Genomic DNA, 72,089 nt, shown 5'->3' with positions numbered 1-72,089 from the left:
TGGAGAAAAGAAAGAAGACCAAAGAACTGTCTGAGGACTTGAGAAGCATGAACAATCTCAAGGCTACAAGTCCATCTCCAAAGACCTGAACGTTCCTGTGTCTACCGTGTGCAGTGTCATCAAGAAGTTTAAAGCCCATGGCACTGTGGCTAACCTCCCTAGATGTGGACGGAAAAGAAAAATTGACAAGAGATTTCAACACAAGATTGTGCGGATGGTGGATAAAGAACCTCGACTAACATCCAAACAAGTTCAAGCTGCCCTGCAGTCCGAGGGTACAACAGTGTCAACCCGTACTATCCATTGGCGTCTGAATGAAAAGGGACTGTATGGTAGGATACCCAGGAAGACCCCACTTCTTATCCAGAGACATAAAAAAGCCAGGCTGAAGTTTGCCAAAACTTACCTGAGAAAGCCAAAAACGCGCGTATCACATTGAAAGCAATAGGGAAAAAAGCAGCCCATTCATTTCTATGGGGAGCGCACGTATGCCGGGTCCCATAGAAAGCAATGGGATCTGTTTTAACGCCGCTGATACGGAACGTGTTACACGTTCAGAATCAGCGAGCGTATACTCCATGTGAATGGGCCCTTACACAATTTTGAACTTAGTGTTAGACCAATGGTAGGCTACAAAAAAGTTCTTTGGTCTCCCCCCGATGTAAGGTAAGAGTCACTATGACCATTATTTAATTAAGGTCCAGGAATATTTAATGACGTTGATTTTTGCCATTTACAAAAAATAAAGCGACTATGTCTGTCTTTTGTCTAGAATTTAGCAACCCCAACATAATAACACAATTACCATGGGGGCTGCTTTCACATTAATATTTTGTGGAGGATTTGCCACTGATTTCATTCTATGCATTGCAAAGATAGACAGATAGATAGATAGATAGATAGATAGATAGATAGATAGATAGTGTAACGCCTCTGCCTGTTCTGTTTTCTGCGCCACCCTCCGCTCTCACGCTGTGGCACAGGAGGCGTATCCAGTTTGATTCTTTGCTTAGTATTTTTCGTCGAGCAGCATTCACACTGTGCAATCTCTGTAATTGATTTGCCTTCACCTTCATTTCTCTCTGCTCCTCTAGTAGTTAAAGGGGTTCTCCCATCTCAGTTTTTCAGCCAGGCTGCATGCAGTGTCTGCTTCTCACTTACTGTATTTCTCTCCCTCCCCCTCCCTCCCGCTGAACAGGACAAACAACACTTCTGCAGGTCAGATAATCTGCAGATTCTTGTACAGAACAGACTCAGTGTTATCTGTGTGTTTATATAGAGAGATAACAGACTTTATCAGCAAAGTGCAATTATCTAAATGGATTGTCTTGCCCGCACTGAGTAAGTGACGTCACTTGTCTTCTCTCCGAGGTCTGTGGTTATAGCAATTCAGTGTAAACAATGGAAGCAATAAGGTCACATACCAGGCAAAGTCTTCAATTTACATAAGCTACCAGACTAGCTATGATCCTTGAGATGGGACAACCCCTTTAAAGGTGTATTCCCACGTCGCATACTTACCGGTCTTCGTTTCTGTGAATTCTTATGTCTTCCGGCTTTGTCCCGTCATTGGTGGGCGGGGTCACATATGCAAAGCCAAGCGGCGAAATGCCGCCGGCCCTGCGTGCGCACTCATAGACCGTCTAGCCTTGTGAAGGCTAGACTGGTGTATGAGCGCGCAAGCTTGGCTTTGCATATGTGACCCCGAGCGGAATAACAACATCGCTTCTGCCGCTGCTGGCTTCATGCAGGGCAGAAGCATAGCGATGTTGCTGGCTCACCTGTGCTGGCGTAGTCCCCAGCATCCGCCTCTCTATTACAGCGGATGCTGGGGAGTGTTAGACGCTGGCACAGGTGAGCCAGCAACATCGCTATGCTTCTGCCCTGCATAAAGCAAGCAGAAGCGATGCTGCTATTCCGCTCCTCCGCCCCCCCGCCCCGGAATAGCAGCATCGCTTCTGCTTGCTTCATGCAGGGCAGAAGCATAGCGATGTTGCTGGCTCACCTGTGCTGGCGTCTAACAGTGTATCAGTGTATTGGCGGCTCCTCCCCCCTGAGAACAGGCTGACACATCACTTGACTCAGGAGCAGCTAGGTCAGGGCTGTGGCCACAAAAAAATGAATAAAGTGATATAGTGCACAAACAAAGCAGTTTTGCTGAAGCAATGTATTTAGGAAAAGTCTTACATTCACATTTACAAGCATTATAGATAGGATCCTTATGACGGGACAACCCCTTTAAGTTTATCCTTGCCCTGTGATTGACAGCCTATCCATCAAGTCCAGGGTGGGTTCTTCCTCCCTATTTATTCTTAGCTCACATTCACATTGGTGCTTGCTATTGCCTTGTGCGTGCTGGCTTTTCTCTCACTGTTTATTCTTGTATTTTGATTCTTGACCTCTGGCTTTCCCTATTGACTACTTTTTTGGATATCGATTTTAACACTGCATTGCTCGTCTGTTACTGACTCCTGGCTAGCTGACCTCCCTTGTTGTTGTTTATCTTGTCCACGTTCAGTGTGTCACGTATTTAGGAAGGGTTTTGTCATCCAGTTGTCGCCTATTACCTAGGAAAGGACCGGCAAGCAGGAAGGGACAGTGAGGGGTTTCAGACCAGGGCTCACTGTCTCTTGTGCCCCTTCCTCCAGGGTTTCCAGCAGCTACTGGGGAATTGCTCCTACTACAATTCCCAGATAGATAGATAGATGTAGACAAATATGAGATAAATGATAGATAGATAGATAGATAGATAGATAGATAGATAGATAGATAGATGATAGATATATAGATAGGAGATAGATAGATAGATAGATAGATAGATAGATAGATAGATAGATAGATAGATAGATAGATAGATACGATAGATAGATAGATAGATAGATAGATAGATAGATAGGAGATAGATAGATAGATAGATAGATAGATAGATAGATAGATAGATAGATAGATAGATGTAGACAAATATGAGATAAATGATAGATAGATAGATAGATAGATAGATAGATAGATAGATAGATAGATAGATAGATAGAATAGATAGATAGGAGATAGATAGGAGATAGATAGATAGATAGATAGATAGATAGATAGATAGATAGATGTGACCATTGGTTTCTTTTAGGAAAACAGCAGGTTAATATTTCATTGTGAAACTAAATACACACCGAGCTACACCACGCAAGGCTTGCTGGAAAATGGGAATCGCCAAGCAAAGTATTCTCATTGTTCTCTTGATATTCATTTTGATGAATGTAAAATCTTTATTCCCATTTATTGCTTATGTGTTTTGTCATTTGCATTCTCTCTCTTCATGGTGAATGAGCAAGCTGAATGGCATCAAAGCTTTCTGTATCTATATTTACATTCACCTGGGGAAATTAAAAGCCAGCGCTATCAACGACGGAAAGTGACTATTAATATTGTAGAAAAATGAAAGGCGACAGCTCAATTAAAATGACAGAACTCGGCAATCAAGTTGCACTTTTAATTTAATATAAAAAGCCACTACTCAGCGTAATGAGAAGGAGAAAGCGGTTGTTGATATTGCTCAGTCTAGAAAAGCGGTACTTTTCCGTTATCGGGCCAGCATCGCAGTTCAGCACCAGCATCGGGATAGCAGTCAGCAGTTCAGCATCGTGAATTACAGCCGAGGACTGCTGGCCTGATCCTTGTACCCAGCTCTCCTTACATCTGCCCTATACCCTCCCGCTACACGACTAGGCCTCACCATAAATACTGACCAACACTACTAGTTAGTCGCCGGACGGTGCAAGAAGTTTGGGTACTTTTCCGTTATCGGGCCAGCATCGTAGTTCAGCACCAGCATCGGGACAGCAGTCCAGCATCGGGAATTACATCCGAGGACTGCTGGCCCGATGCTTGTGCCCTGTCTCTAGTACCCAGTACAGCGATGCCCCCATCCTCCCAGTGCTACCCCCCAGCTCTCCTCACATCTGCTCCGTACCCTCCCCGCCACACGACTAGGCCTCACCTCGGCGCTCTCAATCTGTCCATTCACGTTCAGGAGGAAGATGCTCGCACTGGAAGCCATGGCCAGTACCGAGACCGGAGACCAGAAGGAAACACACTGGGGCTCAATACAGGCCCTGAAAGGGATGCACTGACCATAGTAACGGGGCGCTACGGCGAGCCGGAGGGACAAACTTCGGTACTTTTCCGTTATCGGGCCAGCATCGCAGTTCAGCACCAGCATCGGGATAGCAGTCAGCAGTTCAGCATCGTGAATTACAGCCGAGGACTGCTGGCCTGATCCTTGTACCCAGCTCTCCTTACATCTGCCCTATACCCTCCCGCTACACGACTAGGCCTCACCATAAATACTGACCAACACTACTAGTTAGTCGCCGGACGGTGCAAGAAGTTTGTCCCTCCGGCTCGCCGTAGCGCCCCGTTACTATGGTCAGTGCATCCCTTTCAGGGCCTGTATTGAGCCCCAGTGTGTTTCCTTCTGGTCTCCGGTCTCGGTACTGGCCATGGCTTCCAGTGCGAGCATCTTCCTCCTGAACGTGAATGGACAGATTGAGAGCGCCGAGGTGAGGCCTAGTCGTGTGGCGGGGAGGGTACGGAGCAGATGTGAGGAGAGCTGGGGGGTAGCACTGGGAGGATGGGGGCATCGCTGTACTGGGTACTAGAGACAGGGCACAAGCATCGGGCCAGCAGTCCTCGGATGTAATTCCCGATGCTGGACTGCTGTCCCGATGCTGGTGCTGAACTACGATGCTGGCCCGATAACGGAAAAGTACCCAAACTTCTTGCACCGTCCGGCGACTAACTAGTAGTGTTGGTCAGTATTTATGGTGAGGCCTAGTCGTGTAGCGGGAGGGTATAGGGCAGATGTAAGGAGAGCTGGGTACAAGGATCAGGCCAGCAGTCCTCGGCTGTAATTCACGATGCTGAACTGCTGACTGCTATCCCGATGCTGGTGCTGAACTGCGATGCTGGCCCGATAACGGAAAAGTACCGAAAATCCTTCATAGGACCCATTTGACCCCCCACTACTTGTATAACTTTGACCCTACGGTCTTACCCAACTATTTTAAAGGTTGTAACACCTTAAGCACTATTCTGCATATTGGTGGTCCTGTCCTCATGCCTGTCACCTTTGGGTAGCTATTCACAGAATGGCACAATGGCTTTTTGGAAATTCCTTCCCATTGTCTACTTAAGTATGCCATAATTATGCCCATTTTAAGTTGTTTCAATATATCCTGATGGCTGCACGTATCCACATCGCCTTCAACTGGAAGAGACCAACTCTGTTGTTGACCGATGATGTTCGGCAAGTTGATACTATAATGCTGTATGAAAAAATTGAGGCCACCATCTCTTTAATAGAGTCTGGACGCCCTGGATCAATAGGTACAATATTCCAGGTCTACCATATAGTCTTCAGTTCTGATTAACTGTAGTGATTATGCCCCTTCCCTCACAGGCTCCCTTTTCCCACCAACCCCCTGACTGTTACGATACTCATTAGCCCTCCCCCTCCTGTGTTGGTTATGGGGTCTTATACCTTTTTAACCCCCTTTTTTCTTGCTCTTTAGGCATGTTAATTTTCAATGCATTCCTCTTTCCTTGCGTTGTACCTACCTTATCTTTCATTTTTGAACTGAGATTACGATGTTTTATATTCCATATTCGGTATGTGGAACATTTCAATATATACCTTTGAAACAAAAAATATGAAAATACACAGATATAAAAAAATTTCTAAACACCAAATAAGCATAATTGGTATTGCCACAACCAGGAATGGCCAAACTATGAAATGATCCAGCATAGTGCATGCTATTAGAAATTACAATGCTAGAACTGCTACAGCTCATCCCGCAAAAAATAAGACCAGTCACTGGCAAGATTACAGTACTAAGCTATGAATATCAAAATATGGCAATACAAAGCACTTTTTTTTAAAATAGTTTTTAAAAATATTTTTAAGAGTAATAAAACATCACACTATATAAATGTCATATAATTGTAGTCATACTGACCCACAAAATAAGGGTTACCCATAATTTTTTAGCAAACAATGAATGTCATGAAAAAAAACCCGGGCAACAATTCCAAAATTGTGAACATTAAATAGTGCCATTAAAAAATATAACTCGCCCTGCAAAAAAACAAGCCCTCATATAGATAGGATGAGTGAAAAATCAAAAAGCTATGGATCTTTGAAGGTGGGGGTGAAGAAACGGAAATGAAAATTGGCTGGGAAGAGGTTAAAAAATAATCAAAGTAGAATTTTAATCCTATTTCAGAAAAAAATAAATAAAATTGTATTGAAGGGAGGAAATTGACGTTTAACTACAGAGATTACTGTACTATCAGCACATCAGTCATTATATAAAATGGCTCATGAAAAGAAACCAGTCCTCATCCCTAACATGGCAGCTTCACCTGCCACTATATATAATGAAGGCCAGAGGGATGATATTTCTTCTGTGATTCACCAAACTATATTTATTTGTCATGATTTGATCCACGGGGGCTTTTAAATCTATTTTCGGCAGCAGCTCCTCTGTGTCTCCAGGCTGAAACTCTGACTTATTATTCCGATGTGAGGATCCCACAGACATGAGAAGATAATAAACTGAAGCTGTACAGTCCTGAAGTCCAGCAGATTGTACCACGAGCTCAATGTTGGATTGTTGTCAAACTCATGTCTAATGGCAAAGACTGTCGGAGCACTGGTAATTCCTCTCCAGAGGGTACATGGAGACGGTCTGCAAAAGTTTCACAGAGTTGTTCTCATTGTTGTGTTAAGACATAAGGTCAAGATGGCACAATGACAAATTAATCAACGCCTTCAAAAAAAGAAAGAAAAAGCTAGATGGGTGTTAAAGGGAGTGTGCCACCAGAATCTTGCATATAACCTCAGGCCTGTAGATAGATAGGTTAGTGTCACTAGAACCAGCATATCACCCCTGCCCTGCAGATAGATAGGTTAGTGTCACCAGAATCTTGCATATAACCTCAGTCCTGCAGATAGATAGGTTAGTGTCACCAGAATCAGCATATCACCCCAGCCCCGCAGATAGATAGGTTAGTGTCACCAGAACCAGCATATCACCCCAGCCCTGCAGATAGATAGGTTAGTGTCACCAGAATCTTGCATATAACCTCAGTCCTGCAGATAGATAGGTTAGTGTCACCAGATCCCAGCATATCACTCCAGCCCTGCAGATAGATAGGTTAGGTTCACCAGATCCCAGCATATCACCCCAGCCCTGCAGATAGATAGGTTAGTGTCACCAGAATCCAGCATATTACCCCAGCCCTGCAGATACTGTAGATAGGTTAGTGTCACCAGAACCTCATTCCAGCCCTGGAATGATATGACCCCAGCATATCACCCCCAGCCCTACAGATAGATGGGTTGTTGTCACCAAAATCTAGCATATTACCCCAGCCCTGCAGATAGATAGGGTAGTGTCACCAGAACCAGCATATCAATACAGCCCTGAAGACAGGTTAATCTAACCTGAATCAAATGGCATTTTTCACCAGTATAATATCCCATAATGGCCCATTCACAAAGTATAATGTCCCATAGCGGCCACTCCAAGCAGTATAATATCTCACAGTAGTCCCTACACACAGTATAAAGTCCCATAGTGGCCCTTGCACACAGTAAAATGTCCCATAGCGGTCCCTCCACACAGAATAATGTTGCGTAGTGGCTCCTCTACACAGTATAATGCCCCATAGAGGCCTCCATACAGTATAATATCCCACGGTGGTCCCAATGGTGTTGGTTGCAAATATTGACAACATTTTGGGTTAGGCAGAACCCCACATTTTTGGGGTTCACTAACTACAACTATTATACTCTGACATCTTTTCAGACCCCAGTGTATAAGGATTAGAGGTGACAAACACAAAAAAAACAGTGTTACTCACCTCTTCTGGGCTGTGGTGTGACTCCCTGCTGTTTATGGCCCTTTTCAATGATGTCACAGGCATGGATTATGTTGTCATCATTATTTGTCATGATGCCAGCCTGACCCATGTGATGTCTGTGATGTCACTAAGGAGGCCTGAAGACAGCAGGGAGTCACGCATGATGCAGATCAGTCCCATTCATTTTAATGAGATGGATATGTGGCATTGTCATGTGTCCAACAAGCAAGGGGTCACTTCCTAAGAAGAAGAAAGCAGTCATGTTCTTGAATCCTGCACAACCCTTTTAACTGTTTGTAGGATAACGTTAGCAGGCTCCAGTGGTAGAAATTTAAGAAAAAAAATACTGGCTCTTGGTCATAAGCATCTCCTATCACTTGGCTGAACGTGGTGAGTCATTTATAAACATCATTTCACTAGTCTGAAAGTGGACTACCCCTTTAAATGAAGCACATCGACAACTCGGCATCATAGTCCAATATCAATACCGCGCTTATAAAGAAACTGTAAAGTGAGATGAGCTGTTATGTGATCGTCTGCGGATGATGGATGCCGTACAATCCAGTGATTAATATCGTCCCAGCGTATTTACACCTGTTATGATGAATTCATCACAAAACGCCCATTTATCACTTAATACGAAGCGAGCCGATTACGCTCCGTCTCCGCCGGGAGATTTCATTTCTTTAATTTGTAGCAAATAAATAATTGCCATTCATAAATTAAAAATGAAAAGTGTTCCATAGTGAATCAAAAACTGAAGCAATGATCATTCTCATTTCTGGATTATTTGGATTCTGCTTCAAGGCAAATGGCTCCTTCTGGCTCTCATACATTAAACAAGGACCGATCAAGGCTTGTGATTTACCGATTCTCCTCATGATGATACGGCCATGAATATGCAGGATACTTATGTGTAATTTATATACTCTAGCGTAGGCTTTTGTATGGATTTCTCTGCATTCTCTGTGTTGTTCCTAAAATGAAGGCGAAATTATTTCACGACTCTCACTTTTTTCTTTTCCAATTCAGAGAGAGTAGACGCCCACTATGTAATACGGAAAGCAGTTGTATCACAAATGTCACATCTTTAAAGGGATTCTACCATTAAAATCAAATTTTTTGTCATGTAGGAATAACCTTAGGAAAGGCTATTCTTCTCCTACCTTTAGATGTCTTCTCCAGGCCACCGTTCCGTAGAAATCCCGGTTTTCGTCGGTATGCAAATGAGTTCTCTCACAAAGAGCAGAGCCGAATTGTGACCGTTTGCACAGTCAGTAAGCGGCCATTTTCTTGTGGCCTGTGGGCATGCGCAGTCGGCTCTGCCCGAGGCCTAGAAGTTTGAACCCAGACGTGTGAAGAGTCCGTTCCTGAAGAAGATGGAGGCGGAGCTGGAGAGTTCTCTCGCAGCAATGGGGACGCCCCCAGTGCTGTTTGAGCGCTGGGGACCGCCCCCAGTGCTGTGAGAGAACTCATTTGCATACCGACACAAACCGGGATTTCTACGGAACGGCGGCGCGGAGAAGACATCTAAAGGTAGGAGAAGAATAGCCTTTCTTAAGGCTATTCCTACGTGTGACCAACAAAAAATTTTATATTAATGGTAGAATCCCTTTAATAGATCATATACAAATTAATAATCATAAAAAAATTATCTTGTATCTAGATATTGTGGGTACAGACTTGTTATGATACCTCTTTACTTTTGATTCCATCTCAGAACGTACACCTAACGGGGGGAAATTTATGAAGACCGGTATTTTTAAAACTTACGTGACACAGATATTTTTCATTTTTGAGTTTTTGTCATTTTTCTGTCCTATAGGGACTTGATTTTTGCATGACAATTTGTACTTGAAAATGGTATCATTTACTATTCTGTATAATGTAGTGGGAAGTGGGAAAAAATTCAGAATGAGGTGGAATTGAGAAAAAAACACAGTACAGTCATATTCTTATGGGTTTTGTTTTTATGGCTTCCACTCTGCAGTCAAGATGTTATGTTAGCTTTATTCTGCAGGTCAGTACGATCACGGTGATAGCAAATTTATATAGTTTTCTTAATGTTTTAAGAACTCTACAAAAATTCATAATTTTGAAGAAAAAAACATATTCTGACCCCTGTAACTTTTTTATATTTCAATGTATGGAGCTGTGTAAGACGTCTTTTTTTGCAGGGCAATATGTAGTTTTTATTGATACCATGTTGGGGAACGTATGATGTTTGATCACTTTTTATTCCATTTTTTTAGGGAGGCAATTTGGCAAAAAAAAACAAAAAACAAATCAGGTATTTTGATTTTTTTTCCTGCTACAGCCCTGGACGAGTAATTTCAGGAGGGGCGGGAGGCGTTCCTCAACGCTCTCATTTTGCAGCGCTATTGTGAGGAAGGGTGTTCCTGACTGACTGTCAGAAACGCCCTTCTGACTGTGAAGATCTACAGTATCGGCACCAATAGCTCTTCACGGGGGCACAGATCGTGAAAGCCGACAGTGCGCTGAATTCAGAGCACTGTTGGCTTTCTAGTGGTATATAAAACCGCATGTGCCCCAAGTGATGAAAGGTCCTCTTTAAGTGATGGCAGTTATGTGTGTAGATTGTAGGAGTTGCTTCACTCCTGTGTAACCTGGTGTGACAGGTGAGCTAGAAGCGGTGTTCTCCTTTTTATGATCGCATGTGTGTGTGGTAAGGTGTCATACCTCCCAACCGTCCCGATTTCCGCGGGACAGTCACGATTTGGATGAGATGTCCCGCGGTCCCGGTTGGAGGGAGGTATGTCCCGATTTCAACTCAGATCTGCGTCCAGAGGACGCAGATCTGAGTTGAACACATATGCGGCTGAAGCAAGGAGCTGACACAGGTCAGCTCCTCGCTTCTCCGCTGCGCGCCTCTCTCGCTGACACATGCGGCTGGAGGAAGGAGCTGACACAGGTCAGCTCCTCGCTTTGCCGCTGCATGTCTCTCTTGCTGACACATATGCGGCTGAAGCGAGGAGCTGACCTGTGTCAGCTCCTCGCTTCGCCGCTGCCGCCGGCTCCTGGCTTGTAGACGCGATGTGACACGTGATATGTCATGTGACACATCGCGTCTACAAGCCAGTAGCCGGCGGCAGCGGCGAAGCGAGGAGCTGACACAGGTCAGCTCCTCGCTTCAGCCGCATATGTGTCAGCGAGAGAGACACGCAGCGGCAAAGCGAGGAGCTGACCTGTGTCAGCTCCTTCCTTCAGCCGCATGTGTCAGCGAGAGAGGCGCGCAGAGAGCGGCGAGGGAGCAGAGGAGAAGGTAAGTTTAATGTGGAGGTGGAACGTGAATCTGGGGGCAGATGAAGGAGAGGACGGCATGACACTGGGGGCAGAGATGGAGAGGACGGCATGACACTGGGGGCAGAGATGGAGAGGACGGCATGACACTGGGGGCAGAGATGGAGAGGACGGCATGACACTGGGGGCAGAGATGTGGGGACATGAATCTGGGGGCAGAGATGGAGGGACATGAATCTGGGGGCAAAGATGAAGGGGACATGAATCTGGGGGCAGAGATGGGGGGACATGAATCTGAGGGCAGAGATGGGGGGACATGAATCTGGGGGCAGAGATGGGGGGACATGAATCTGAGGTCAGAGATGGGGGGACATGAATCTGGGGGCAGAGATGGAGGGGGGACATGAATCTGGGGACAGAGATGGGGGGACATGAATCTGGGGGCAGAGATGGGGGACATGAATCTGAGGGCAGAGATGGAGGGGGGACATGAATCTGGGGGCAGAGATGGAGGGACATGAATCTGGGGGCAGAGATGGAGGGGACATGAATCTGGGGGCAGAGATGGGGGGACATGAATCTGGGGGCAGAGATGGGGGACATGAATCTGGGGGCAGAGATGGGGGACATGAATCTGGGGGCAGAGATGGGGGGACATGAATCTGAGGGCAGAGATGGGGGGACATGAATCTGGGGGCAGATATAGGGGGACATGAATCTGGGGGCAGAGATGGGGGGACATGAATCTGGGGGCAGAGATGGAGGGGGGACATGAATCTGGGGGGACATGAATCTGGGGGCAGAGATGGAGGGACATTAATCTGGGGGCAGAGATGGAGGGGACATGAAACTGGGGGCAGAGATGTGGGGACATGAATCTGGGGGCAGAGATGGAAGGGGGACATGAAACTGGGGGCAGATGAAGGGTGTATATGAAACTGGGGGAGAGATAGAGGGGGGACATATAATTTACGGGTGACTGTAGGAGGATTATACTGTGTGCGGGCACATGAAAAATTAACGAGTGGGCGGAGACAAAACAGAAGTGGGCGGGGCTAAATTTGCACGCCGCACATTTTGTCCCTCTTTCAGTTCTTCAAAAGTTGGGAGGTATGAGGTGTACAGATACCCCCTCCCCAGAAATGGTATACATTGAGCAGATATATAGTGTCTGAGTCTGCCCCTTATCTTCAACCTGTTGTTTACAGGTTTATTAGAATTATCTCTACATTCAGTGTAATAAGTGGAGGCCTGGGGAGGTGATTAAGTATAAAACACAGTTATACTCACCTTTCCTCATCTCTCCCAGACATCTTTGCAGCACCAATAATCCCCCTGCATTGTCTTTGGGCCTCTGGCTGGAGTCACAAACCTCAGCGGTGACCCCGGAGTGCGTGATGTCAGCCAGGGCCCGGATATGGATGCTAGGGGACCGCACAACACCAAGAGAATTCCCAGAGGGGAGCAAATAGAGGTGAGTATAACTGATTTCTATGTTCACTCCCCAACCATCCTTGGCCTTCACTTATTATATTCTGGTGTGTGAAGAGTCACCAGACTATAATAGTGTTTTGTGGGAGACGAACCCTAAAAGTTTCACGTCAATCTAATAGATCTGTCCCTGATATATCCATTGCAGTCTCAGGCCTTACTATAACTCCTAGGCAGTATGCCCGCTGCCTCAGGGTCATGTTTGACTCAGACCTTTCCTTCACCCCTCATGTTGAATCACTTGCACGCTCGTGTCATCTCCACCTTAAAAACATCTCCAGAATACACCCTTTCCTCACCAGAGATACAGTAAAGACACTTATTGTCTCTCTGATTCATTCTCGCCTTGACTACTGTAACTCCTTACTAATCGGTCTTCCCCTCACTAAACTCTCCCCTCTACAATCTATTCTGAATGCAGCGGCCAGGCTCATCTATCAGGCTAGACGCTACAGCGATGCCTCTGGTCTGTGCCAGTCGCTACATTGGCTGCCTATTCATTATAGAATAAAATATAAAGTTATCACTCTCACCCACAAGGCTCTCCATAATGCCGCCCCTCCCTACATTTCCTCCCTCATCTCTGTCTACCGCCCAACCCGTGTTCTCCGCTCACTCAATGACCTAACACTTACATCCTCTATTATCAGAACCTCCCCCTCTCGTATACAAGACTTCTCCCGAGCTGCACCACTTCTCTGGAATGCTCTACCCCGGACAATCAGATTAACTCCCAATTTCTACAGCTTCAAGCGCAATCTAAAGACACATCTTTTCAGACAAGCCTATCACAATGTCTAACGTAAACCCTTCTGTACCGTAATTAGAATCCCTAAAATTTAACCCTTCTCTGTTCCCGCTCCCACTTTACCCCACATGATATGATGTCATTTCAGGCTAACTCTATATGTCCAAGCATCATCCACATGTTATAGGACACGACTGGTGACGGCTCATACAGTTTTATGTTTGTGTAATGACAGTAACCTCTATTATAAAAGTGTCTGACCTCTGTATAAGCAATGCCGCCCCTACTACGTCTTGTGTCACCCCCTCTACCTCATAGATTGTAAGCTCTTGCGAGCAGGGTCCTCAGTCCCATTGTGTGAAATGACTATTTCTTTGTAATGTATCTTTCTGTCTGTATTTGAACCCTACAAATTGTACAGCGCTGCGGAATATGTTGGCGCTATAGAAATAAAATGTATTATTATTATATTATTATTAATAATCCCGCCAATTTTGGAAGATTCCAGTTTGATCTGGTCTGGTTTTCTCATCCTTACTCCTTATTTAGGAACTGTTCTAATATTTAGCTCTGCCTTTATTTCCCACCATGTCCTGTCCTATAATATGTGACACCTCTCCAGATATTGTGTTATACCAGGCCTGATGTAGTGACTGAAGTAGTCTGGAGGTCTTGCTACTCCAAGAAGCCATTAGGAGGTATCAACCACTGAAGTAGCTTTATTCTCACACATTCACCGACAAAGCCAAAAAAATTTCAGGCACTTTATTCACCTTTAGTAGCCATCCATGAATTGACAGCACGGGCTGTGTGGAGTTGGGTTATGTTCACACAGTGGATATTTCCCAGGTATTTGTTATGCACTGACATCCTATATATTGTAAAGCTATGTAGTCTGAGCTGTGGTGGTCCTGCACATGGATTGTCCTCATTTACTAGGGGTAACCTGCGTCTGGTTACTAGAAGGGGTTTCCACCCAGGTTTGGGGACAGAATCGAGGGTAGGCAATGACGTTCCTTCAAATTTCAAGACAATTTTGCTAGGGTATGAATGGCAATATGAAACTTAATGAAAGCAAACTGTAGTCTGAACACGACCTTACATGTACAGTTAAATGTAGACTGAAAGTCTGACCGATTCATTTACATGACATGAAATTTCTGCAGACATATTATCTGATAGCAGATAGCCAAAACCATATAATAAGTTGCCATGTCCAGTCACAGCACCAATGTCACCCCCTCCCACCTGTCACATCCACAGACCCCATCTATGACTCCACACATGGCTGACATCCCCCCACCACCTGTCAACAACCACTACTGACCCCTCTCACCTGACCCCATACCATACATGACACCTACACACCACTGACCCCTCCCAGCCGTCACATCCACAGACTGATGACCCCCATCCATAACATCCACACACAGATACACCCCTGCCACATCCATACACAATACCGAACCCCCTCTCTCCTCTGAGCCCATATACATGACATACAGATAGCCCCCCCCCCCGTCACTTCCACAAACAATACTGACCCCGTCACCCCATACATGACATCCACACACCACTGACCCCTCCCAGCCGTCACATCCACAAACAATACTGACCCCCCTCTTACCGCGGACCCCATACCATACATGACATCCACACTCCCCCCCGTCACTAACTCCTCCCCCGTCACAACCATCCACCACTGCCCGCCGTCCTGACAGTTACAAATCTTATTTTATAAACAAACAGCCGCGTCATTCCGGGCCTTCCGTGATTGGCTGTTCAGCCGGCGGAGGGCGGGGCTATGCGGTGGACGCGTATGGTTGCCATGTAGCTAGCAGCTTCCGGTTTGGTGATGTGCCGCCTTCATACAGCGGGATTAGTGAGCCCTGTGCACACCGGGGTGAGTAGTACGTTATTACTGCGTTATCTACAGCTAGAACACAATGCGTACAGCCCGTTTCTGCTAATGAGAGGGAGAAGACGCAGCGCAGGGCTGTATCTTGTGTAGTCTTATAGGAGTATCCGGGCAGGTTGTCCTGGGGCTTGTAGTGCAGATGTAACTGCAGAGACCGTGCTCAGCACCACACATCCCTATCATGTATAATGTCACCTTATATATAGTGTGTGTATATGTGTATACTGATATATATATATATACTGTATATATACACACCCCCCTCACATACATATTGTATTGTTTCTCCACCTCCAGTATTAGACCCCTCCATGATACCGGCAGGCTGTTACGCGGCTGCTTTCATATCTTGAGCATCTTACTAGATCAGGGATGTCAAACTAATTTTTGCCACAACAGCCTGGAGGGGCTAGTTCACACCGGGGCAATGAGGCAGATTTTGACAGCAGATTTCGCCTCAAAATCTGCCTCCGTACAATGGTGGTCTATGGAGACTGCTAGCAGAAAAAAGAAGCAGCATGACCTTTATTCACGCGGATTCTGCCTGAGGAAAGCAATAGAAGTGAACGGGAGGCGAAAAACACTTTTTTTCATGACCAGGACCTAAAACTAGGTATGTTCACATTAAGGGTTAGTTCACACAGGGAGCGTTCAGGCGGATTTTGGCACCGAGAGTGACACGGGGAGCCATGTCACTCTCGGATCAAAACCCGCCTGCCACTACTGTCGCCGCTCCCCTCTCCGGAGCATGCTCAAATGAATGGGCCAACTCTGGAGGTTGCTGACGCGAGATGGACTCCGCATCTCATTGAGCCGCTGAATCCGCTTGAAGAAAGGGCAGGCTGTTTCTTTTTTCCGTGAACGGTAACATGCAGCCTGGCAGTCTCCATAGACCACCATTGTGAGGGGGCGGATTATGATGTGGATTACGTGTCATAATCCGCCCCCTCTGTGCCCGTGTGAACTAGCCTTTAGGATTTTAAAGTTTCTGCTTCAGGAATTTAAAGCAGATTTTTTCTGCTTGTCACAAAGAGTTGAGGATTTTAACTGAATTTGAAGCAGAATTTGGCTAGGGCAGTGTCCAATTCCACGCCGATAGTAAAGGTAATATTTTATTTTTACGTTAATTCAAAAAAATCAGCTAGTGCCTCCCATTAAGCATATGTTCACACATATTTTGGGGCAAATTTCGCCATCCAATCCAGGGCAGATTTTGCCCAAATTCCGCCTCCCATTGTTTTCAATGGGAGGCAGAGGTGTCAGTAGGACACGGAAAAAAGAAGCATCTTGCTCGATCTTGTCGCAAATTCTGCTGCTGATTCCTTCACAGAGGCTGCGGCTCGAGACTCCCTGCTGGTTAGGACCATTCAGCTGGGCCTAATCTGCAGCAGAAAACCGCAGCGGAGTGCCGATGTCTTGCATCTGGTCACAGCCAACCTCAGTTGAGAATGGCAGTGGCGGAAATGAAGAGGAATTCCTCTTCATTTTCTACTGTGTGAACATACCTTTAGATGAGTGGGAGGCGGATTCTGTTGCAAACTCCACGGTAAACTCAGAGGTGTGAACTTAACCTTATGGTTGTCTTGAAAAGACCATTAGTACGGTAATTCTGTGGCTATGAAAATATAGCTCGGCCAGTTATGTGTTGTTACATTTATAGCCCGCAGAAAGCAACCGTAAGGCCGGCTGTCCCCTATAAGTAATAGTGTCCTGATACTCTCCCCCTACAGGTAAAAGTCCCTACATATGTAATAGTGTCCTAATTATCTGCTTATTAGTGTCTCAGGACCATTTACATGAATTGTCCTATGAAGTGTAAGCTTCTTCTGCTTCAAGCACCTGATATGTGGGGTGCTGAGTATTGGACACAATTGATCAGATATTGATGACCTGTCATAAGGACAGGCCATCAATATATAACTTGCAGAATACTTCTTTAAACGCTACAGCAGGGCAGTGAGTAAAACCCATAGAACTATGTGCCCCATGATGCCAGGTGATGCCAAATCTCATATTAAAAGTTTATAAATTAAATATTTTGTTTTTAGGATCTGGCCATTGCGGAGAATAAAGATGGCAGGCGGGGATCCAGATGGCAAGGAATTGAGTTTGATGGATAAACAGATCACAAGGTAGTAATAATAATAATAATAATACATTTTATTTCTATAGCGCCAACATATTCCGCAGTGCTGTACAATTTGTAGGGTTCAAATACAGACAGATACATTTAAAAGAAAGTCATTTCACACAATGGGACTGAGGGCCCTGCTCGCAAGAGCTTACAATCTATGAGGTAGAGGGGGTGACACAAGAGGTAGCAGGGGCGGCATTGCTTATGCAGAGGTCAGACACTTCTGTAATAGAAGGTAAGCTGTGTGGGGTATTCTCATTTCATAAAGTAATGGCGTTTTGCTAGGCTATTCCCTACTTTTTCCATTGCTAAATGATAAAGACCCCTATGTAGGGTAAATGGCTAAAAAGCTTTTTTGGATTTTCAGAGAAAGTGCCAGAATTACCTACAGACTTTTGTGACAAAGGCAAAGACTAACAATGTCCATCACATCTTGGCTATCTGGAGGCAAATCTGGCTCCGCCCACAGTGCACTTGCAGGATTTCCGTTATGATAAAAAAATATCTCTGCGTTGCTTCATCAGTTTGTGGCTACAAAGGTAGGATTCGGGCCCTGTTACGCTGGGTTCACACCAGCGTTAGGATCTCCGTTCTCAGGTTTCCGTCTTCTGAAACCTGTCATGCCAAGTCCGTCCATGAGCGCCGGTGAGTGTTTTATGCTCTCCGCAGCGAAACCATTTTTTTAAAAAAAAAAAACGGACACAGAGTCCAACTCTGTGTCCGGTTTTAAAAAATCGGTTTCGCCGCGGAGAGCATAAAACGCTCACAGCTGGACACTTTTCAAACCCATTGAAATGAATAGGATTGAAAGATGCCGGCAGGTTTCTGTCTCCTGCCCACTTTTGTGCAGGAAACGGAAACCTGCAGAACGGACTCCCAAGCGCAGATGTGAACGAGCCCTAAGGAGACATTCACACGGAGGAAGTTGGCGGTGATTCTGGCACGATAACTCGCGTACAAATCAGCGCTGAAAAAAAGACTCCCATCGATTTTAATGGGTTCCGCGCAGAAAATGGAACCCATTGAAGTCAATGGGAGTCTTTTTTTCAGTGCTGATTCTTACGCGAGTTATCGTGCGAGAATCACCGCCAACTTCCTCCGTGTGAATGCCTCCTTAAAGACCCCTACAAAGCACTTTTTTCTGACTCCTACTCCACAGTCCTGATCTCTGCTGGTAGATGGGATAGCGCAAAAATTATTACTGAGTGACCTCCATTCCTGTCTGCCACCTCCTCCCTCAAATGTGATTGACAGCTCAGTGTATGCTCAGATGTTTAGAGGGCCAGGGGTGGCATTTCAAGAATACAGTGGACACTGGAGGCAACACGGTGGCTCAGTGGTTAGCACTGCCACCTTGCAGCGCTGGAGTCCTGGGTTCGAATCCGGCCAGGAACAACACCTGCAAAGACTTAGTATATTCCCCCTGTGTTTGCATGGATTTCCTCCCATACTCCAAAGACATACTGATAGGGGAAAAAAATGTACATTGTGATCCCTATATGGGGCTCACTATCAACAGTATAAAAAAAAAAAAAAAAAGAAGAATACAGTGGACACATTATACATAAGTTTGCAGTATTTTGTGATAGTTCCTATTAGTCTCACTGCTCCTTTTTTTTAAATTTTTTTTTTTAGTTTGCTGAACATTACCCTGAATGCGCATCTCCTGTCAGTCAATCTGCATTGCAACCAGATCTCCAGGATCGAGGGGCTCTCGTATCTCCACCGTTTACAACATCTGGACTTGTCATCCAATCTTATCTCCAGAATTGAAGGCCTGGACTCTCTAATAAGTCTACAGAGCTTGAATCTGTCTTGTAACAGGCTCACAGTAATAGAAGGTTAGTGCCTATAGCTGCTCCATAGGACTATGGAAAACCTCTGGCAGTTCTTAATTCTGCAGACAAAGAGAGTCTCCATTCACAAGTTTTTTTTTCAATTAAAGGAAACTCTGGAGTGCAGACCACCTCCCCTAAATACTCCCTTTTCCTCATATATCAGCTTCCTAAACCCTTAGCAGTATGACCTGTAGCTGGAGAGTGGGGAGACTGGGATTAAAGGGGTTGTCCGGGATAAATGGAAATAAATGGCTATCCCTAAACTAATCTAAATACCCTCCCCCTTCTTCTTTCTAAATAACATTATTAATCAAAATTGTATAGTTATCTATATACCTGGGACAGTCATCCGATGGCCCCAGGGACATTTTCTGATTATCCGGTGATAGTCCATTTCCCAATTTCCTGAAATTCGCGCTGCTGTTGGTAATTCACCTCTACTGGGTATGCATGGATCATTGCTGGAGGAGAAGAGTTCACACAGACTGAATCAGTTCAGGAAGAGGAGGGGCCATCTCACAGGAAGAAGCGTGAAGGGGCAAGTATATAATATGAGTTGGGGATTGGGCAGAGTAGGTAGGAAAGGGTGGGATAGCTAGAGAGGCAGGGAGGGGGTGTGAGGAAGGAGGTGGGAGTAAGGTGAGAGGGGTTAGTGAGGAAGTTACACATCAGGAAGCAGCAGCAAATAAACAAAAGCAGGAGATACCAGGAGCTCCCAGAGACACACAGAAATCGCTCAAAACGTGCTAAAGGTATATAGGTGTATTTATTAACCCATTAATAGCACTGACATTAAAAAAAAAAAAAAAAAAAAATTTTGCCCAGAAAACCCCTTCCAAGGGGTTTTCCCATCTCCCTGTTTCAGCAGCTTTACCTGTTGTCTCCTCTTCTCACTCTGTATTCCTCCCCCTCCCAGCTTGCTGAACAGGACGCTATGAAGTATCACAACACTTATGCAGATCAGATAATATACACATGCTTGTACAGAACATTCAGTGTTATCTGTGTGTTTACATAGAGAGATAACAGACGCCGCTGATTGTCCTGCCGGCAGAGCAGTGAGTGATGTCACTTGTCCTATCACACTGGTCCGGCGTTATGGAAACGCTGTGTAAACTATGGGAGGAATAAGTTCACATAGCAGGAAAACAAAGCAGCGTTGCAAAAGCAATATATTTAGGAAAAGTCTTCAATTGACGTAAACAACCAGTATAGATAGGATCCATGAGATGGGACAACCCCTTTAATTATTGTCAGATCCAAATGAGTTGGGATGCATGCTTGTGTAGCAGCATTCGGCCACCAATAATCACACTATTATGCTGTGTAATCAAGCAGTCATTCGCAACCGATCAGCTGTCTGCAAAACATCTTGGACAATTGTATGTTTCCAACTTTATGGTAACAGTTTGGGGAAGGCTCTTTTGTGTTCCAGCATGACTGAGCCCCAGAGCAGAATGCAAGGTCCATAAAGGCAGAGTTAGGGGATTTGCAAGACCTTGACTGACCTCAACCCCATCAAACTCTTTTGGGATGGACTACAATTGTACAATACATGAGTACATTCTGCTGAAGTAGAAGTGTGCTACTCATTACTATAATTAAAAAAGCATGCTGTTCTTCATTTAAAAGCGCTGTGTGAACTCAGCCTAAGTGTCATTTTTAAATAAGAAGTTATCCTTTTGAAACAAAGACTTACATGGGGAGGAGGGAGATGGACATGGCCTTACTGAAGGAAGAATAGCACAGAAATAAGATTATTTCATATAAATATATTTTGGATCTATACACATCATCACTCCCCCTGTCTCTTTTGACATTCAGCCAATCCTTGAAAGTAATATTTTTAGTTTCATATACCTCTGAAATTGCGACCTGTTCCACTGATGTTAAATTATATGTCTAAAGATCTAGTGATATAGAAATTATCATCTTAAGCCACTTTTCAGCTCCTTTTTGGCAGAATGTCTCAAAAAAGTGTAGTAGAAAAGATATGATCAGTCCTAAACGTGTTTCTTTCATATTGTGCCAATTGCTTTGAATTGTAGATGACGGCTTCAGTATATAGCTGTATTACAAAGCTTAGAATTAGGCATATCAAGCCTGCTCGCGACACCTATGTTGTGTTACCTGTAGGTTTTACATCTGCGACAAAAATCTAATAGGGATTGACCACATATAGAGCATTCTGCAGATTTCCTGTCCTATAACTAGAGATGAGCGAGTACTATTCGAATCTCCCGTTTCGAATAGCACGTACCCATAGGAATGAATGGATGCAGACGGCACACAGGGGGTTAAGTGGCTGGTCGCTGGCAAAGTCGGCGTGCCAGCCGCTTCCATTCATCCCTATGGGTGCGTGCTATTCGAAACGGCCGTTTCGAATAGTACTCGCTCATCTCTACCTATAACCCATTCAATAGTATTTTATTGTCTTCTGCTGCAGCTTTTATAGCACCAAGTCAGTCATTAACAGACATTACTGGCACCAGATGGACCTCATTGGTTTAAAATAAGATCCATTGTATACATATACAGTGCCTACAAGTAGTATTCAACCCCCTGCAGATTTAGCAGGTTTACACATTCGGAATTCACTTGGCATTGTGACATTTGGACTGTAGATCAGCCTGGAAGTGTGAAATGCACTGCAGCAAAAAAGAATGTTATTCTTTGTTTAATTTTTTTTTTAAATTGTGAAAAGTTTATTCAGAGGGTCATTTATTATTCAACCCCTCAAACCACCAGAATTCTGTTTGATTCCCCTAAAGTATTAAGAAGTAGTTCAGGCACAAAGAACAATGAGCTTCACATGTTTGGATTAATTATCTCTTTTTCCAGCCTTTTCTGACTATTTAAGACCCTCCCCAAACTTGTGAACAGCACTCATACATGGTCAACATGGGAAAGACAAAGGAGCATTCCAAGGCCATCAGAGACAAGATCGTGGAGGGTCACAAGGCTGGCAAGGGGTACAAAACCCTTTCCAAGGAGTTGGGCCTACCTGTCTCCACTGTTGGGAGCATCATCCGGAAGTGGAAGGCTTATGGAACTACTGTTAGCCTTCCACGGCCTGGACAGCCTTTGAAAGTTTCCTCCCGTGCTGAAGCCAGGCTTGTCCGAAGAGTCAAGGCTAACCCAAGGACAACAAGGAAGGAGCTCCGGGAAGATCTCATGGCAGTGGGGACATTGGTTTCAGTCAATACCATAAGTAATGTACTCCACCGCAATGGTCTCCATTCCAGACGAGCCCGTAAGGTACCTTTACTTTCAAAGCGTCATGTCAAGGATCGTCTACAGTTTGCTCATGATCACTTGGAGGACTCTGAGACAGACTGGTTCAAGGTTCTCTGGTCTGATGAGACCAAGATCGAGATCTTTGGTGCCAACCACACACGTGACGTTTGGAGACTGGATGGCACTGCATACGACCCCAAGAATACCATCCCTACAGTCAAGCATGGTGGTGGCAGCATCATGCTGTGGGGCTGCTTCTCAGCCAAGGGGCCTGGCCATCTGGTCTGCATCCATGGGAAGATGGATAGCACAGCCTACCTGGAGATTTTGGCCAAGAACCTCCGCTCCTCCATCAAGGATCTTAAGATGGGTCGTCATTTCATCTTCCAACAAGACAACGACCCAAAGCACACAGCCAAGAAAACCAAGGCCTGGTTCAAGAGGGAAAAAATCAAGGTGTTGCAGTGGCCTAGTCAGTCTCCTGACCTTAACCCAATTGAAAACTTGTGGAAGGAGCTCAAGATTAAAGTCCACATGAGACACCCAAAGAACCTAGATAACTTGGAGAAGATCTGCATGGAGGAGTGGGCCAAGATAACTCCAGAGACCTGTGCCGGCCTGATCAGGTCTTATAAAAGACGATTATTAGCTGTAATTGCAAACAAGGGTTATTCCACAAAATATTAAACCTAGGGGTTGAATAATAATTGACCCACACTTTTATGTTTAAAATTTATTAAAATTTTAACTGAGCAACATAACCTTTTGGTTTGTAAGATTTATGCATCTGTTAATAAATCCTGCTCTTGTTTGAAGTTTGAAGGCTCTAACTTATTTGCATCTTATCAAACCTGCTAAATCGGCAGGGGGTTGAATACTACTTGTAGGCACTGTATAGTTATATATCTTATAGGGGTTTTCCAGGTAAAAAGTGCTTTTTATAAAAAGGTCTATTAGTGCTAGTAATGGGTTAATAAGTGCACCCATATACCTTTGAGGGCGGGTTCACACCATCGCCCGATCTCCGTTTTGCAGGTTTCCATTTTCTGTCGGCAGGAAACGGTTTTGCCGTGGAGACCACAAAACGCTCACGGGTGGACACTTTTCAAACCCATTCAAATGTGTACAAAATCAGATTGACGGTCAGTTTCAATTATTTTTCAATTAATTGCTCATCCCTTCAGGTAGGTATTACTAGATTATGTAGCTTTTTTTTCTTTATTTTTTAAAGGGAGTCTGTCACTAGGGTAAAGCATAGTAAACCAGCAACACATCTAGATGGGTCAGGCTTACCTGAATATAACACCTTACTTTGCAAGAAAATTTGTGTTTTTGTTGCCGAGATATTCATTTATTTCACAATATGTAAATGAGCGGTCTGGAGCACTGAAGGCGGCTCTGTTGCTCCCAACTGCTATGCCCCACACTGCTCTGATATGCCAGCATGGATGCGAGAACACAGACCCATGCGAGATATGAGTAATTCTCCTGGCCCTGTCACTGAGGCTTGGTTCAGGGGCAACACCGTGGCTCAGTGGTTAGCACTCAGCCTTGCAGCGCTGGAGTCCTGGGTTCGAATCCCGCTAGGAAAAACAGCTGCAAGGAGTTTGTATGTTCTCCCCATGTTTGTGTGGATTTCGTCCCATTCTACAAAGTCATACTGATAGAAAAATATATATATATATGCATTGTGATCCCTATATGGGGCTCACAATCTACATAAACAAAAACTAAGGCCCGTTTCACATCTGCGTTTGAGTCTTCTGTTTCCCACGCCGCATGAAACTTGCGGAGAGAAACCGCTCGGACTTTATTATATTCCATCGGGTCGATGGGTTTCCTAAGGTAAGCACTTTTATATGTCAACTAGGTTTCTGTTCGGGGGGACGACTCCCAAACAAAAACCAGGGAAAAGACATTACATTTGGGTGAGCCAGACCTATCTAACTGTGTTGCTGGTTTAACCACTTCCGGACCGCCCATAGACTATAAACGTCCGGATAGTGGTTGCCTAGTCCTGACAGGATGTGCCGGTACGTCCAATCAGAACACAGCAGCTGCACAGAGATCTTGCAGCTGCTGAAGCTGGGAGCAGGCTGTAACTTCAGCCGGAGATCCCAGAGAGAAGGAAGGGAAGGTTTATTCCCTTCCCTGCCTTCTCGATCGCTGTGTATACAGCACTCAATGAGCGCTGTATACACGGCTATGGGCACTGCCATGATGCGGCCGTCCTCTGACCCGGCGGTCACGTGATCCGCTGGGAGCAGCGTCTTGCAAGAGCTGCTGGGTCCTACAGGACCCAGATCAGCTCTGTATACCATGTATAGCAGCGTGCAGGAGGCTGCATTCCTCCTGCAACTGGGGCTAAATGTACCAGCCCCAGTTATAGGAGAAATCAGCCTCCAGTACAAAAAAAAAGGTGATCAGATGTCCCCAAAGGTCTCTTATCACCTTATGGGGACACAATCAAAAAAAAAAAAAAAATTATATATATATATATATATATATATATATATATATATATATACACTCAGCGGCCACTTTATTAGGTACACCATGCTAGTAACGGGTTGGACCCCCTTTTGCCTTCAGAACTGCCTCAATTCTTCGTGGCATAGATTCAACAAGGTGCTGGAAGCATTCCTCAGAGATTTTGGTCCATATTGACATGATGGCATCACACAGTTGCCGCAGATTTGTCGGCTGCACATCCATGATGCGAATCTCCCGTTCCACCACATCCCAAAGATGCTCTATTGGATTGAGATCTGGTGACTGTGGAGGCCATTGGAGTACAGTGAACTCATTGTCATGTTCAAGAAACCAGTCTGAGATGATTCCAGCTTTATGACATGGCGCATTATCCTGCTGAAAGTAGCCATCAGATGTTGGGTACATTGTGGTCATAAAGGGATGGACATGGTCAGCAACAATACTCAGGTAGGCTTTGGCGTTGCAACGATGCTCAATTGGTACCAAGGGGCCCAAAGAGTGCCAAGAAAATATTCCCCACACCATGACACCACCACCACCAGCCTGAACCGTTGATACAAGGCAGGATGGATCCATGCTTTCATGTTGTTGACGCCAAATTCTGACCCTACCATCCGAATGTCGCAGCAGAAATCGAGACTCATCAGACCAGGCAACGTTTTTCCAATCTTCAATTGTCCAATTTCGATGAGCTTGTGCAAATTGTAGCCTCAGTTTCCTGTTCTTAGCTGAAAGGAGTGGCACCCGGTGTGGTCTTCTGCTGCTGTAGCCCATCTGCCTCAAAGTTCGACGTACTGTGCATTCAGAGATGCTCTTCTGGCTACCTTGGTTGTAACGGGTGGCTATTTGAGTCACTGTTGCCTTTCTATCAGCTCGAACCAGTCTGGCCATTCTCCTCTGACCTCTGGCATCAACAACGCATTTCCGCCCACAGAACTGCCGCTCACTGGATGTTTTTTCTTTTTCGGACCATTCTCTGTAAACCCTAGAGATGGTTGTGCGTGAAAATCCCAGTAGATTAGCAGTTTCTGAAATACTCAGACCAGCCCTTCTGGCACCAACAACCATGCCACGTTCAAAGGCACTCAAATCACCTTTCTTCCCCATACTGATGCTCGGTTTGAACTGCAGGAGATTGTCTTGACCATGTCTACATGCCTAAATGCACTGAGTTGCCGCCATGTGATTGGCTGATTAGAAATTAAGTGTTAACGAGCAGTTGGACAGGTGTACCTAATAAAGTGGCCGGTGAGTGTATATATATATATATATATATATATTACCGTATATACTCGAGTATAAGCCGAATTTTTCAGCCCAGTTTTTGTGCTGAAAAGCCCCCCTCGGCTTATACTCGAGTCAGCAAAAAAAAAAAAATTTTTTTTTTTTTTTTTAGGGGGGTGGGTCTATGACCAGCCACAATATTAATGTATATAATCTCCCATAAAATAGTGCAAAAATAAATAAATAAATGTTCTAAATCGCTCCTTTCCCTAGAATACATACAAAAGTAGAAAATGACTGTGAAACACATACACATTAGGTATCCCTGTCTGAAAGTGCCCGGTCTACTGAATATAGGGGATCTGCAGTGCTCCTGTTCCATCAGGAAGGGGTTAATAGGAGCACTGCAGATACCCTATATTCAGCCAGACTGAATTCCAAGTGGGGGAAAAAAAGGAAGGGAAGGCACAGACAAAACCAAAACACCCTTCCCCATCACCCAGCACCTACTGCACCCAAAAACTACAACCATTTTAATTTTTGAAATTTTCCAGTAGCTGCTGCATTTCCCCCCCCCTAGGCTTATACTCGAGTCAATAAGTTTTCCCAGTTTTTTGTGGTAAAATTGGGGGGGTCGGCTTATATTCGGGTCGGCTTATACTCGAGTATATACGGTATATAAATAAAATAATAATACGCTAATAAACGCTAATAAAACTATTTTATAAAGTTTTTCAGTAGCAATTTGTGTTATTAAATTAAAAAAAATAATAATAAAGTAAAACCAGACACAATTTCCCTCCTATTATGTTCATATTTTCCCGGATATAAAAAAAATTAAAACACATTCGAAAATAAAAACAACATAAAAATAAAGCCCTATGTGTCCCTGAAAAAAGACGCAAAAATTAGTTGAATGAGACGGATGAGAAAAATGTTACAGCCCTCAAAACCGCACATACAAAAATACCTGAAAATGTGTCTGGTCCTGGACCACAAATTGGCCCGGTACTGAAGTGGTTAATATGTTTCCCCCCGGTGACAGACTCCCTTTATGTTATTTTCTTGTGATATTATTATATGATTCTTCTAATGTATTTTCTTCAGGGCTGCAGAACTTATTAAATCTGAGGAAAGTGAACCTATCCTATAATCGTATAGATGACCTGAGTGGTAAGTGGATCTATCACCCCTGTTTCCGCATCTCGCTGCCTAGACATTGAATTGCCAGTGAAGAGGTTTTATTAATGAGCAGACATTTATGGCGAGACATGATAATGGAGCCGATGGCTTCATCTTCTCCGGCTGTGTAATGGATTGTGACAGTAACATCTTTATGATAATATCGCTTTGTACACAATGAAGAACTGCAGATTGTTTTTCAATTTCTTTTAACATATTAACATTTCAGTTTATTGGCCTATGAAATCTGAAGCCTCCGGAATGGAAAGTGGACGCAGAAATTCTAATTCTCCGGCGTCAGTATTCAATGTGATCTAGATCTTAGCACAGATGGGTTAATGTGAAAAGGGACCTGCATTTACATTTCTGTTAAAGAGGACCTTTCACTGATTTGGGCACAGACCGTTCTATATACTGGTGGAAAGCTGACAGTGCGCTTAATTCAGCGCACTGTCAGCTTTCCCGATCTGTGCCCCAGGTAAAGAGCTTTTAGTCCCGGTACCGTAGCTCTTCACAGTCAGAAGGGCGTTTCTGACATTCAGTCAGGAACGTCCTTCTCCACAGCAGCGCCTATAGCACTGTACAGTGTGAGTGGGGAGGAACGCCCCCTCCCTCTGCTCACAGTGCTCGTACATAGACGATTGTTATCAGGATGGGAGAGGGTGTTCCTCCCCGCTCACACTGTACAGCGCGATAGGCGCTACTGTGGAGAAGGACGTACCTCCTGGTAATACTCGTCTATGGATGAGTACTGTGAGCAGAGGGAGGGGGCGTTCCTCCCCACACTCACAGTACAGTGTTATAGGCGCTGCTGTGCAGAAGGACGTTCCTGACTGACTGTCAGAAACACCCTTCTGACTGTGAAGAGCTACAGTACCGGGACCGATAGCTCTTCACCCGGGGCACAGATTGGAAAAGCCGATAGTGAGCTGCATTCAGCGCACTGTCAGCTTTCCAGTGGTATATAACACCAAAAAAGGTGAATATAGGCTGTGTCTTACCACATCGTCGGCTTGCCTGGAGGTCCCTCTTCAGTCCGGAGGTATATAACACCGCCTGTCCAAAATCCATGAAAGGTCCTCTTTAAAGGGATTCCATCATTATAATTAATTTTTTTTTTATCCCTTACACGTAGGAATAGCCTTAAGAAAGGCTATTCTTCTCCTACCTTCTCTGCGCCACTGGTCGGTAGAAATCCCGGGTTTCTTCGGTATGCAAATGAGTTCTCTCGCAGCACTGGGGGGGCGTCGCCAATGCTGCGAGAGAAATCTCCAGCACCGCCTCCACCTTCACCTGGAACGGTCTCTCCCTGTGTCTTCTTCCGGCGCTGGCTTCAAACTTCTAGGCCTCGAGCAGAGCCGACTACGCATGCGCGCGGCTATTTTCCTGTGGCCGCTTACACAGTAAACTGGTGTAAGTAGTCATTTACATATGCAGGAGTTTGTGTCTGTGCAAAAAGAAAATTGTTTCACAGCGGGCAGACAGCGGCGCAAGTGGGAACTTTCAGCCATTGATAGGTATTCTCATTTGATTATCTCATTTTTTTCAGGATTAATTCCTCTTCATGGACGGAATCACAAACTTAGCCACGTATATCTCCATAGCAATTGCATTGGCAGTATAGACCAAGTATTGCACAGCATGATGGGACTGCACTGTTTAGTGCACCTGACATTAGAGCAGGATGGCAAAGGCAACCCTGTTTGTTATGCAGAAGGTAATTTTTCACATTTCTTTTTAACGCTCAGTTATAGTTAGAATATAGACTTTCCATCCACTACTTGTGTTATGTATGACACGTAAAAAGTTTATCAAAGCTGGCACGTACTCGTCTTCATCTACTCTGCCTTGGGACGTATCTAATTTATAAGGTCATTCCTCCTGAACAAGACCTCCAGTAAGAACACAACTTTCTACGTCTGCACCCTTCAGCTTATTTTACATCATCCTCTTATTGTCTTTTCTGCATATTGTACTTACTTCTGATAAACTCGAGTAGAAAAGTTCGCTGGAGCCTGGTTCTCTCAGTACCTGGCATTGCAGAATTACTGGTCACATTCACAGTCATTTGGCTGGAGACTAGTGGTTATAGGAGTTTCCGAAGGTATTCACATTTCTTATATACTTTTATTACATAATGGATAAAGTGTACAATATATTCTCCTTTGTACAACAGGTTAGTAATAACATTGTATAGCAGCAACATCAGAACTGCCCTTGAGTTACAGCTTGTATTGTAGTCCAGAGTTACAGTCATACACACACGGCTTTGGATTCACTCTAGCTATGCATCTCCATTGTTTAAAGGGATTCTACCACTAAAACACATTTTTTTCTAGTTACCACGTCGGAATAGCCTTTAAAAAGGCTATTCGTCTCCTACCTTTGGAAGTGCTCTCCGCCGCGCCGTTCGTTCAAAATACTGGTTTGTACCGGTATGCTAATTAGTTCTCTCGCAGCGATGGGGGCGTCCCCATCGCAGGAGCAGCGATGGGGGCGTCCCCATTGCAGCTCGAAAACCGACCGCAGCGCCGCCTCTATGGTCTTTGGTATCCTCCCCTTCCTTCTTCAGCGTCCTGTCGGACGCCTGCGCAGTACGTTCTGTTCGGCGAAGATTGCCGAACGTACTGCGCATGCGCGAAATTGCGGTCCCAGCCATAGTGCGGGCACCTCAATTTCGCACATGTGCAGTACGTTCGGCAATCTTTGCCGAACAGAGCGTACTGCGCAGGCGTCCGACAGGATGCTGAAGAAGGAAGGGGAGGATACCAAAGACCATAGAGGCGGCGCTGCGGTCGGTTTTCGAGCTGCAATGGGGACGCCCCCATCGCTGTGAGAAAACTAATTAGCATACCGGTACAAACCGGTATTTTGAACGAACGGCGCGGCGGAGAGCACTTCCAAAGGTAGGAGACGAATAGCCTTTTAAAAGGCTATTCCGACGTGTTAACTAGAAAAAAATGTGTTTTAGTGGTAGAATCCCTTTGTCTATTGGGGGGGGGACCAACTCAATGGGGAGGCAGATCACTAAAACAGTGGTTACATTCGGGGGTCCATTGGGTGTTCGTAATTTTAAAACGGAAAGCGCCAGAGAGAAAAACTCTTGCGTGCAGGCATTTTTCCTTTGCAGACACTGTGTCGGGAGTCTCTAAGGTCTTGTTCACATTAGCATTTGTATTCCGTCCAGGGGAGTCTGCATGAGGTCCCCGCCAAACGGAATACCGAACGTAACTGCAAGCGGTGTGCCAGTGAAAGCACATGCATCCCATAGACTATAATGGGGTCCACGTGCTTGCCGACAGTTCTCCACAGGGAATATGAGGACAAGAAAGCACTTCACAATCTACTTTCCTGCCCGCATGATTTGTGCGTGCAGCAAGCACATGGACCCCATTATAGTCTGTGGGATCCATGTGCTTTCACTGCACACCGCTTGCAGTTGCATTTGGTATTCTGTTTGGCGGGTTCCCCATGTGGACTCCCCCGTACGGAATACAAACGCAGATGTGAATGAAAGGTAAGAGGGAAATCCATTGTAAGAAAACATATAGCATTCAGTATATGTTTTTTATTGAGTCAGTCTGCATAGGAAAGTGTGTAATACTACAACTTCCTGTACAGTGGAAAAATATAATATGCCAGCCCAGAGTATACGTAAAGGACATTATTATATCACGCACTGGGTTATTGGCGGTCTATGAACACTTCGGAGACGTATATCATGGAACTCTCTTGATATGGCCTCACATTGCCAAAATTGAGACATGAACAGAACATAAGCTGAGCTCTTATTATCTAGTAGGACAATTAAGATTTACTTGCATCAAATTGTTGTACTGTCTGATGGCTACACCTACCGGAATGACAGTCTCCTGAACAAGCACTAGGTGGGAGCTGAATCAGCAAGAGATGCTGGGAGATTGAAGCTCTGAAGGCTAAATCACTGTGAATGGAGCTTTGCCGTTAAATACAGGCTATTACCCAGGACCAGTACAGTTCAAGGATCCAATTCAGGGCTGCTTTAAATAACCTGTTTTTTTTCCGCTTAGGGTACAGAGATTTGATTCTTGGAGGCTTGCCACAGCTGAAAGGCCTTGATGGGATAAGTAGGTCGGGTGAATCTGTTATTGGATTCGATATAGACGCCGTAGATCTGCCTAATCTGGACTTCCTGGAATATCTGATTACATGTGACGATGACAAGGCAGACAGAGATATGAAGGTAAGAGTCCTTGTAATGATGTATAGTGATAATGGACTTTGTATAATACACTTTATAATATATCTTGTTGAAAAAAGTTTATTTTCCCAGATACAACTTAATAATGTGTCCTGTAAGAAAAACAACATCATAACGCAGTGTATACTGAATACGGTGTCACCGCGGAGAGGCTGCACATGGACCCCAGCAGTTTGCTTTTAAAACCCACTCAAATGAATGGGTTTTAAAACTGACCCCCAGGAAGCCGTCCCCTATCTGGTGAATAGGACAGAGACCCAGCGAGCAGACACAGGCGCAAGTGTGAGCGCCCCCTTAGCTTTGTATTCAGTATTAAATAGTTGTCAAGGAGAGGTTTCTCTTCTGTAGGGGGCTATAGGTGAAACTGATCAGCCAAGACTGTACAGGATATGACATGGAGAGAAGCTGATCAATTGTCCATTGCGAGCATGAACATGAAAAAGATGTTTGCTTTTGAGAAAATATACAAAAACTGCTACAGGTCATGTGAAATAATCCTAGGTGCAGGTAACGGGGGATTCACTATACTTAAGTTTGTTGTTCAGGACTTATTTTTTTAGGACCAAAGCTTAGGATAGGTAAATATATGATCGGTGGGGGCCAACAGCAGTAGGGAGCGCGGCCACTTCCACTTTTGACATCCATTCTATACAGCGCACAGTCGGAAGCAATTGGCTCTGTTCCTTGTATAGTGTCTTTGGCTTCATAGCATTGAATTCAATGGGAGCTAAGCTGCAGTGACTGTACCAGGCTGAAAGCAATTGACTCTGTGCTATAAATAGTACAGGCATTGGAAAGGCACCCGTGTATTCATACAGCAGTATTTAGCATCAGTATTTCTAAGCCAAAACCAGTAATGGGTCCAAAACACAGAATAGATAGAAATCTTTCCATTCTCGTCTCTCTTTAGAGTCCATTCTTAGTTTTGGCGCAAAAAAATCATGATGCAAAACCACTGAGCAGGATGTTACAGTCTGAATGTATCCTAAAACGACTTGTAATGAGTGCTAACAAATTGTCTTTGAAGGGAATGTCCAAGATTCACAACCTAGGTCCGTGATGGCAAACCTATGGCACGGGTGGCACTCGGAGCCCTCTCTGTGGGCACCCATATGTGGAACAGATTATATTGTGTGTAGGCCACTGTGGAGCAGATTCTACTGTGTAAGAGCCACTGTGGAGCCCTTTGTACTGTGTGGGGGCTACTGTGGAGCAGATTGGACTGTGTGGGTGCCCTTCAGTATTAATATCGCACGATATCTGTTTTTATAGAAGACATGTGATATTACAGGTCATAACAACATTACATGGTCATTATAAAACAGATATGTGCAATGTAAATAATGAACAATAATTGTTCAAAACTACCAAATGCAGTACAAAGTTGTTTACAATATTGAAAGCTCTGTAAAGCCCCATTCACACTACCATATTTTGGGGGTCCTTAATTGTCCTTAATTGTTGATCCGCACAATATTAAGGTTAAATTGCCGTGTTGGCACTTTACGTTAAATTTGTGGGTTTTGGGTTGCAGTTTGGGCACTTGGTCTCTAAAAGGTTCCCCATCACTAAGTCCTAGGTGATGTCTGACCACCACCGATCACAAAAATGGGGGTCTTGTGTAATACTGTACAAGTGCAACCATCACTCCATTTAATCTTTCGGGTGTCTCTGTAACTCTTAGACTGTGGTTGGATCGGCAATACGCATATATGACCATTTCTCCATTCACACAGGGACAAAGGAATCTGGAACAGTGGGGGGTCTAAGCAATGGATTGCAGAATAGGGACCAAATCATCCCATTCTCGTGAATGGTGCAGGTTCCAGTGGTTGGACTCCAGTGATTTGCAACTTATTTCCTACGAGATAATACACAAAAGAGGCTAATATGAAAAACATATGTGGGAACTACTGTAACAAATATCCAAAGAAACTACCACACATTAGAATTAGAATTAGAATAAAATATAATAAATTGTATTAAAGTGATCCTATCATTCAGAACGATTTTTTTTTTGTCCCTAACACGTAGGAATAGCTTTAAGAAAGGCTATTCTTCTCCTACATTTAGATGTCTTCTCTGCGCCACCATTCCATAGAAATCCCGATTTTCGCTGGTATGCAAATGAGTTCTCTCGCAGCACTGGGGGCGGGCCCCAGTGAACAAACAGCACAGGGGGCATCCCCAAAGCTGCCAAAGCACTCTGCTTTGCCACCACAGGCACAAGAAAATGGCCGCTTACTTACTATGTAAGTGGCCATTTTTCTTGTGGCCTTGGGCATGTGCAGTCGGCTCTGCGCAAGGCCTACAAGTTTCACCTCCTGCGCCGGAAGAAGACCGGCAAAAAACTGGATTTCTACAGAATGGCAGTGCGAAGAAGATGTCTAAAGGTAGGAGACACGCGTATATGCCGATATACGCCGGCTTCCCATTGAAATCAATGGACTCTGGTTTGAAACGCTGCGCTTGGACACGTGTATACGTGTCTAAATGAGCGGCGTGCTTATGCCATGTGAAGGGGCCCTTAGGGACAAAAAAAATCGATCTGAATAATAGGTTCCCTTTAATATCCACTAAAAATCTACAAAAAGACATGTAACATATGGAAAAATTTAATTCACAATACATCCGGGGGAATAAATCAATGTACTAGTATACCAAAACAATGTAGGAATAAGTGACAAAGTTGATACAATATCAAAAAGTACTATGGAGTGGTGTAAGTAATTACCAGCAAGTCTATAACACAAAAAATGTGTTTGCTACACCATCACAATTATAGTACAATAAATAAGAAACACCACTTCATCAGTAATATCCTCCATACAAAACTTGGGCCATCCTGACAGTGTAGGTATGTGCTAAGTTTTGTATGGAGGATATTACTGATGAAGTGGTGTTTCTTATTTATTGTACTATAATTGTGATGGCGTAGCAAACACATTTTTTGTGTTATAGACTTGCTGGTAATTACTTACACCACTCCATAGTACTTTTTGATATTGTATTAATTTTGGCACTTATTCCTACATTGTTTTAGTATTCTAGTACATTGATTTATTCTTCCAGATAAGATAAGATAATACTTTAATAGTCCCACAGTGGGGAAATTTCAGTATGTTACAGCAGCCTAGTATTATAGATACAGGATAATACATAGTAATATATTACGGAAGTAGGCACATATATGCTGAGAAGAGAAGATATACTAGGAGTCCATAGCAGCTAAGGAACAGAAGAAGAAAGAAGGAAGACATCATAATCATTAGTTCTCTGTGCGGAGTGATCTTCGCTTGGTCTGATGTAGATTATGCAGCCTGGTCGCGGTTGGAAGGAAGGACTTGCAATAGCTCCTTCTCGCACTTGGGGTGAAGCAGACGGTCACTTACAGTGCTACCAAGTGCCATCAAGGTCTCATACATGGGGTGGGATTTGTTCTCCCGCATGGAGGTCACCACAGACAGTATCCTTCTGTCACCCACCACCTGTACTGGGTCCAGAGGGCCCCCCAGGACAGAGCTGGCCCTTCTGATCAGCCTGTCAAGTCTATTTCTGTCCCTGATTAATATACTGCTCCCCCAGCAGGCCACACCGAAAAAGATGGCTGAAGCAACCACAGAGTTGAAAAAGGCCCTAAGAAGTGGCCCCTGGACTCCGAAGGCCCTCAGCCTCCTGAGCAGGTAGAGTCTGCTGTGCCCCTTTCTGTGCAGCGCCTCCAGGTGGTCAGCCCAGTCTAGGTTATTATTGAGGAGCACACCCAGATACTTATAGGTCCTGACTATCTCAATACATGTCCCTTGGATCTCCACTGGGGTCGGAGCACCTCTCCGTTTACTAAAGTATACCAATATGTATTGTGAATTCACTTTTTCTGTATGTTACATGTCTTTTTGTAGATTTTTAGTGGATATTAATGAAATTTATTATATTTTATTATAACTCTATTTGTGGTAGTTTCTTTGGCTATTTTATTCCCTATTCGGTAATGTTGCCGAGATGGAAAACTCCTTTAATGCCATCAGTCACCTAAGAAAGTTATAGTGCACACCATAAAAAATAGGTCACGTATAGGATACATCATGTCCTAAAATCCACGTGCCCTCACAAAGTTTGGCCAATTGGTGTTTGTGTACCATGTGTCGGTGTTAGTTTTTGTGGTACCACGTAAAGGGAATAATCCCACTATAATATAAGATAATATCTTCTATCTAAGACTTGACTTGACTAACTTACATTGCATTAACCTATTTCCTTGGTATCATTAGGATTCTATAAGCGTTCCAGTCGTAACACCCCAAATTGATAAGGTTTTATCTCAGTACCGAAAACGACCTGTTACCTCTGGCTCAGGATATACAGATGTCACTTCATCCTCTGAGCAAGAATTTATGAAAAATCAAGATGCCAACAACATGCTGCGAGAAATGAGGATTAAGAAGTTGGAAGATCAGATATCAGAACTTCTGAAGAAGGTTTAAGAGTAGAATTTATTATTCTGCACGACACCCTAGTTCTTTTCCACATATTTTAAGGCTAAGAATGAGATTTTCTGACGTGCTTATTTATGTATTACAGGCTTCCAATTCCAAGACCGGTCGGGAAGAAAAAATACTGAAACCTAAAAGAGACACTGACCTGACAACAGAAAGTGACTGTGAAAGCAGCAAAGAAAATCTGAAGACTTCTGTAATAAAAAGGAGCAAAATCCCTAGCTCTCGGAAGAACAGCCAGGCTCCCAAAGGCCACGGTCTGCAGAAAAAGACAAAATCCCTAAGCAGGTATACCAATAAATTTATATATAGGTTGTGTGATATTGCTGGGAATTCAGATTCTTTTTTTTCCAGCTTCTTAGCCCATATTCGTTTACACTGTACAAAGAATATTCTGTCACATCAGTCCTTGTCTCTGATCAGGTTTACTGACACACATTGGGGCAGTAATACTCTTTTAAAGGGATATTCCCAACTCGCCTGTTCAGCAACTTGCATGCTGTGTGCTCTGTTGGCTTCCTGGTTTTCTCGGTACATTGGTGGGCGGGGCTTCACTTGCTCTGCTATCTCTCTTCATAGCAGTGCATGTTTGCAGTCAGTAATGAGGGATGGTTGTAAATAAATTAGCACAGTATCACTGGAGGATGCTCAATATAAAGCTGATGTAGCAGAGCTGGATTTGATAGGTGATGAGAATCCCAAATTTACATACTACAGGAACAAGAGTCAGCTTGCAATAAACTCAGTGTTAGGTCTGTATTTACATACAAAGGTAATAGACTCCCTATCTCAGCCCTTATCAGCAAAATTCAATTAGCAGACTGATAACTGGGAGATAAACAGCTCAGAAATACAAGCTGCTCCGAGCACTCAGCTCCCCCTCCCCTATCTGAGAGCAGGGAGCTACGTCACTTGTCCTGGGCGGAGAGATAAGGTCATCCCAGGTCCGTGGTTATGGAAAAGCAGTGTAAGCAATGAAGTGAATCATCTCAGATAATGGCCAAACAAAGCAGTTTTGATGAAGCAATGTATTTAGGAAAAGTCTTAAATCCACATAAGCTAACAGTATAGATAGGATACGTGAGATGGGACAACCCCTTTAAATTCAGTAGGCTGTGAACTATACCAGATGTGCCAAATTTATCACAGTGACTTACGCTGTATATTAAATTTGGCGCATGTTTGGATACTTGTGTCTAATTTTATGCCCCTTCGTGGTTGGCTTATTTTAGCAAGTTTTTTTTTTTTTTTTTTTTTTGTTTGCCATTTTTAACCCCTTAGTGACCAGCCTGTTTTGGACCTTAATGACCAAGCCACATTTTGGAAATCTGCACTGTGTGACTTTATCAGTGAATAATTCTGTAACAGTACAGCGCATCCAAGCGATTCTGATATTGTTTTTTCGTGACATGTTGTACTTTACTGAGAAGGTAAAATTAGACTGATATAACTTGTGTAAATTTATTAAAAAACTTGCAAATGCTGAAAATTTTTAAAATTTTTCAATGTTTTCCATTTTCAGCTGCAATATCTCACATATACACAATAATACAGGGCAAAAAAGTTAGTAGTTATATATTTCTAAATGTTCCTTTTGTGTTTCAAGCATATTTGAAATAATTTTAGCATATTTGAGTAATTTAGACAATTTAGAAGTTTATCAAGTTTATAAGCAAATTTTGGAAATTTGGAGTATGTGATTTTTTTCCTGTACCAAGCTATGTTTGCAGACAGGAATTGGTGGCATAATGACAGAAACTCCCATTAAATGACCCAATTTGTGAAACTAGACCCCTTCAGGTATTCCTTGTGGGGTATACTGAGCATTTTGATCAAACAAATATTGTTTTACAAGAATTATTACAAATGATGAAAAAAATTACATTACAAAAAGAAGGGAGCACCAACTGGATTTCAAGACACAAATTTTGCTTCCAAATGTTTCAGGCCCATTGCGCATTCAAGCAAGATTTGAGTTACCTAAACAATTGAAACCCCCCAAAAATGACACCATTTTATAAACTAGACCCATTGAGGTATTCATTGAGGGGCATAGTGAGTATTTTGACCCCATAGATTTTAAAAGAATTTGTGTCAAACAAAAAATTCTCATATTTTTTTCACAAAAAAAGTCATTTTAAAGGCAGTTTTTTTTACACAACAACGCATGAAAATGAAGAAAAACACCCCAAAATAGATGACCCCATTTCTCCTGTGTTCAAAAATGTACACTTTGTAGCCTTAATCCTATGTACGGGCGCACGATGGGGCCCAAAAAGATGGGAGCACCAACTGGATTTCAAGATAAAAATTTTGCTTGCAGATATTTTAGGCCCATTGCGCATTCAAACAAGATTTGAGTTACCAAAATAATTGAAAACCCCCATAAATGACCCCATTTGATAACCTATACCCCTTAAGGTATTCATTGAGGGGTATAGTGAGCATTTTGACCCTATAGCCGTTTCACAGATTTTACTAACCTTGGGATGTTTAGGTTAAAAATTACTAAAATGTTCCTTTATCCCCAAAGTTTTCACTTTCACAAGTACAAGATACAAAGTATCAATACAATGGAAACCCCTCAAAAGTGACCCCATTTTGAAAACTACACCCATCAAGGAATGTATCAAGGTGTATTATCACTTTGAGCCTAAGAATTCTTCCCAAAAATTAATGTACAAAATGAAAATTGAAATTTTAAAAGAAATATGCCATTTCGGTGCCCAACACGTTGCACCCACTTTGTGTTGTCAGAGACCTGCACTCCTAAAAGTATTAAGGGGCCATCACGAGGGGCAAAAAATTATATATGTGGGTGTAAACTGCTGCTTGGGCACACAGCAGGGCTCAGAGGGGAAGGAGCCCTGCGCTTTTTAGCTTTTGGGGTACAGAGTTAGAGGGACTTTCTGGGCGCCATGACGTTTTTGCAGAGCCCTGGAGGTGCCAGTAAACTGGAATTCACCAAGAAGTGACCCCATTTTGTAGGGGCAATTTTAGGGTCTCCGCAAATGTGACATGGTGTCTAAAAACGAAGAATCTAAATCTGCACTCCAAAAGCACATATCGCTCCTTCACATCTGTGCCCTGCTGTGTACCCAAATGGCGGTGTATGCCCACATGCATGACACTGGTGTACCCCGGATAACGGACTTAATGCCATATGTGGGTAGAAATGGCTGTTTGGGCACAGCCGGGGACAGAAGGGAAGGAGCGCTATTTTGGTTTTTGGACCTCATGCCACTTTTGCAAAGCCCCTGAACTGCCAATAAAGTGGAATCCGCAGCAATGTCACGCCATTTTGGACACGAGCCCACTGATGGCATTTATCAAGTGGCGTAGCGAGCATTTTAACCCATGAGGGTTGCATTTATTTAGTTTCCAGAAATGAACTCGTAGCTGATAATGAGAAGTTAAAAATGAAATTTTTCCAGACATTTGCCATTTCAGTGCCCGATATGTTGTGCCCAACTTATATCAGCAGAGATACACACTCCAAAAACTGGTAAGCGGGTATCCCGGGCACAACAGCTTTCAGAGCGTTCATCTCTGATACAAGGCGGGCACAACATATTGCGCACTGAAATTACGTATTCCTGGAAAAATGGTCATTTTCACTTCTCACAATCAGCTTCGTATTCATTTATGGATAATAAGTTATAGCAACACTTGGGGGTTAAAAATGCTCTCTGTACCCCTGGAGAAATCCTTCAGGGGTGTAGTTTCCAATTAAGGTCTCATATCAGGGCGTTTACTGGCGTTTCAGCTCTGCAAAAGCGTCATGGCATCCAAAAACCAAACCATCTGCGCTCCAAAAACCCAATAACCCTTCTTCCCTTCTGTGTCCGGATGTGCCCCTATATCAGTTTATACCCACAAATGGCATTACATACGTTATCCAGGGTACACCAGTGTCATACATGTGACATAAACTGCAGTTTGGGCGCACAGCAGGGCGCAGAAGGGAAGGAGCGCGATGCGGCTTTTGGAGTACAGTGTCAGATGTTTGGTATCTGGACGCCATGTCATGTTTGTAGAGCCTGTAAGGTACCAGAAAAGTGGATTCTCCAAAGGAGTGACCCCATTATGAAAACTGCACCCCTCAAAGAATTTATCAGGGGGTGTAGTGAGTATTAGTATCCCAGACGTGACTGCACTGTGGATGGCAAAGAGGGAATATATAAGCTGTGCGGAGAACATTGCAAACACCAAATACCCTACTATGTCCCCGTAGCTCCTATGATTGGGGAAGTCACTTTGGGGGTCACTTCTGGTGTCTGTTCCCTAATAAGCTGTAAACATGGGGTGTCCCCTGATATACGCTCGCACAGTTTATATATTCCCTTCCTGATGCAGCCAGTCGTGTTCTAATGATTTGGCGATTTTTGGGGGGTTTTGCCTTCGCATTATTAGATGCTATATTTTCTTTATTGTTCTGGTGACGTGGCCATATAAGGGCTTGTTGTTTGCGGGACGAGATGCATTTTGTAACGACACCATCTTTGGGTGTCTACAGCTTATTGAATACATTTTATTAACCCTTTTTTGCTGGATTTAAAAAAGAAAAAAATCAATTCTGGCATGGAGTTTTACCTTTTAAATTTTTCACCATGCAGCGTACAGTATAAGTAACATGTGACTTTTATTCTGTGGGTCGGTACGGTTACGGCGATACCTCATTTATATTATTTTTTTATGCAATACTAATTCTGTAGAATAAAAACACATTTGGGGTCATAAATCAATGTTTTTTGCATCGCCATCTTCTGAGAGGCGTAAATTTTTTATTTTTTGGTTGACAGTGTTGGTTGGGGGCTTATTTTTTGCGGGACAACCTGAGCTTTTTATTGGTACTGTTGTGAGGCGCATATGACTTTTTGATCACTTTTTATAGCATATTTTGTAAGGTAAGATGCGAAAAATCACTACTTTCGGCGGGTTTTTTCCCTTTTTTTTTTCCGACGTGCACCGTGTACATTAAATGTTGCTTCAGTTTTATTGTACAGAATGTTACGGACGCGGCAATACCAAATATGCATTGTTTTTATTAATTTTTAGGGTTTTTTTAATATAATTCATTTTCTATACAAAAAGGGAATTTTGGGGCTTTATAACTTTATTCCTTTTTATTATAAACTTTATTTATTTATTTTTCACTTTTTTTCTCTTACTTTTTCATGTGTCCCTTTAGGACACTTGGATTAGTGATGCTTTGATAAAAGCATCACTAATTCTCTATTAGACGCTGCAGGACACAGCTGTCAGTGTCTTGCAGCGTCTAGAGGAAGTCAGTCGCAGGGGCTGCCTGCGTCTGACTTTCTCTTCCCCGGGCAGGATCAACCAGGTATGGGGGGTCTTTAGCAGTCTGGGGTCACTGGCCAGACCCCAGACTGCATGTTAGAGACACTGGCACCCTCCGATCTCGCCGCGGGGGGTGCCGATACAGCCGGCAGCATCACGGAACCGCTTCAGTTCCGTGATCATGTTTGATCACGGAACTGAAGGGGTTAAAACCCCCCGATCGGAGACCCCTCCGATGGGGAGTTATGGAGCAAGGTCTTAGCTGTCAGATACAGCTAAGATCCGCTCCATTTACGTTGGCACTGACAGGGAATCCTTCCCTGACTGCCCGACGTAATTTTACTATAGGGCAGTCAGGAAGGACCTGTCAGTGCCGACCTAATTTTACTATGGGCCGGTCGTTAAGGGGTTAAACCACACTTCTTTTTTTTTCTTTTTTTTTTTAACAAACCCACACTTGTTTCCCGACATGCCCTACCCATTGTCAAGAAAGTGTCTAAAACACTTAAGAGTCATGCTATAATTGAAAGTTAGCAACAACTAGGGTTGAGCCGATCTTGACTTTTCAAGTCAATGGGATTTTTTTTACTAATTGGAGATCAGATTTTAAAAACGATCCTATTCACTACACATCATGGAATCTAACAATTGAACGCTTTAATTGTTAGAATCCACGCTGTGTAGTGATTAAAAAATCCCCCGGCTACCTAAGTGCCCCCATTTGTCTACTTACCAGCTGCCGCTGCCGATCCGCGCTGTTCTCGCTCCCCTTCTTTCTACTGCGCATGTCTTCAGACCACCGTATGTGCCCCCCACCTCCCAGGCTAGTATTACTAATGCTGGGAGTAGGCGGGGCTTGTTCTGGCTTAGGAGAGTGTGGGCGGATACAGTACCCGCCCACACTCTCCTAAGCCACAAGCCCCGCCTTCTTCCTAGGTCTGTAACAGTAACCTGGGAGCTAGGGGCGTGCACGGACCGAGAAGAGGCAAGAAGAGAACAGATGGAGCGGCAGTGGTAAGTGGACTTGTCTATCGACTCTTTATCGTATACTCAGCTCTGCTACATCTGAGATGTAGATCTCAGATGTAGCAGAGCTGATGAATATAGGAATGAATGGATGCCGCCGGCACACAACTTATGCCGGCGTCTGGCTGCTTAGCCCCCCCTGCGTGCCGGCTGCATCCATTCTATTCTATGCCATAGGAATGAATGGATGCAGCTGGTGCGCATCCATTCTTTCCTAATATTGTTAGCTTTTCCCACAATGCTTGGCCAGTAGCAAAGCATTGTGGGAAATAACCTCCGACCTCGATCCAGCCTAAAAGGATCGGGATCGGAATCCGATCTTTTCCGATCCCGATCGCTCAACCCTAGCAACAACCAATACAGTAAATGTTCAGTGACTGATGGATCAAAGTCCCACCACTGGGAACCCTAAAGGGTCAGCGAAAATTTTTGTAGCTGAAGAATTCAGTTTTATAAATGTAAAGGTAAATTTTTCTGCTTGTCAAAATTCGCATGAAACGCTGCACCTGCCAGGCTGTGTTTTCTGTCTCCCATTCACTTCAATGGAAGTTATCAGGGGGAATCTGCCTTATTTTTCTGCTAGCCGAAAAAATCCACTAGAAAAAAAAAATCAGCATCTCCCTCCCACTGAACTGAATGAAGGCTGTTTCCAGGTGGAATTTGGAGCTGATTTTGAGGCGGAATCCGTGTCAATTCAGTGCCTAATTTTTCTGTGGGAACATACCCTAATGTTCATGAAAAAAGTAGACCCTGCCGCTCCTTTCAAACTCTATGGGATTGCCTGGGTAGGTGATAAGTTTCACTCTTAAAGCACCTATGGTAATAAATGTGGGGCATGTATACAAGAATTATGTCTCAAATTAATTCCGAATTCGTATACTTAACACATAAATCTGCCACAATATGGACAATTACATAGGAAGCCTGCTAACCTATTCAAGGGGTTTTGTCATTACAGACTCCCAGCAATTGCAAGAATAGGGGCCTAAATTCAAATGTATAGCCTCAAGTGCCCCATGATCTGGCCTATGGTCATGTCCCCCTAGACCAGGGGTAGGCAACCTTCTGCACTCCAGCTGTTGTCGAACTACAACTCCCAGCATGCATACTTGTTCTGCTGTTCTTGGAACTCCTATGAAAGTGAATGGAGCATGCTGGGAGTTGTAGTTTTACAGCAGCTGGAATGCCGAAGGTTCCCTACCCCTGCCCTAGACTTTTCAACCAATGTTTATGTAAAAGAGACACATTAGCAGGCAGACGAAATAATAGTACTGTACGGGTTTTTATTTTTAGTGTTCCGAAACAAAGCATAGCAAGGAAAGAGAAAAGTCCCAGTCCCCATAGGAAAGCTGCAAGTCCAAGCAGCTTGTCCTCAGAAAGAGTAGACAGCTCCGAACCCATCAAGACCAAACTTTCAGGAACTTTAAGATCTCCAGTAAGAGACATGGCAGTATCCAGTACCCAGCGAGTGGAAGAATCCACATATAGGGTAAGTGGCTCTCCTATAGATTTTACCTGCCAAGTATCCAAATGTTTTGAATATTGTATTTGACTTACATTTGCTCTTATTCTGCAGGCGCTTATACAGGAACTGGATCAGGAGCGAGAGCGGAGATGGAAAGCCGAACAGCTCGTGATGAAGTTATCGGAAAATATCAAAGAGTTACAAAGCCAGGCGAAAGAAGAGAAAGACATTAACAGCATGGCCATGTACACCACTGACCGGTGAGTACACATGACTACCTAATGGGCAGGAAAGTATTGACGTAAGGCTTCAGATATAAGTACGAATCTAAGGGCTCGTTCACATCTGCGCCGGCACTCCGTACTTGAGGTTTCCGTTTCCTGCCTAAAACAGAGGCCGGAGACGGAAACCTGCAGGAGTCTTTCTCACCCATTCATTTGAATGGGTGAGAAAGATGTCCGGCCGTGAGCGGCGGTGAGCGTTTTGCACTCTCCGCCGCGAAACCGGGTTTTATAATCCGGACACAGAGTCGGACATGCAGTACTCTATGTCCGGATAAAAAAATCCGGTTTCGCGGCGGAGAGCATAAAACGCTCACCGCCGCTCACGGCCGGACCCGGTCTGTGCTTTGCGTCTTCTGGCATGCAGAAGACGGAAACCATAGAACGGAGACCCTGAACGCAGGTGTGAACCTAGCGTCAGGTTTCCTCTCCATCAGTAGGCCACTAACTCCTTGTGAGAATATAAAGTTTATTTTGAGCTTTCTTTGCGTTTCCTCTAACCCAGGTCATCCTTGTGATAAGGAATGGACTGGATACGCAAAGTGATGCTGCACTAATGCTTGGAAAATGGTTTCCGCTGTGTGAACTTCTGCGCGGCTGCAGTGCGTCGGCATTGCGTCGCGGCATCCCGCTCCTGATTAGCCCTGAATGAATGAGTCTAAACTGGAACGTGTCTCAAGCCGCAGCAAGATAAGGCATCTCACTTTTTTCCACTACTAGCTTGAAGTCAAGCGGAGCCGTTTTTGTCAAAATCCGCCTGCAAGAAAACTCACAATCTAAATTCATTATCAGTGTGTGAAACTCTTTGCAGATCTTGTCCTTGGTTGTTCCCAGGACCCCAGTGCTGCAAGGCGACAGTGCTATCCACTGAGTCACCTGACTGCTCTTCTGGCTTGTAAAGTGGGAAGGGGTGCCTTAAAATGGGGACGTCCTCTTCTAAGTCCATATGGTGATTATCCAGTACTCCATCTTATATGGATTGTCCTTAGGCTATTATTAGATTGGTGGCGTCGAATTCACAGCTCCCCTGCAGATCAATATTGAGAACACATTGTTTGTGGGATGGCCTGTATCTGTTTAGCACAACAAAAGAGGTGCCAAGAGTCGGACCCCTACCCTTCTATTCTAACACGAGATTGTCAGTTTTGTAGCCCCAGACAATTGAAGAGGTAAATCCAGGTCACTACCTTTACTGTCAGAGCTGTGTCGAAAAATTGAATCCTGGTTAGTTACTGCAAAGGCCATCTCAGTTTTTTGTCTGCTCTTCAGAAATAAGTCCTGTGGTCTTCGCGAACAACATAATTTCTCTTTTTGTGCCGAGTTAAGGGAAGGACACATACACACATTACAGTTCATTGCAATGAAAAGCAGTGTAACCTCGATTACGCCAAAGCCATTATATTTTATATTCTTATGTTTTTTTCTTTTCTTTTCTCCACCAAACATCAATAAAATTGTTGTTTCCACACGTGCGGTCAGCCACCTTCTACGTTGTCTTGAACTCGCCTGACCTTCTGTCTTTGTTTCCTCCTGCCTACATCTAGCTACATTATAGCGCGGACACGAAAGAGAAATTTAGTTTAAATAAACAAAGGGGATAAGATCCTTTTATGGAAGAATAATGTCAGTATTTCCTAATCTTTTCTCAATGCCCCTTCTCCATAGAGCTCCTTTTATATAACCATTAGAGAAATCTTCAGGGAAAATGAAAAGTTGGATTACAGTGTCTTTCTGACGCCGCAAGCAGAGAAGATAATTGGACCCTTTTATTCTGATTTCAGGATTAAAGAATTACTTTTAAAGGAGAAAAATGCTAAAACTACACTGCAAGGACTTGTGCACCAACTACGGCAGGAAAACGAAAGGCTAGCAAATGAGATCAAACAACTTACTAATAAAGAAGACGACTATCAAAGAAGCCTCAAAAAGTTGGAAGATGCGGTGTCCAAACTAGAGACTCAAAGAATACAGCAAGAAGCCTTGGAGGTAGGAAATGTCAGATCACTAGAGGTGTCCTTAAAGGGGTCCTTTCACCACCTCCACCAATTCCAGTTATAAGAATCTTTTAATAGTCGGTTCTCCACTGATTCCAACACAGTTGGAATTTTCTCTCTAGCCCCCACCAGTCAGCAGAGCAGTTAGTTTTCGTGCTTGATGTGCTATTTAAAGGGATTGTATCATTAAAAAAAGTTTTTAAACTAAAGCTACGTAGGAATAGGCTTTAGAAAGGCTATTCATCTCTCACCTTTATTTTGAAGGTCCACGCCGCCATTTTTAATTTTGTCTTCTTCATTATGGTAATTGTGCTCAGAAAGCACAGAGGCCATTTCCCTATGCTCAGAGCACAACGCTGTGATCCTTTCCAGCACCACCTGTCTTTTGTGTCTTCTCCTCTTCTTACACAAGATCACCACAAAATGGCCGACGGACATGCGCAGTCAGCTGTCTCATCAGCTATTTTGCAGTAGTCTTATGTAAGAAGAGGAGGAGACGAAGAATACAGAGGCGGCACTGGAAAGGAGAACAACACTGTAGTCTGAGCACTGGGGGAATGCTCTCTCTGCTTTGTTAGCACAATTACCATAATGAAGAAAGAAGGAAATTCAAAAATGGTGGTGCGGACCCGAAGAAAAAGGTAAGAGATGAATCGCCTTACTAAAGTCTATTTCTACAAACTGTTTCTTAAAACTGTTTTTTAATGATAGAGTCCCTTTTAGCTCTGTAATAACAGAAGGGAAATGTCAGATGGCTCTAATCAGAGGTAGCAAGTGTCAGAGCTCAGAATCACACCCCTTGTCTTCTTCTGACAGTACAGGACCTATCTAGCATATCAGGCACCAAAACTAACAGCAGTGATTACTCAGGCAGGGTGGGTGCTAGAGAAAAAATCCCAACTGTCCCAGAATCAGCATAATGGCATCTATTAGTTGCTATAAAGAGTTGAACTTTTTGGAGGTGGTGAAAGGTCCCCTTTAACATGAATATGGAATTGTAGAGTACGGAAAGTTAAAGGGGTTTTCAGAGTTAAAGATATTGATGCCTCAGAATGGTTTATCAATATCAGATTAGTGAGGGTATTACTATGGATGACCGTAACATCTGATAGGTGCTGTCACCCTGAGCATTATGGTGTTTTGTATATTCAAACCGGTACAGCCACTCCAAAGATATAAGCCCTTTTAGTTTTTATGTAAATTAAGGTTTACTAGTCAAGTGGGTGGTCACAATGTGGCTAGTATTACCCTCATTTGTATGATGTTGAGATTTCTTTTCTGTGCTGTGTCCTCTGTCACTATATGTACAAATATAACTATCAATACGGAACCTAGGTAGGTGAGGTATATTTAATCATTTGGATCTACCTGAAGACTCCATGAAAACAAGGGAGATGTCACAGTCTCACAGTAGTGCACCCTCAGGCTTTGGGCCTGTAACTTTAACAAAAAAAAATAAAAAAATCAAATAACAAGATAAAGGAATGGAGTCTATCAGGCCCAAGTCTCCTCCCAAACCATCAATAATGCTATGTAGGGGCCTTTAATAGGAGCAGAAACAGCTCTGTGACCACAAACTTAGGAAAACTGTAGCATTTGGATATACTACAGTTGGGACCCTACTTAAAGGGATACTATCATTTTATACCCTTTTTTCTGACTAACACGTACGAATAACCTTAAGAAAGGCTATTCTTCTCCTACCTTTAGATGTCTTCTCGGCGCCGCCGTTCGGTAGAAATCCGAGTTCTCTTCGGTATGCAAATGAGTTCTCTCGCTGCACTGGGGGCGGTCCCCAATGCTGCAAGAGAAATCTCCAGCGCCGCCTCCATCTTCTTCTGCAATGCCATCTCCCTGTGTCTTTTTCCGTCCTTGGTTTCAATCTTCTAGGCATTCGCAGTCGGCTCTACCATCAGGCCTCGGGCAGAGCGACTGTGCATGCCCGCAGCCACAAGAAAATGCCCGCTTACACAGTAATACCATTCAGAGTGCTGTATACACCTACACAAACTTTGAAGTAATGTAGAGATAATCTATATTTTTAAGGATATACAAGTCAGTCTGTAAGTGCACTGGGGGCGGGGTCTGTTTGGCCTACACATTGCTGTGACACAGGCAGTGGCTGATAATATCAGTAGTGACCAGAGAGGCAGCGATTCCAGCGGAGAGCCGGAGCACTCACAGCTCTGTCGACAAGTCGGGCCGACCCTGATGCACTTGAGGCCGATTTATATATCCATAAAAAAAAATGATTATCTCTGCATGGCTTCATTGGTTTGTTGCCACACAGGTCTATTTATTGTACTGCCATATTCTTTTGAAATTTCTCCTTTAACTGCTCATAATAACACAATAAATATGGATGACCTGTACTGCTTTATTCATTAAATATAGTTTATACCTTTTCATTTGCGCACAGATGAAACATGTTCAGGAAGCCGAACGTAAAGTGTCTGCCTCCCAAAGAGAGAATGAGTTGCTTCGGGCGTCTGTACGTCAGCACAAAGATAAAGTCCAGCAGCTCCATGAACTGCTTACATCAATGGAGCAAGCACACAGGTACCTGTGACTGTCAGCAGCATGAAAATACTAGAAAGCAGACCAAACAAATTACTGTCTTTGCGTCACTTTTAGCTCTCGCTGAGAGACTCTTGTTGAAAAGTTACATGAGCTGCTGTAAAATAGAAGCGCTGTCTGGATACCGTCCTGCAGAGCTCATCTCGGAGAAGGAGAGAAGTGCAGCGGATGTGTAAAATCAATTTCTGGCTCCCCTGAGCAAAAGTGACTCGCCACTTATCTTTATTACCAGGGTTAAAACCTAAGGAAAATGCTTTGCTAGGCTGCGGCCACACATTGCAGAAAAGCTGTGGTTTTGTTACAGTTTTTGTTGTGGTTTTTTTTGTTTGTTTGTTTTTTTGAGTCAGGAGTGGATTTAGTAAAAGGGAGAAGTATAAGGGTGAGTTCACACAGAGTTTTTTGCTGGAGGATTTTGAGTTCACAAACTACCTGAACCCTCAAAAAACCTCTAGTGTAAATCAGAAAATGAAAGACTAGGAGGAGGAGGAGGATGGCGCTCCTTTGCGAGATGGCTTACTATGAATAAACTGTCTTCTCAAGAGAGATAGAGAAGACATTAAGAGGAATGGAAGAAAAGATCCCCAAAACATATAGGGGGGGCCCTGCTAGGTTCACACTAGTGTTCAAGAGTCTGTTCTTTGGGGACACGGAAACCCTATCCGCTTAAAAAGTGATTACCCGCAGACCCCATAAACCAGTGATGGTGAACCTTTTAGAGACTGAGTGCCCAAACTGCAACCCAAAACCCACTAATTTACCACAAAGTGCCAAAACGGCAATTTAGTCTTAGTGCTGTGCGGATCCACAATTGTGGACGATTATGGACGGTCTCTAATAATATCACTTGTCTGCTTAAAAACAGATACCGTGTGATAAAAATAGTGAAGGGCCCCCCACACGGTACAATCTGCTCCACACAGTACAATCTGCTCCACAGTGGGCTCCACACAGAACAATCTGCTCCACAGTGGGCTCCACACAGAACAATCTGCTCCACAGTGGTCCAGACACAGTATAATCTGTTCCATGGATGGGTGCCCACAGAGAGGACTCTGAGTGCCATAGGTTCGCCATCACAGCCATAGACTATAATGGGGTCCGCCGAAAACACATATTTTAACCAAAATGGGGGATGGAGCCTCATACTGAGACCCATTATAATAGGTTTTGGTTTTTTGAGTCCCCATTTGGATCCAAAGAACGGAAAGCTGAACGCTAGTGTGAACCGAACGTAAGCTCCAGTTGTACCTGGAGTTCCCCTCCTCTCTCACTCCATTACAAAACCCTCCATCTCACTAAGCCTAGCCCCTCCCACTTTCCCTGTCTCACTAAGACTAGCCCCTCCCACTTTCCCTGTCTCACTAAGACTAGCTCCTCCCATTCACTGACTAGGGATTCTACCCATTACTAGCCCCTCCTCCCATCTACTGCAAGACAGGGAGGAGCCGTCCCCGGACACAGCGAGGCTTGGTATGTTTTGATGGGGATAGGGAAGGGGGAAGAGTAACGGTGTTATTCCATTTCGGAAGCGGTGAAACGGAACATCACCGATTTTTCATAAATTGTCCTTGGGGTGGTCGGATGACCGCTCCAGGGATATGGGTAATTATAGATTTTTTTTTTTTAATTGAAGTACGGTAAATTAGAAATTAGGTGGGGGGAAGGAGTTTAGTTTAGGGGTTTATCATCAGTTTATCCTGGACAACCCCTTTGAGTTAATCTGTATGGGAAAGTTCTTGATTTTTCTGGATTGATAAATTATATAATCCTGACTACCTTAGCCCATCACCAGAGAAACTAACCGCATGTAGTTACTATTGGACGCAACCTGCACTGTGTGCAATGAACTCCCCCTAGTGGTGCATACAGTTTCACTATAACAGTGCAAGCATGGTAAGAAATTCTGTCATGTGCTCTACGTATGTTAGGAATAGAAATGCCACTGCTGGATGCGGCGTATGACATGTCCAGTATTTAAAGAGGATCTGTCACAAAATAAGCGTCACATTGATCAGGACCTGGTGACAGATCTGTCAGGATTCCTGAGTTTAGATATCTTTGCCTACATTACTGTTTTGAGTATAAAGTATTGTGCGTTCTTCTTTTCTAGGAAGGAGCTTGATACACGAGTGTCATTAAATGGACCTGAGTTCCAAGAAGCCGTGGCTAAGGAGGTGTCCAGATCGGAACGTCTCCATAATCTGCAAATAAAGGAGTTTCAGGAGAAAATGAATGTGCTGTCACAACAGTATACTGACCTAGAAGATGAATTTCGTACCGCTCTCATTATCGAATCAGGAAGATTTAAAGAGGTAGCGCTGAGAGATATTGGCAGATATTTTCTTTGGCGCGAAACCTGTAAGGGCGGGTTCGGATCTGCGCCCCAGTTTCCACTTTCAGGTATCCGTCTTCTGCTAACAGGAGACGGAAAACCCGCAGTCAGTGTCTGCCCATGAACGTTTTGTGGTCTCCGCGGCGAAACCAGTTTTTTTTTTAACCGAACACAAAATCTTGCATGTTCAACTTTGTGTCCGGTAAAAAAAACAAAACAAAACTGTTTTGCCGCGGAGACCACAAAACGCTGACGGGCGGACACTTTGCAAACCCATTCAAATGAATGGGTTTGAAAAGTGACTGCCGGTTTCCGTCTCCTATCCAGTTTCTTGAGCAGAAGACGGAAACCTGAAAGCGGAGACCGGAGCGCAGATGTGAACCCGCCCTGAAGAGCGAGACAGTGTAAACTGTGCCATGCATGAATATACTCTTCTGCCAAACATTACCTGGCTTGCAAATGAACTAACAAAAATATTGATGACTTAAGGGGTCATAGGTCATCAATATCAGATTGGTGGGGGACCAGCACTGGGTACCATAACCGATCAGCTGAGCAAGAAGCAGACAGCTCTGTGTAGTGGCTGAACCAAACCACAACATCATAGCTCCCATTGAAGTGAAAAAGTGCTGATATATAGAGTTCCAGAAAACCCCTTTATAAAAACAAACTAATTTTACTTCCTAATTGGTCCCGTTTCTTGCATTTTTAGCTCTTGTTATACTTGAAGTGGTGACATATTGTCGGCTGTGAAGTTGGTGATGTAGCCATTTGCTGACAACAAATAACATGTGAGGGCGGGTTCACACCTGCGTCCGTGCCCGCTTTAGGCAATCCTGCCAGTCTCCATCTTCTGCCCCAAGATACTGGACAGGGGACAGTTACCCGGCAGTCAGTTTTCAAACCCATTCTCTTGAACGGGTTTGCAAAGTGACCGCCCATGAGCGTTTTGTGCCTCTCCGCGGTGAAACTGGTTTTTTTTTTTTTTTTTTAACCAGACACAAAGTCCTGCATGTTCGATTTTGTGTCCATTTAAAAAAAAAAAAAAAACTTTTCGCTGCGGACAGAAAAACACAGATGCAAGAACTAAAAACTGCAGGGACCAAGATGTCAGCACAAGAATGGAAGACCAGTTAAAGGTCAGAATCAATCCCCAGGTCTCGGTTAAAGGGGTGATTCAGGATTAGGAAACCTGGCTCCACTCTATCTTCTCAGGAAGTGACATCATGTCCGTTGCTCATGATGTCACTTCCTGGTCATGGCCATACTTTCAAGGCTGAAATGTAGATAAATCTTAGCAGCTTTATGTAATGTTTTGGGTGTTTTTATCTAATCTGTTGAAACAGTTCACAGCAACCAAGTATACTCTTCTAGAACAATTTCTATAGTATGGCAAATATCTAACTAGTTCTTTTTTTTGCATGGTATCTCTAGATCAGTTTTCATACAGAAATGTGGTTTTCTTCACATCAGGTTAAAGATGGCTTTGACAGTATCACTGCAGAACTAGCGGACCATAAAGAAGCGCTTTCTCACAGCCGCCTCAGAGAAAAGCAATCTGCGAGTTTAATTCAGGAGCTGACTACCATGGTAAAAGAACAGAAGACCAGAATAGCAGACATCACGAAAGCTAAGCAAGAGAGCATAAGTTCTCTAAAAGTAAGTCTTTATGTTAATATTATCTGTATTCCAACTTGTGGAGCAGGATGTGTCTTCCCCTTCAGAATATATCAGACGTGTCCTCTTCTGTAAGGCAGGAGATGCATAACAGCAGATCTCAGATGGATAGAGTATTTAGGTACAAGGGACTTACACTTTTACCATTCAAGCTTTATCTGGTGACCATACCAGTGTTAGATACTACATTAGGTGATGTCACGGCCAGTATGCCGCATGATGTCACTGTTTACTTGTCCATATTCACTGTATGTTCCAATCTACACCTCCTGTTCAGTGGCTGAGCACAGAACCTACCCAGATCCAGTTATGAAGCTGATTCATCATAGATATACTGCGCATGATTTATCTACACAGTCCAGTGACATTAATGTGACCACCTGTCAAAATCCAGAATAAGCACCTTTGGCAGAGCGGACCGCTACTAGACGTGCAGGAAGAGAGGGGATGTTGTGATGATGTTCACTGGGATGTTGAGCCATGCCGACTCCAGTGCCGTGGCCAGCTGTGCTAGGTTAAGCGGTTGAGCATCCATGGTGCGAACAACCTGGTCGAGGTGGTCCCACAGATTCTCGATTGGGTTCAAGTCCAGGGAATGGTAAACTCATCCTGGTGCTCCTCGAACCACGCACTTACACTGCGAGCTTTATGACACGTCGCATTGTCCTGCTGGTAGATGCCATCATCCTGAGGAAAAACAATTCGCATGTAGGGGTGAACATGGTCTGCAAGGATAGATGCATACTTGTGTAGATCCATCGTGCCTTCCACCATAATGAGTGCACTCAGATGGTTGATGACACGTGCTTTCTGCCACTGGTTATTTAACGTTGACGTCAAAAGTAGGCGGTGGTCACATTAATAAGATTGGACTGTGTATAATTGTACACTTGGAACATTAGTTACTGTGTTTATGCATTGGAGAGTTGACAACACTAATCTTACTTTTTACAATAGAGCAAAATACGCAACCTGGAAATGATAGCGGAAGAAGAAAAACGAAAAACTGTTCAGATCGAGCTACTGAAGCAAGAGAAATCCAAACTTATTTCACAGCTCACAGCCCAGGAGTCCCTGATCGATGGATTGAAAGCTGAAAGGAAAATCTGGGGACAGGAGCTAACTCAGCAAGGTGAAAACATTGACTCCCTGTGTTCACTGTGACAGAACTAAATAGAAACTGATCTGGGAATAAGCTTATGGCTGCAGGCCTGGCTTCACAGGCAAAGGATGATTTCTTTATTGACTTGCATGTCTTATGCACTAACAAACGTTTTTACTGTAAATTGTGCGCTGTTTGTCTTCAGCAGCCTGCGTGTATTACAATACATAGAAAGGTGCAGGAAGCCATTCCCTGCACCTTCTGACAATTCAGTCTTGAACCCGTCCTGGGAGATTCTGAATGATTGTCTAAGCTGAATTATCATCAAAACAAGGAAGATTAAGTGCCATTGACTTCCATTGTAAAACAATGTATGTCTGTACAGTGCTTTGGAGGAGGCTGCGCTTTCCTATCCTAATTCTTTATGCTGACATATACTGTTTTGTTTTTTTAGGAATAACTAATATTTTTTTAATTCTAGAATGGTAATGTGTCAATAGTTTAACCTTAAAGTACTTTTTTTTACTACAGTTTTTATCCCTGTGCAACAGTCCATGTTCTTTCTCTTGTTGCTTCTAGCCAGTTTCCAGGGGTGTGCGTTTCAATTTCTGATGTTTGCCTCTCTCCTATTGTAATACCATAACTTCTGCCACCTTTCTGCTCCATAGAAAATATGTGGGGGGGACTGTATCTCAGGATCGGTAGCACCTAAATCTGTCATTCTGATCCTCCAGTGTAGGCAGCTTTCATTCCTTACAACTGACTGTATCTCTGGATGTATAGCAGCTAGACCTGTGATCCTGGCACTGTTTTACAACTGAGAATCGGAGTCAGGTACCAGGGTCACAGTTCTAGAAAGTACAGATGCAGGTGCAATAATGCCAAAACTCAATAATAACATATAACTAAATTATTTGAAAGTTTAGTAACTGTTTAAGAAGGGATGTCCGTATTAATAGGACCCCAATCTATAGGCTCATTGAGCTATGGCAGGCACACCTCCTAAAAACTGTGATAAATTGATACTCAAAGTATATTTGATCATTTCCGTGAATACACTTCATATAAATAAACTATTTTTCTAGGTGTTGCATTGGCCCAGGACAGGGGAAGGCTCGAAGCAAAAATCGAAGTCCTTTCCACCGAGATTGAGACACTGAAAAAGCAAAATGAACGAGACAACGATACACTGAGAATCAAAAGTAAAATGGTGGACGATCAAACTGAAACCATCCGGAAACTGAAAGAAGTGAGTGTATTAATCTGTTTGAGTTCATGGACTGCACCAGACTAGACCCTATACTCTCTGCCATTGACACTTTATTGGGCGACCATTAATTTTATTTATGTGGCTTCTGTTGACCTCCATGAGTCCATCATTTAGTCCTACCAAAGTAGCTGAAAGACCAGTGAATTGCATGGTAATGAAGTAAGGCATGCGGAGATCTGCTTATTGATGCTGGGTCCACTGCCCCCGACAATTTGTTGGTTAAAGACATAACAAACATAGAAAAAATAAACAGTTTCTTGCTTAAAGGGGTGTTCCTGTCCTCCTCTCCTAGAGGCTGCTGACTCAGTTTGGGTATGGTTCAAGGGAGTGGGGGGACCTGTACTTTTACCTTTTAATTTACAATTCAGATCATTGACACTTTGGTCATCCCATCACACTGTTGGCCTGATGCCGTATTCTGAAGCACTTTAAATGGCTCGAGGGCTACTGGAGTCATCCATAGAAAATAATTAAAGGGTTTTTCTAGTTTAATTTAGCCGATTTAGCCCCCTATTGCCCTGAAAAGTCATGTATTGGATTTTTTGGACATTTATAACATATTTCCTAAAAAAAAAAGTTCTAGTGGTTGTCCTACTACTTCAGTGACTGATCTCAACCAGCTAAGCACAGCTGTAAGCAGATAACCACTGTCATTGGCGGGTGTAGGTTTTGTGACAGTGACTAAGCGTTATCTCCGGGACTAGGGTTATTAACCACTATTAGTGACCAAGTGTAACTAATCTAAACCAGCAAATGACAACTGAAGGCAGATTACTGCTGTTATTGGCTGGTTAGATCACTTATTCTTGGTGACTGAAAGTAAGTCAGTGCATGGAATTCATCATTCTTCTTACGCCGCTGGGTAAAATAGTAGCAAATCGGTGATGCTTCATCATGTATGAATTGTGCCCTCCACTGCCACGGGAGCCATTAAAGGGATCCTATCATTGGATATTCTTTTATCTGACTAACACGTAGGAATAGCCTTAAGAAAGCAACATTGATAGAAGAAAAAAGTAAGGGGGGCACTCACCCAAATGAAGATATTTCTTAAAATTTTCTTTCCTTTATTAGAACATGGTTAAAACAAATCAGGAGGAAAAATTGACATACAATGGCGTGGGCAACAGCCGTTTCGCGCCTAGCCCGGCGTTTTCTCAAGCCTAGTATGTGCTTGAGAAAGCGCCGGGCTAGGCGCAAAAACAGCTTAATCATGTTCAAATAAATCATGTTCTATTCCTACGTATTAGTCAGATAAAAGAATATCCAATGATAGGATCCCTTTAATGAAAGGGAAGAAAGTTTTAAGAAATATCTTCGATTGGGTGAGTGTTTCAGCACTGGGAACCGCCCCCAGAACTGCGAGAGAACTCACATGACATGGCTGTGCAGGATCCGTTCACTTCAGCAGGTCAACCTGGTCCATGAAACTGGTCCCAATTGTCCGATCCGTGAAATAATAGGGCAGTTATGATGAACCTTTTAGAGACCGAGTTGCCCAAACTGCAACCCGAAACCCACTGCTTTATCACAAAGTGCCAACATGGCAATTTAGCCTTAATACTGTGTGACTGGTCTGTGATAATATCACGTGTCTGCTATAAAACAGATACTGCCTGATAAAAATAGTGAACAGTACCATCTTTCCCACACAGTACAATCTGCTCCACCTTGGCCCATACACAGTACAATTTGCTCCACAGCTGGCTCCACACAGTACAATCTGCTCCACCTTGGCCCATACACAGTACAATTTTCTCCCCAGCGGGTTCCACACCGTACAATTTGTTCCACACTGTACAATCCGCTGCAAAGTAGCCACAGCCCAGCATAATCTGTTCCACAGATGGGTGCCCACAGAGAGTGCTCTGAGTTCCACCACTGGCACGTGTCCATAGGTTCTCCATCGCAGTAATAGGGCATACTCTATCTTTTCATGTGCACCACATGGTTGGTTGTCTTAATAGGCTATAAGGTAGATTATAACAATAAACATATAAACTTGAATGGCTTTATCTAAGTTGTTGCAGATATAGTTAGTAATTTTTTTTTTTTTGCCCAACCAATCCACATTGTAGCTAAATAGATCTATCGTTTTAACTTGGACATAGATTGGTACATTGCTCTCCCGTTTCTGTTATCAGGGATTGCAAGAAAGAGACGATCGCATAAGAAAATTACGTGCAGAAAATCTCGAGACGGAGAAGACGTTAAGAGAGCAAAACGGCGAAAGAGAGACGCAATTGCAGGAGCTGAAAGAGAAGCTGGAAAGGCAGACGGAGAGAAAGGAGGAAGTGAAGCTTCAGCTGGAAGAAAAGGAGGCCGAGCTGCTGGATGTGAAGAAAGCTTACAGGTGATTAGGTGGCCGCCGGAGCAGAGGTTTTACTAAATGGAGCTTGTGCTGTTTGATGTGGAATCCGGGCTCATTTCAGGCATTTGCTCTTTCTATTCATAGTGCAATGAATAAGAAGTGGCAGGATAAAGCAGAATTACTAAGCCAGCTTGAAACACAAGTCAGGCAGATGAAAGAGAATTTTGATGCCAAGGAAAAGAAGCTGATTGAAGAAAGGGACAAAAGCCTCCAAAACCACAAGTAAGTAGAAAGTTTAAAGCAAGTTGATAAAGATGCAGAGAAGCCCCCCTTTTATCTAAATGGTTAGTATCCATGTTTGATGTTTAATGACTGTCATGTATACACACAGCTCCTACTCCAGAGAGGGCTACGACAAAATGGTGATGCAGGATGTCAGAGACGGAATATCAAGTAGTTACTGTTTATTACACAATTTGGTCTTTGTCAAAAAAAAATCAAAATCAAAAAAAATCAAAAAAACGCTTTATTGGCACGTCCGAATAGGTATTTGGCATTGCCAAAGCTAGTAAAGTGGGTGGGTGGGGGGGGAGTTGGGTTGGGTGGGTGGTGGGTATGGGGGGGGGGGTTCGGTTATAACAGTCCATGGAGTCTCATCTTCCTCTTCGTTGGTGACTGCTATATGGGGAGGTGGGGGTGGGTGGGGCGGGTGTTTTGGGATAAATATAACAGTCCATGGAGTCTCATCTTCCTCTTGTTTGGTGACAGCTGGACACGTATTGGGCAGCGATCTCCACAGTGGCCTCTTCTTCTCCCAGTAGGATGTAGAGTTTCCTCTTCTCGTCTGCAGATATGAAGTCTGGGATGTGGGCAGAGAGTCTTTGGTAGTAGACGGCCCTCATAGCTGAGTATTTGGTGCAGTGTAGCAGGAAGTGGGTCTCGTCTTCTAGGGCCCCCTGGTCACAGTGCTGGCACAGTCTCTTCTCCCGTGGCTTGTACGTCTGTCTGTATCGCCCCGTCTCTATCTCTAGGTTGTGGGCGCTCAGTCTGTACCGGCTCAGGGTCTGTCTGTGCTTGGGGTGGCGTATTCTCTCCAGGTAGGTGGCCATGGTGTAGTCCCTTTGTAGGGATTGGTACACGGTGAGTTTCTTGGAGTTATTTATTTCGTTTCTCCATTCTTCAATGTACCGCTCTCTGTTTGCCTCTGTGGTCGCCTTTATTTCGGCCTTGGTTATCATCTGTTGGAGTTTTTGGTTTGGTGGTTGGCTGCTGTTTGGTTGTTGAATGTCTGGTTTGCTCAGGTGGCTTAGCCATGCTTGGTGGTGGTAGGAGTCAGGCTTGCTCCCCTGGATGTGTGCCTGGAAAGCTAGCGCCCTCTTCTGTATGGTGAGCCATAGGGGGAGTCTGCCTAGCTCTGCCCTGCAGGCTATGTTGGTGGTGTTGCGATGGACATGGAGCAGGTATTTGCAGAACTCCAGGTGGAAGTTCTCTGTTGGGCTGGAATCCCACCTTGACTGGTCTGGGTAGGTGGCTGGGCCCCAAACCTCACTGCCATAGAGAAGGATCGGGGAGATGACTGCGTCAAATATCTTCATCCAGACCCTCACCGGTGGTTTGAGGTGGTACAGTTGTCTTCTGATGGCGTAGAAGGTTCTGCAGGCTTTTGCTTTCAGGGTTTCTATTGCTGCTTTGAAGCTTCCTGATTGGCTGAGCTGCAGCCCCAGGTAGGTGTAGCTGTTGGTTTTCTCCAGTGTGGAGCCGTTCAGTGTGAATTGTGGGGTGGTGGCGGCTTTATTGTGGCCCTTCTTCTGGAATACCATGATTTTGGTCTTCTTCTGGTTGATGGGTAGGGCCCATGTGGTGCTGAATTTTTCCAGCACTGACAGGCTTTCTTGGAGGTCTTTCTCGGTGGGGGCCAGGAGTAGGAGGTCATCGGCGTATAGCAGGAACTTCACCTCTCGATTGTTCAGGGTGAGGCCTGGGGTTGGTGAGGCCTCCAGGGCTGTAGCCAGTTCATTGATATAGATGTTGAAGAGCGTTGGGCTCAGGCTACAGCCTTGTCTGACCCCTCGGGCCTGTTGGAAGTATGCTGTCCTTTTCCCATTCACCTTCACACTGCACTGGTTTCCGGTGTAGGAGCTCTTGATGACGTCGTACGTTCTTCCTCCTATTCCACTCTCTAGGAGTTTTAGAAGTAGGCCTGGGTGCCATACTGAATCAAACGCCTTCTTAAAGTCCACGAAGCAGGCGAATATCTTGCCTCTTCTGGTGTTGTGGACGTGCGTCTTGATGAGGCTGTGCAGGGTGTAGATATGGTCTGTGGTGCGGTGGTTTGGCATGAACCCTGCTTGGCTCTTGCTGAGGACCCCGTGTTGTGTGAGGAAGGTGAGGATTCTGTTATTGATGATGCTGTTGAACAGTTTCCCTAGCGTGCTGCTGACGCAGATCCCTCTGTAGTTGTTGGGGTCATATTGGTCCCCATTCTTGTAGATGGGGGTTATGAGCCCTTTGTTCCAGTCTTCGGGGAAGTGTCCAGCATTGAGCACGAGGGTGAATAGCTTTGCCAGTGCCGCGTGTATTGCTGGAGAGCTGTATTTGATCATCTCTGGTAGGATGCCGTCAGGGCCACTGGCCTTTTTGCCTTTCAGCACGGCAATTCTTTCCTGTATATCTTTTATGGTGATTGGCGAGTCCAGAGGGTTCTGGAAGTCTTTGATGACTTTCTCCATGTCCCTCAGTTTGGTGATTATCTGTTGCTGTTCTGGAGTTAGTTCTTCTTCTGGGATGTTTTTGTAGAGACCTCTGAAGTAGTTGAGCCAGATATTGCCATTTTGGATGTGGAGAGAGTTTTTCTTGGGCTTTGTGCCCATGTGGTGCCAGGTCTCCCAGAATGAGCTGTCCTGGAGGGAGTCCTCTAGTTGCTCAATTTTGTGGGAGAGGTATCTCTGTTTCTTCTCTCTGAGGGTGCCCTTGTATTGCTTGCATAGATTGCTGTAGGCTTCCCTCACCTCCTTGTTGTTGGGGTCCCTGTGTTTTTGGTTGGAGGCTGTCTCTTAACTTTTTTCTTCAGTACCATTTCCTATTGACTAGTACCATGTATAATCATCAGGGGCCTGGGGTTTACATGCACTCAATTTACCTTTACTGATTTGTATGTACACAGGGTTGTGATGGAGAAGCTTCATTCCGTGGATGACGCATTTCGGCAACAATTAGAGTCCATTCTGGCTGCTCACCAGGCGGAGCTTGTTAAAGTGGCAAGTGAGAAGCAAAAGGAAATAGATGCAGCCCATGAGAAAGTAAGTATCTGTACATTTTTGCACGGTATGGATTATTCCTGCCCACTCTACAAATACAATAGAATGTCAATGTGGGGCTGGTTTATTTTATTTTTTCCGCTTATTGCTGCTTTGCCTCCAGAGTGAGGGCTGAGCTTCATCTGTTGTGTAAACATACTAGGATAGGTCTTTAAATATCTGGCCCCGGACCTAATTTCTGTCACTTACAACCAAGCATTGAGGGATGCCATGTACATCATCACAATTCACCGAATCAGTCACATAAGATAATCCTTTACTAGTCCCACCATGGGGAAATTCAGTGTGTTATAGCAGTATGGATAATACAATAATAATAAAAAATACAAGCTCCACGGTAGAGGCATTACAATGAAAGTAGGTACAGATAAAAGATGAAGGTAAAGAAAAAAGTAGGAGGGATATCGCAACTTGTGGATCTTTCAGTTCTCTGTATGGAGTGATCTATGCTTAGCTCGGTGTTGGTTGTACAGCCTAGCAACAGTGGGGAGGAAAGACTTCCGATAGCGCTCCGTCTCACACTTGGGGTGAAGCAGTCGGTCACTGACAGTACTGCCCAGTGCTATCACAGTCTCATACATGGGATGGGAATTATTCCCCAGCATGGAGCTCACCACGGACAGTATCATCACCATGCTCATGGTGTTCCTTGTTGCCTGGGTGTGAGCACTGGACGTTAGATCCAAGGCTGGATGTCTCAAGACGTATCCTAGCATGTTTACACAACAGGGGCCAAATGAAGCACAAAATGGCCATTTCCCGGACGCCTCATTGCTCCTTCCTTCTGAAGCTGTTGTTTTTATGGTAAACGAATAAAGCCTGACATTTTGAAGGATCCTTGGCGAGTGCCTTTCCAGTACCTGCTTCACTCTGGTGAGGAGTAATAACCCCCACACAGCCATCTCTTTTCCTTTTAGATAAGATGTCTTTGGCTTGCCTTTATCCTCAGACATCGTTTCTAGGTTTCATAGAAAAATAAGCATTGATCTATAGGGCGCTACCTTCCATAAGATGGCGCTAGAGTGAGTTTTCCTTAGGGGGGCACTGTGGCACCAGAAAAAATATCATGGATAACACTGCACACATTTGTTCTGCTTTCTAACCTCCACTTTTATTACCTTCCAATGATTTTTTTGGAGCAGCGACAATGTGATTTTATTGGCACTGAATTAGAATAGTTTGCTGTAGAGTTAGTTGGGGGTAATGGGTTAATTATTGACTTGTACGGCTTGTTGTAGACATACTCCAGTGAGTATCAGATATTCTTCATTTCCAGACGGTGGGAATAATATTTGTCGGGGTCTGTGTTGATGTTACAGGCTCCAGCAGTTAAAAAGTCCAAAAACAGTTGACGCTGGGTTCACACCTGCGTTCATGTCTCCGTTCTATGGTTTCCGTCTTCTGCATGGCAGAAGACGGAAACCATAGACCGGGTGCGGCGGTGAGCGTTTTAGGCTCTCCGCCGCAAAACCGGATTTTTTTTATCCGGACACAGAGTACTGCATGTCTGACTCTGTGTCCGGATTATAAAACCCGGTTTCGCAGCGGAGAGCGCAAAACGCTCACGGCCGGACAGCTTTCTCACCCATTCAAATGAATGGGTGAGAAAGTCTCCTGCAGGCTTCCGTCTCCTGCATCTGTTTTATGCAGGAAACGGAAACCTGCAATAAGGAAAGATGAGCGCAGATGTGAACGAGCCCTGATTCTTATAAAGGCACAGCGGGATCCAAGTCAAACCGACGCTTGTAAAATTGACAGCAAAATTTGGCAACTAAACAAAAGTTACCTCACCTATGTGCTTAACCATACACAGGAAAGGACATGCCATCTCAAATCTCTGACACTTAGGCCCAATGCACACGACTGAGTGTGCTCCGAGTTTGCATTCATACCTTTGGGGCTTCCGGATCGATTATGTTCTGATAATACGGAGCAGAATGGGACCCGCTCTACAATCGCTCATCGGTGTTATCAGAACGGGATGGATCCAGACACCCCAAAAGACGTGAAGGCATAACGGTATACACTCAGATGTTACCCAACTGCATTCCGCTGCCAACGTGGCCCAAACTCGGAAGCACACTCGGTCGTGTGTATGGGGCCTTAGTGAGCATTCCAGTCTTGTATATATCCCCATGTAAGGAGCCCGGCAGCTACACCTGGGGTCAGTACTGGTTAGGGGAAGAGCTGTACTGGAAATGGGAAGAAATGGCACTTGCCACTACCAACCTACATATCATTCCATAAAAATCCAGTCCGTACAATACCTTAAAGAAACAGTATCTCAGCAACTATGCCAAGGCAAAACATCTTTCTAGATCTTTCCCTCACCCAGCTGAGCATTGGGAGTTATGCACCCGCTCCAGTACTTTGCCTTATTACAATTTCACATTAAAAAAAAACAAAAAATACAATAAAAAAAAATTAATGTATATACTTGAGTATATGCCGACCCGAATATAAGCTGAGGCCCCTAATTTTACCACAAAAAACTGGGAAAACTTAATGACTCGAGTATAAGCCGAGGGGGGAAATCAACCATTGCAGAAAAAGTCTGCTCATGTGCATTACAGTTTAGTAACTCCATGGGGATCATAGTAATAGCAGTTAACCCCATCAGGTCCCTCACATTAACCCCCTGTGTGCCTCACATAAGAGTTACTGATATGTGAGAGACATGGAGGTAATAATTAGGTATCTTCATAATTAAGGTCCTTCATTAGTACCCCCATGTGTCTCGCATATTAGTAACCCTTATATGGGGCACACAGGGGATAATATGAGGGACATGATGGGGTTAACTGCTATTAATGTGAGGCACATGGAGTTACTGAAACTAAATTAATAACCCCAAATGCCTGACCGTAATAGGCAGAGTAACTAAAGGAAGGGACCTGTGTGTGTCACGTTACTGTCGCTTCCTCTCCTCCATACAACAGACATCTTCCATAAGACACAATGAATCCTGGCCACTGACTTACACTGGGTTTACACCAGCGTTTGGGTCTCCATATCAGGTTTCCGTCTTCTGCTGGCAGAAGACGGGAACCTGTCAGACAGTGCCCAGCCTTGAGCGCCGGTGAGCGTTTTATGCTCTCTGCGGTGAGTGTCTGATTAAAAAAAATGGTTTTGCTGCGGAGAGCTTAAAATACTCACCGGCGCTCACGGCCGGACACTTTTCAAACCCATTCAAATGAGTGGGTTTGAAACATTGCCTGCAGGTTTCCATCTCCTGTCCAGTTTCATGCAGGAAACGGAAACCTGCAGAACGGAGACCCCGGGCGCAGATGTGAACGAGCCCTTATCTGCAGATGTTACATTCTAGTGGCTACAGGACCTTTGAAGACATCACAGTCACATGACCTACATGACAAGCCAATCACAGATCAGTAGCACTAAAGGACCCCCCCTTCGTTTAATTTATACAGGCCCTTGCAGTCCTGTGCTGCCTGACTCGAGTATAAGCCGAGGGGGGCTTTTTCAGCATAAAAACTATCCTGAAAAAGTCGGCTTATACTCGAGTCTCCTATTGTTGGTCCCACCGTTCAGCTTCCTTCTGATAGCTGTCATGCAGGCAATTCTTAGCAGGTGGTTATGGCGGTAAGACTTCCTGCAGAGCCGAAGGCTATGGTTATGCCACAGCATGTAGTCGTGGAAAATAAGATTGTAGCGTCATGCTATAATGATGGTGAATATGGTGATTTCGCAACCCAGCAGTCAGTGGAGCTCAGTCCCTGCTGTATGACCACATTGACTAACATTGGGTGCAACTGGCAGCCAAACATTCGCCATTTTACATGGATATTCCCATCTCTGTATTTATAGTTATCTCTATAGGATGTGCCATAAATGCCACCTCTGACTTTCTCTCCTTTCACTTATATGGCAGCTACAAAATAATCCAGCAGGCAGGACTAGTGAATGGAAAGTGGTGTGCGTGCATGACCGTCTCCAATTCACTTGTTGCCATAGATGGGGCCCTGGGGTTTTGGGGTTTTGGGGTTTTTTTTTGTTGTTTTTTTATTTATTTAGATTGTGAGCCCCATATAGGGATCACAATGTACATTTTTTTCTTTAATGTATCAGTATGTCTTTGTAGAATGGGAGGAAATCCACGCAAACACACGGAGAACATATAAACTCCTTGCAGATGTTGTTCCTGGCGGGATCCGAACTCCGGACACCAGCGTTGCAAGGCTGCAGTGCTACCCACTGAGCCCCGATGTGCCCTGTTCTTGAAATAAATGTGGACTGCTAAAAGTTTCCATGCAATCCTGCCCAACTTTCAGGCATAAAGTCTTATACGTAGGGGCAACACAGTGGCTCAGTCTTGCAGCGCTGGAGTCCTGGGTTCAAATCCTGCCAGGAACAATATCTGCAAGGAGTTTGTATGTTCTCCCATTCTACAAAGACATACTGATAGGGAAAAAAATGGACATTGTGATCCCTATATGGGGCTCACAATCTACATTAAAAAAAAAAAAAAAAGTCTTATGTGTATTCTAACTGACAGGGCAGATCTGGTTTCAATAACTATTTTGTTAGCACGGATGAAGACATCTTTCCTTCCATGAAAGTTAATGAGAAGGAGTGAAACAATCTGTCTAAGCAGCCTTGGTAGCATTTACATATTGATTTAATGCAGCCAAGAAATATCATCATTTTCACGTTGCGTTTCTTAATTGCAACTCTGCCCTCCCGCTGTGAGCGAACCTTCCTGGTGCTTCAAAGGAAAGCCTTTCAAGTCAGATAGCAAAATGAAGTGTAAATTGTTTGGGTGTAAATTCATCCTCGCCAATTACATTTTATATGGTTAAAAAAGGCAAATTGTTATCGCTGTCAACTTCAGAAGTTTCTAAACTTTCTATAATTACGAGGATCAGATGTAAGTAATGCGGATGCAAGCAAGGTGATACAATGCCAAGTACCAGAGTCCGAGCCATTAAAGGGGTTCTCCAACTCTTATTTCAGGGTAAGTAAGTCTTCAATAAGAGGGACTGATGCTCGGAACATTGGAAGGGGCTGCATCACTTATACGAGCGCTGTGAACTTTTCACTGTTTACGTAAGACGCTGTCTGTTTCTTATTGGCTGTGCAATGTAGAGTTGAATGGGCAAGACTGAAATTAATATTGCGGGGCCGCTATGAGAGAGACAGCATGTGATATACAGAATGCAGCATTTGTTAGCAGGAGAAGCGGATCAGGTTAGTACTGTAATGTTAACGCACACTGCACGCAGTTCATTTGACATGTTAGGTGGTCTCCAAATCCATTTACACTGTAGGACCCAACCCCTCCACTGCTGACTGCTCCAAAAAAAACATTGGTAGTATATTGTGGAGATAATACCATATATTCTAGCGGAGTCGCCACCACCCTTCTAATTTACTTCTCTGCAGTGACATAGTGATATCACAGAACAGGGATTTTATAAAGCATTGTTGGCACATTATAAAAAAAAAAAAAGAAGACCCGTTTACTTTTATTGCACAAGGCTGTAATGACATCACACAGCTACTATGAAACATACAAGCACCGGGGGTCCCACGTGTCGGCCCCCCTTTCCCACTGATTGCCCGTTGATGACTTATTCTTAGCATAATTCATCAATAAAAATTAACTGATGAGGGATATTTCACAATGGTTGGTGAAATGCAAGTTTTCTTAAAGAGGTTGTCCCATAACAAGGATCCTATCTATACTGCTTGTTAATGTGGATTTAAGACTTTTCCTAAATACACTGCTTCAGCAAAACTGCTTTGTTTGTCCACTATCTTAATTTATTCACTTCATTGTTGACACTGCGTTTCTATGGCCCTTGGGATTATCTGCTCAAATGTCAAGTGAATAGCTGCCTGCTCTCAGGGGGAGGGAGGAGGGGCTAAGTGCACGGGAGCGAGCCTGTGTCTGTAGCTGTTCCTGTGTCTACACCACACGTGACCTAGCTTCCTGCTCTCAGATAAAGGAGGGGGGAAATGAGTGCTGCTTTCTTATATAAAACAGTCTAAATCCTAGTGGGCTAAAGGACCTGGTCCCTCTGCTCACTAGGATTTAGCTTTCTTATATAGATCAGACTAAAAGCTAGTGGGCAGAAGGACCTGGTCCCTTAGCCCACTAGGATTTAGCCGACTCTATATAGAACAAGCTAAATCCAAGTGTTATAGGACCTTTAATGACATCACAGGCCCTTCAGACGTCCCATAGGATCACGCTATGTGGTGGGCGGAGCTGCACACTAATTTGGGGGCGGAGCTAAACTGGAGGTAGTCAGACAGTATGGCTTTGCATATGAAACCCCGCCCACCAAATGACGTTGAAAACCAGGAAGATAGAAGTCTTTGCAGCAGTGAAGACTGGTGAGCAAGGGACATGGGAATCCCCTTTAAGGTACACTGTATACTAAAGGGCCTTGAAACTGCAGGTAATAAAGTGAGATCCAGCTCTGACTTGATGCTGCTCAGCAATTGGCTGAAGTTTGACCTCAGAGACTTCCTGCTCCACCCACCCCCTGCACTCACTAGTAATAGTGACAGTTCTCTGCTTCCTTTTAGCAGAATCCTCCTGCATATGGATTAGAAAGGAAGCACAGAGCTGTAAGTAATACCAATGATACGGTATATGTACCCTACATACAATAGCTAAGGTGCTGCGTTTTCTAGCTTTTTGACTGGGTGTGCCAATATTCCAGCCCCAGTGATTCTGTTTTACCCCTATGCAAAACTAAAAGTAATCCAATCCTGCCAATATTGCCCAACGGGCAACCACAGGAAACAGATCTTGGTTGGAAACGCCAGTTTGCTTCTTAATTATGGCTGAAATCTCCTTTCTGTGTTTTCCAGCATAATAAAATATACCGTAGTTGTCTTCACTGTCCTGCCCAAAAAAAAGAGTTATTCTTTTACCGATCTGCTCCGCCTTCAGCTAGTGGCCAAGTACAGGGGGTGTGGCTTAACCAAGAGGCAGGGCTTAATAATCTTTTTATCTGACTCCAGACAGTACATAGCAGGGAGGGCTCTCCTCAAGTCTGTTGTCTTACAGCCTGGCACTGGACAGTCAGGAGATTGAGCGGACATAGTTTAGTTCCTTGGACACACAGATTTCTTTATATAAGTCTTGTATATTTTATATATGTTTTGTACAAATTCTCTGCTTAGTGTTCTTTTAAGGATAAATCTCAACTGAGAATATGTTACGCTTGAAAGAATCCAATTTAAAAAAAAAAACGTAAAACGTATAGCCTAGTGGCTAGGTTTTTTTGACCCTATAACCTGAATAGGGACCTTTCTCCACTGCCATCAATTCCAGTACTTAGGATCTGTTGATAGGCGTCGCTCCACTGATTCCAGCACAGTTGGAATTTTCTCTCTAGCCCCCACCATTCCTGAGGAACAAGCTCCAGTAGTTTTGGTGCCTGATGTGCTATGTAAGCTCTGTAATGTCAGAAGAGCAGTGTCAGGCTGGGCGGCGTGACTCAGAGATCCAATCAGAGACAGCCAGTGTTAGAGCTCAGAGTCACACCCCTTGTCCGCTACTGCGTGACACCGCCCTCTTGATAGTGCAGAGTCTAAGTAGCATATCGGGCACCAAAACTAACAGCATTGATTGCTCAAGAATGGTGGGGGCTAGAGAAAAATTCTAACCATGCCAGAATCAGTGGAGCAGCAACTTTTACATGATGATAGAAATTGTACTTGTTGGAGGTGGTGAAAGGTCATCTTTACGTGAAAGGAACAAACTCCTAGCATTGTTCAGATGGAAGGGGTCTATCCGCTTCTCTCAGATTATTTAGCGGAGAAGAAAATGATGACAGAACTCCCTACTGCCATCTAGTGCCTTGTTTTGCCAAGAAGATATTATATGCTGTCTTAAAGAGATTACCTGATTTCACTGTAAAACTGGTCACAGGCAAGGGAGGGGGTACGAAAATGAACCAAGCAGTACTTACCCCTCTGATTCTCCAGTGCTCCATCTCTGGTGATGTCATGTCATGGGCACTGGTCTCTTCATTACATCACGACTGCAGTGGTCACATGTCAATGTGATGTTCAACAAACAAAACAATGGTGGTGAGCAAGGACTACTTAGGCAGGAGCACCTCGGGCTTTAGAGGTAAGTACTGCCTAGCTTGTTTTTTTTCCAGCTCCTTGCAGAGGCTTCCAAGGAATTTCACAAACCCCTTAAAGTCAGTGCTTGGGCCATCCTCATGTTTTTCCTACTTTACTATTGTAGGTTTACCAAGTAGAAGAAGAAATGCGCCAGCTACTCCAAGAAACTGCAAACAGTAAGAAAGCCATGGAAGAGAAGATCAAGCGGCTCACCAGTGCGTTATGTGACATTCAGCAAGGTTTTTAGTGGAGCCCTGCGCTCAATCTAGTATTACATCTGTTCATAGGTGTGTTGGTATCTTAGGTGGCCTACAACTCATTGAAGAGTTCTCCTTTAACTAGAGCCATTGTTGTCATTCTAAATTATAACTAGTTTATTAAAAATGTTCCTTATGTGTTTTTAGATGGGGAATTATTTCGTACTAACCCTATATGTACTGAAAGAATGTGTTTTCTACAGGTGACATAACTTGCACAGGGGCAAAATCCATGTTTTAATATTAACAAAATGTAAGACAAATTACTCAGGAAGTATCAGTCTTCCTTCATCTTCGATGTATGGAAGCACCAGGTACAGAATCTGCAGGGTCAGCTTTTTTTCTGCATTCCACCAATCAGCAGTGTATCCCTTATCTCAGTGGTTCACAAACCTTCTGAAACTAGGACCCACTTTTGGACAAGATTTTCGCCAGGAACCCCCCCCCCCCCCCCCTTCTGCCGTACTCAGTCTCATAAGAAAAATAAATGTCCCTACCTGTATTCTGCTTCTTATGTTTTTATTCTTTTTTTTATTCTATTCTGCAATACCAGCAAAATTTGTTCCACCCCCCCACCCCCTTTCCCGATGTATCTCACAGTTTTCTGTCCTGTGGCCCCCACACAATTTATATATAACATTCCTCACACAATATAATGCTCCACAGTGGCCTCACACAATATAATGCTCCACAGTGACCTTACACAGTATAATGCTCCAGAGTGGCCTCACGCAATATAATGCTCCACAGTGACCTCACACAGTATAATGCTCCAGAGTGGCCTCACGCAATATAATGCTCCACAGTGACCTCACACAGTATAATGCTCCACAGTGACCTCACACAGTATATAATGCTCCACAGTGACCTCACACAGTATAATGCTGCACAGTGACCTCATAGGGTATAATGCTCTACAGTAGCCTCACACGGTATAATGCTCCACAGTGACCTCACACGGTGTAATGCTCCACAGTGACCTCACACAGTATAATGCTCCACAGTGACCTCACACGGTGTAATGCTCCACAGTGACCCCACACGGTGTAATGCTCCACAGTGGCCTCACACAATATAATGCTCCACAGTGGCCTCACACAGTATAATGCTCCACAGTGACCTCACACAGTACATAATGCTCCACAGTGACCTCACAGGGTATAATGCTCCACAGTGACCTCACAGGGTATAATGCTCCACAGTAGCCTCACACGGTATAATGCTCCACAGTGGCCTCACACAGTATAATGCTCCACAGTGGCCTCACACGGTGTAATGCTATACAGTGACCTCACACGTGTAATTCTCCACTGTGACCTCACACAGTATAATGCTCCACAGTGACCTCATGCAGTATAATGCTCCACAGTGACCTCATGCAGTATAATGCTCCACAGTGACCTCTCACAGTATAATGCTCCACTGTGACCTCACACGGTGTAATGCTCCACAGTGACCTCACACAGTATATAATGCTCCACAGTGACCTCACACAGTATAATGCTCCACAGTGACCTCACACGGTGTATAATGTTCCACAGTGACCTCACACAGTATAATGCTCCACTGTGACCTCACGCAGTATAATACTCCACAGTGACCTCACACAGTATATAATGCTCCACAGTGAACTCACACGGTATATAATGCTCCACAGTGACCTCACACGGTATATAATGCTCCACAGTGACCTCACACAGTATAATGCTCCACAGTGACTTCACACAGTATATAATGCTCCACAGTGACCTCACACAGTATAATGCTCCACAGTGACCTCACAGGGTATAATGCTCCACAGTAGCTTCACACGGTATAATGCTCCACAGTGGCCTCACACGGTATAATGCTCCACAGTGACCTCACACGGTATAATGCTCCACAGTGACCTCACACGGTATAATGCTCCACAGTCACCTCACAGGGTATAATGCTCCACAGTGACCTCACACGGTATAATGCTCCACAGTGGCCTCACACGATATAATGCTCCACAGTGACCTCACACAGTATAATGCTCCACAGTGACCTCACACGGTGTAATGCTCCACAGTGACCTCACACGGTATAATGCTCCACAGTGACCTCACACGGTATAATGCTCCACAGTCACCTCACAGGGTATAATGCTCCACAGTGACCTCACACGGTATAATGCTCCACAGTGGCCTCACACGATATAATGCTCCACAGTGACCTCACACGGTATAATGCTCCACAGAGCCCTCACACAGTATAATGCTCCACAGTGACCTCACACGGTATAATGCTCCACAGTGGCCTCACACAATATAATGCTCCACAGTGACCTCACACGGTATAATGCTCCACAGTGACCTCACACGGTGTAATGCTCCACAGTGACCTCACACGGTATAATGCTCCACAGTGACCTCACACGGTATAATGCTCCACAGTCACCTCACAGGGTATAATGCTCCACAGTGACCTCACACGGTATAATGCTCCACAGTGGCCTCACACGATATAATGCTCCACAGTGACCTCACACGGTATAATGCTCCACAGAGCCCTCACACAGTATAATGCTCCACAGTGACCTCACACGGTATAATGCTCCACAGTGGCCTCACACAATATAATGCTCCACAGTGACCTCACACGGTATAATGCTCCACAGTGACCTCACACAGTGTAATGCTCCACAGAGCCCTCACACAGTATAATGCTCCACAGTGACCTCACACGGTATAATGCTCCACAGTGACCTCACACGGTATAATGCTCCACAGTGACCTCACACGGTATAATGCTCCACAGTGACCTCACACGGTATAATGCTCCACAGTGACCTCACACGGTATAATGCTCCACAGTCACCTCACACGGTATAATGCTCCACAATTATTTCAAACCGTATAATGTCTCGGGCT

The 72,089-nt window shown here is 44.2% G+C and overlaps 1 protein-coding gene across 1 annotated transcript; it reads left to right on the top strand.

Annotated features, from left to right (window-relative positions):
* The first annotated feature begins 15,190 nt into the window (after positions 1-15,190).
* LRRCC1 (leucine rich repeat and coiled-coil centrosomal protein 1) lies at positions 15,191-69,622 on the top strand. The gene is made up of 20 exons (XM_075270362.1): positions 15,191-15,323; positions 17,387-17,470; positions 19,108-19,313; positions 27,372-27,437; positions 28,996-29,163; positions 31,496-31,668; positions 35,955-36,161; positions 36,265-36,467; positions 43,800-43,995; positions 44,083-44,231; positions 46,034-46,238; positions 48,666-48,805; positions 50,934-51,135; positions 52,629-52,814; positions 53,790-53,964; positions 55,020-55,183; positions 57,349-57,557; positions 57,660-57,797; positions 60,679-60,814; positions 69,063-69,622. Exons 2-20 carry the CDS (start codon positions 17,412-17,414, stop codon positions 69,183-69,185), a joined length of 3,105 nt encoding a protein of 1,034 aa, XP_075126463.1. The 5' UTR covers positions 15,191-15,323; positions 17,387-17,411; the 3' UTR covers positions 69,186-69,622.
* Positions 69,623-72,089: the final 2,467 nt, after the last annotated feature.

The sequence above is a fragment of the Leptodactylus fuscus genome, chromosome 4 (assembly GCF_031893055.1).
Source record: "Leptodactylus fuscus isolate aLepFus1 chromosome 4, aLepFus1.hap2, whole genome shotgun sequence".
Lineage (NCBI taxonomy): Eukaryota > Metazoa > Chordata > Amphibia > Anura > Leptodactylidae > Leptodactylus > Leptodactylus fuscus.
Note: the sequence above shows the minus strand (reverse complement) of the source record. Positions and strands in the feature narration are given on the sequence as shown.

What these genes read in the sequence shown, in the direction of transcription:
- LRRCC1 (XM_075270362.1), top strand. Translation starts at nt 17,412, where the DNA reads ATGGCAGGCGGGGATCCAGATGGCAAGGAATTGAGTTTGATGGATAAA. An exon ending in AGGCAGACAGAGATATGAAG is followed by an intron (nt 31,669 to 35,954) that starts GTAAGAGTCCTT and finishes TGGTATCATTAG; the next exon opens with GATTCTATAAGCGTTCCAGT. An exon ending in TCAATGGAGCAAGCACACAG is followed by an intron (nt 48,806 to 50,933) that starts GTACCTGTGACT and finishes CTTCTTTTCTAG; the next exon opens with GAAGGAGCTTGATACACGAG.